Source organism: Protomyctophum parallelum, assembly GCF_964188405.1.
Source record: "Protomyctophum parallelum genome assembly, chromosome: 5".
Classification (NCBI taxonomy): Eukaryota; Metazoa; Chordata; class Actinopteri; order Myctophiformes; family Myctophidae; genus Protomyctophum; species Protomyctophum parallelum.
The window spans coordinates 260,666-332,754 of record NC_139702.1 but is presented as its reverse complement, the minus strand read 5'-3'; the positions used below and the strand labels follow the sequence as shown (position 1 = coordinate 332,754).

Here is a 72,089-nt window from a genome sequence, read left to right as displayed (position 1 = left end):
GCATATTACTTTCATAGCAAAAATAGCAGATCTACAAGCTTGTAGATCAGCTATTTTTGGAATCCTGAAAAGTTACATTTTAATTTAATTTCAAATGCCTTCAATTATAGTTACTCTATGAACTAAATATACATACATCGGACATAAAAAAGGTCAATAACAATTTTATACTATTCATTAAGCTACTAATTTAGACTGAAGTAATTAAACTCCGATATTAACCTGAGGGCCACACAGAGCATATCAACTACTTACTTAGTAGTTGTCCATCCTCTTAACAGTTTGACGGCCACATTTTCACGGATCTAAAGCACAAATTATTTCCGCGTATGCTGCAAAGGTAATAAAACAATCTTGCCAGCGTAGAATATTTGATTAAAATGTGGGTAAAGCGTTTTATGGAGTCAAACTGTGAAGATGAATATCCTTAAATAAAGATTATTATTAAACCCTGTCTTTTCCTCCTCAGGTGAGCTACTACTTCCCTCTGAAGACGTTGTGGCGGTCCTTCTTCGCCGCCCTGGTGGCGGCGTTCACCCTGCGCTCCATCAACCCGTTCGGGAACAGCCGTCTGGTGCTGTTCTACGTGGAGTACCACACGCCCTGGTAGGAATAATAACGGTTCCATTTGTACCCTCTCAGAGTTAAATTAACATTGACTTTACATGGTTACATGGTTCTGTCCAATATAAACAGGTACATGGCAGAGCTGGTTCCGTTCATCCTGCTGGGCGTGTTCGGCGGGCTGTGGGGGACCCTCTTCATCCGGGCCAACATCGCCTGGTGCCGACGGCGCAAGACCACCCAGCTGGGCAGGTAGGAACCTCTAAGACCACCTCTAAGACCACCTCTAAGACCACCTCTAAGACCACCTCTAAGACCGCCTCTAAGACCGCCTCTAAGACCGCCTCTAAGACCGCCTCTAAGACCACCTCTAAGACCGCCTCTAAGACCGCCTCTAAGACCACCTCTAAGACCACCTCTAAGACCACCCAGCTGGGCAGGAAGGAACCTCTAAGACCGCCTCTAAGACCACCTCTAAACCCACCTCTAAGACCACCTCTAAGACCACCTCTAAGACCGCCTCTAAGACCACCTCTAAGACCACCTCTAAACCCACCTCTAAGACCACCTCTAAGACCACCTCTAAGACCACCTCTAAGACCACCCAGCTGGGCAGGTAACCACCGTTAACCTGTTCAAAACAGGAACCCCTTTTGGTGTTCCAAGCATTATGTTATACTTTAACTGTTGAAAAATAGCAGATCTACAAGCTATTTTTTAAAAGTCGTGAAACTGTGCCTCAAATCTTTGTTTTGTATTTGGTCCGCAACCACCAGGTACCCGGTTCTGGAGGTGGTTCTGGAGGTGACACTAAACCCTGTTCCCTCCCCCAGGTACCTGGTTCTGGAGGTCGTTCTGGAGGTGACACTAAACCCTGTTCCCTCCCCCAGGTACCCGGTTCTGGAGGTGATGGCGGTGACTTGCATCACGGCCCTGGTGGCGTTCCCTAACCCGTACACGCGGCGCAGCACGTCGGAGCTGATCTCGGAGCTGTTCAACGACTGCGGCGCCCTGGAGTCCTCGCAGCTGTGCGACTACGTCAACAACCCCAACATGTCGCGGCCCGTGGACGACATCCCCGACAGGCCCGCGGGCTCCGGGGTCTACAGCGCCCTCTGGCAGCTGGCGCTGGCGCTGGTCTTCAAGATCGTCATCACCATCTTCACGTTCGGCATGAAGGTATATTAATAATAATAATATTATTATATTATTATTATTATTATTCACGTTCGGCATGAAGGTATATTAATAATAAATATTATTATATTATTATTATTATTCACGTTCGGCATGAAGGTATACCGTCTCTTAAACCCCATTTAGGCCTCAGAATTAGACCTCAAAATTAAAAACAAATATTCTAAATCCTCTTCACTATTTTTGAAAGTTCATAGCGCGCCACTCGGTGGCGTGCTATGAGCTTGTAGATCTGCTATTTTTCAATAGCTAAATAATAACATATTTACAATAATAATATTTAAAACACCAAAAGGGGTTCCTGCGGTTAAATTAGGGTTAAATAACTAAGCCCATTTAAAAAGAAAAAAGGCTTCTAAACTGTTTCTACAGCTCCATCTCAATGAATTAGAATATTTTGTAAAAGTTCATTTTCACCTGTAATATAATTAAAAAAGTGAAACTTCCATTCCATTATTCTCAACTCATAAAGTGAAGTATTTAAAACATTTTTTTGTTTTAATCTTGATGAGCTACAGAGTACAGCTCATGAAAATAAAATCATCATCATTCATCTCAATGAATTAGAATATTTTACGAGACCACTAAAAAAATGATCTTTTTTAAACGAGAAATGTCGACCATCTGAAAAGTATATTAATGTATGCAGTTACTACTTGGTCTGGGCTACTTTTGAACACATTATTTCACACATTTTCACCCCCCCCCCCCCCCCTTTTCCCCTCACTGTATATTCTGTTTCTTTTCCCTTTTTGCTTCCTTTATGATGAATTCCTGTTCTGTTCTTTAACTATATAGAAGTGTCTATTTGTACGTCTCTAAATGTTTTGATGAATTGAACAAGGTGGACCCTGTTGTATTAGTGTAATGCTTAATTGGGTCGTCCACTCACAGTTAACAGTCTTTGTATTGAGTTTGTGCTTGAAATGTACTGTAATTCTACAAACTGTTAATAAATATTTCAATCAATCAATCAATCAATCAATGGGGCGTGGCATGGAGGTGATCAGCCTGTGGCACTGTTGAGGTGTTCTGGAAGCCCAGGTCTGCTTTGATAACAGAGCCGTAAATTAATTGTTCAGTCTCATGTCTCACATGTCTCCCCCTCCCCCATGTGCCCCTCCCCCTCCCCCAGATCCCGTCGGGCCTGTTCATCCCCAGCATGGCGGTGGGCGCCATCGCCGGGCGCATGGTGGGCATCGCCGTGGAGCAGATGGCGTTCCACCACCACGACTGGATCATCTTCAAGAACTGGTGCCGCCCGGGAGCCGACTGCGTCACCCCCGGACTCTACGCCATGGTGGGGGGGGGGGCCTGTCTGGGTGAGTGTTAGACTCTACACCATGGTGGGGGGGGGGGGGGGCTGTCTGGGTGAGTGTTAAGGCTCATACATAGTCTGGGTTTTCGGTGGTGAGGTGACCACCGAACTACACCATGACGTCACTGAGCCGCGGTGAAGAGAAAACCACCGCCACCGCTCCAGCCCTTCTCTCTGTTTTTACTCACCACCGCTCAACGTTATTTCAGCTCCGGTGGTCAGCTCACCACCGGAGCGGTGGTGAGCTCACCACCGGAGCGGTGCTCACCTCACCACCGCCGCTCGCCGTGCTCACGCAGGTGAGAGAGAGGGAGACAGACGCCGTCGGTTGGTTTTGGTCGCAGGAAAATTAACCCATTCTGACCTGAGATCAGATTCTAAAATATGTCTTCTACATCCTGACAGTTTCATTATTAACCCATTCTGACCTGAGATCAGATTCTAAAAGTGTCTTCGATTTTTCAAAAATAGCAGACCTACAAGCTCGTAGTGCGCCACTCGGTGTCGCGCTATGAGTTTGTAGATCTGCTATTTTTCAATAGCTAAAGCACGACATGATGCTAACACCAAATGTGGGTCAAAAAATGGGTTAACCCGTTTTGACCTGAGATCAGATTCTAAAAACGTCGTCTACATCCTGACAGTTTTCTGAAAAAGTTATGTTTCTATGTCAGTCGTTCTTCGATTTTTTTCAAAAATAGCAGACCTACAAGCTCATAGCGCGCCACTCGGTGGCGCGCTATGAGCTTGTAGATCTGCTATTTTTCAATAGCTAAAGCATAACATAATGCTAACGCCAAAAGGGGTTCCCGCCCCAAAATGGGTTAAATGATTTTTAGTTTTAGACGTTTTTTGTCTCTCGAATGTATAGTTTTCGTTTAGTTTTTAGTCACATTTTAGTCGACCCGGAATGTCTTGGTGTTAAGTCTAGTTTTAGTCGACTAAATGTCATAAGATTTCAGTCGACTAAATCTATGGTTGATTTACAGAGGCCAGTTTCGAATTGCAGCCATCCGTAGGTGCCCTTTGAGAGCGGTTTTGAAGGAGTCAAGAGATTCACATGTCTTAATGACTGTTGGTAGGGCGTTTCACATTTTGGTGGCATAGGAGCGAAAAGAATTTAGTCCCTTGTTTGTGCCGAATCTGGGTTGTACATGGTTTGTTGCACTCCCTCTGGTGTTGTGGGTGTGGACTTCGTTTACATTAAGGAAGTATCTAGACAGGTACATGGGTATCTTGGTGGTGTATCGAATCTTGTGGACCAGACCCATTGCAAGATGCTGTACTCACAGTAGTCAGTGGGTGGAACCAACACAACATGGTCATTAGATCAATTAATGAAATATCATTAAATACAGTACAAATACACATTTCTCAAATCCACAACAGTGGAATAAGCAAAAGGACATTGTGAAGTTGCCCGAGGGCCAAGGCTCCAAAAACGTCAGCGATGCTTTTTGTGGATTTTATTTCTCCCAACTTCAGCTCCGGTGCAGATATTCACAATGAAAGAATATCAAACTGCAAAAACAATACTGGCCAAAAGTACAAAATGAAGAACTCAAGAATACCTAATGCAAAACTTAGGACAATGGAAAAATAACCAAACTGCACTAGGCTATGCCCCTGGACTGGGCCCTAGCAGCTCTCTCACTGGGCTGTCAGCATGATGCCTGCCCGAGCATCACTGACTAGCTCTGCCTGCAGTCTCCCCTTTATAGGGGAGGATCCTACCACCCACAGAGAAGCAATTAACCATACACAGCTTACCTTAATCAGTGTGTGTGTGTGTATAGGGCACGGGCTGCCCCGTGGAATGCACTTCCCATTGCAGTCAGAACTGCAGCATCACTCCCAGTCTTTGATACAGACTTATAGCATGTTATGTAGACAGCACTATAATTGCATTGTATGTAGTCATAGCACGGCATAGTACATATGTATAGCATAGTAGTATATATGTATAGTTTATATGTATAGTTTCATTATATAGATATTTTACCGTCCCCGGGACGTCGGGACGCCGTTAATCTCGAGCCCTGATATGTATAGTTTATATGTAATGTTTCATTATATAGATATTCCACCGTTACTTTCATAGCTTACGCATGTTTCTTGATAAATGTTTTTATGTGATGTATTCCCATGCTTTTTTTGTTCTTGCTTAATGTAAGTCACTCTGGATTAAGAGAGTCTGCTAAATGCCTAAATTGTAAAATGTGACAGACATCATGATTATTATAGAATCTAAGACCGTGATTCACATAATCAGGTATTATTACTTAGGCAACAATTCAAATATATACAGCATACGATAAAGAAATTATTTAAAAAAATGGCTGATGGGGAAGTCCTCGTTCATTCCCTTTGGGGACATTGTATTTAAAGTGTAAATCCAAAAGGATTCACGTTGTAGCAACAATCTATTCAGATCCCCTCCTCGCCTGCATGGGGGGGGTGTGTGTGTGTGTGTGTGTGTGTGTGTGAGCACGCGTGTGCGTGTGCGCGCGTGTGTCGTGCGCACATGCAACCATTCGGGTGTGATTGACCATGAACATGTTTACTGCACCCCCGGCTTCTAAAGGTCACAGCCTTTGGATACATAATAACCCATGAGTGTGTGTCTCTGGGTGCGCTCAACTGCTCTGAAGAAGATTAGTAGTAAACAGAGAGCAGCCACAGATGTGCAACGCTCGCTCACTCACACACACACACAAACCTGTCCTCTCCTCAGAGGCTCAGGTGTGTAGCCTGAAGCCCAATCTCAAAGACAGTTGATCAACAAGGTTAAATCAGGCTCTCTCATTTTAACCTCCTCTCTCTGTCTGTCTCTCCCCCCATGCAGTCCACGGCTTCGTCGTCCCTGCTCTCCATGAGGCCCCAGACCCCCCGCGGGGACGACGAGGAGGAGGACGGCGTGGACGTGCCTGACGGACAGGCGGCGTGGAAAAAGGCCCCGCCCCCCCCTGCCCACCCCGGAGGAGAAGATGAGGCAGGTGGCCAAGAACGTGCCCACAGACATTGTCCCTATCAACGTCACAGGTAGGACACCACCAACCGCCCTCCTCCAGTCATCTGATTAGCTCTTTTGGACATCTAGTTTTCCTTTGGCCCTTTGGACATCTAGTGACCAGACCCTGTGAGCGGTGCCGTCATTCATCATAAAATATATTAGTTCCGTGTCATGTTCTAGGGCCGCCCCACACCACCCACCTAGTCTCATTAGCGTGACCTTCCTATTTGAGGCTGGTTTGGCCTCATCCAATCTAATGTTCTCACCTACTACTACTACATTATTAACCTTCTCACTGTCCGTTGATGTTTCTGTGCTTTGAGTGGATACATTGTATCTGCCCAGCCACAGTGAATGAAGCTGTATGTCTGCCAGCCTCGTCTCCTTTACTATTCCGTTTTTATCTCCCCTCCCACAAACTGACTGTGTGTGTGTGTGTGTGTGTGTGTGTGTGTGATGCGTGTGTGATGCGGATCCTGAAAAGGTTTCCTCTCAGCCGCCCCCTCCCCGAGGCTCTGAGTCAATCTACCGCTGCGGAATGGATCGAGGGGCAATTGTGTTACGTACGTGACATAATTCAGCCCCAGCTCAGCTCCAGTACAACCCGGGTGCGCCACAAACGTGTGAGTAGGAACAAACTTTCCTTCTTGTGGCAGCACAGACGATCGAAAGCGATTCAGATCATTCTAAATGACAGCGAGTACCCCGACCCGCCTCCCTGCCCCAGTGACGCCACGATGGTTAAAAACCACTATGAAAATAAATGTCGCAGCCAGACAATGATCAGTGATCCACTCCCATTACCACCGTGGGAAAATAGCCTACAACCAGTACGGCCCGCTGCCTTTCCCATCACCTCCCACTTTACACCTGATGAAGTAGGGTCTGTTTTGCACAGCCTACCAAATGACATAGATGGGGTAACCTATGAAAGTCTTAAGACTGCACAGTCATGTGAGAAATTAACATCAATCTTTAATGTCTGCCTGGACAATAAGAGAGTGCCCGAATCCTGGAAAGGAGCCATGATTCACCGTATCCCAAAAAAGGACAATGTACCTGATGATCCATCTACATGGAGAGACATTTCCCTCCTCCCCACCATCTATAAAGTGTTCATGAAATGTATCCTGTCTCGTGTGCTTCCCTGGCTGACAGACAATGGCATCTTGTCACCTAAGCAGAAAGCATACATAAATAGACAGGGGATGAATGAACATGTTTTCTGTCTTAAAACTGGGATCGATGATTTTAAACATGAATCCTGTAAATTATACTCTGTATTCCTGGATTTCCGTGATGCTTTTGGTTCTCTGACCCATAATGTAATGATTAATGCCTTAGAATCAATACATCTACCTGGGGTATTTATTGACATTATTAGGGATGTGTATGAAACATCATTCATACAAGTCATCTGTGGGAAACAGCTGACAGACCAATACCTCTCCAAGTAGGCATTACAACAGGCTGCCCATGGAGTGCCCTTAACTTTGTTCTTGCCATCAATGGGTGGATTAAGTGGTTGTGTGACTGTGCCCCACCCAATGTGCTGTCCCCAAACCCCGCCCAGGGTTATGAGGATGACGTACAGTTAGCCTCTCGGGAAGAGAGTGTTATTAAAAACATGCTCGCTAGAACAGATAGATTTCTGGACTGGTCCGGTCTAGAGGCAAAACACACTAAGTGTGCTGTTCTCTACCAGAGGCCTAGTGGTGGCAACCGCTGGTATAAGTCTAAGGCTGACAAAACCCCTGAGTTCACCATCAACTCACAGCCCATACGTGTGTATGACCTACATGAGTCATACAACTACCTAGGGCATAGATTTAATATTGCAGGGGAATGGAAAGAACAGGTTGAGTACATTACATCTGAGTTTACAGCTAGGCTGAACCTGATTGACGCTTCACCACTACCACTGCTGATGAAGTTGGAGGCTATCAGGCAGGTTGCCCTGACTAGAGTACAACACCTCTTCTCCAACGTTCATCTGGCATGTAAAACACTTAGTGATCTAAATGACAGTGTAGTTCACTTTGTGAGGAAGTGGTTCGGGCTCAACACCCACACCACCAGAGACATTATTTTCCAGTCCAAACAGGACGTTGGGTTTGGCGTGCCGAACGTGGAGTGGATATATAACGCCACAAGGCTGGCTCACTTGATAAACATGCTAAACAGTGATGACACGACTGTCAGGGAACTTTCTAGATCTTCTCTGTTTCTAGATATGAAACGGCGTAAAGTGCCACTGGCAGCATAGGACGAGCCAAGTTTCCTGGGGTTTAGAAGAAAGCCCAACCTTAAAATGGACTCACATGCTACTGGGTTTGGGGTGTCGTCAGATTGGCCTGACCTCTGTGTGAGAACTGGAGTATCTCTGTGCTGGGTTCGACCTGACTCTGAATCTGTAGACGTTTCTGAGGACATTATTACCAACTGTTCGATCTCAGTAAGGAGTACTGTATACTGTAATTGATACAGAACACCATGTATCACCAGTCAATGCACGGAGGTACCTTATAATGCTACAACAGCAAAAACAACAACAACACTGGACTGGTTTAAAACTACAAGGGAAGCTAGCTTGCCTTCCAGATGCAGACCACACCGTATCTCATACAATATTCAAGAATTATGCAGTCGATGAGGACATAGTCACCTTTACAGTCAAAGCCAGATTACAGGTCCTTCCAACCAGACTCAATCTCTCTCTGTGGTACCCTAACACGTTTCCTCCTCATTGTCTGCACCATGACCACACTCCACTTACAGAAACACTGTCACATATTCTTAATGGCTGCTATGTATATAAGGGGATGTACATTGCTCGGCACGACAGAATTGTTGACCTATTAGCTAAGGACATAAGTTCATATGTTTCATCATCTGCCAAAATGTATAAGCACTCACGTGTCTCAACTGCCATGTTCATGCACAATAATGAAAATGATGCTTTTTCAGATGTCACAGCTAATACACCAGATATTGTTGTTGTTGATGAGGACAGTAGAGAAGTGACCATTTTGGAAGTGGCATGTACATTTGACCACAGTATGGAAGAGGCATTCCTTACCAAGGTGCTTAACCCATTCTGACCGGGCACCCATTTTGGTGTCAGCATCATGTTATGCTTTAGTTATTTAAAAATAGCAGATCTACAAGCTCATATCGCGCCACCGAGTGGCGCGATACGAGCTTGTAGGTCTGGTCAGAATGGGTTCATCAGACCAGTGTGTGTCCAGTGGAAACCTCGTATGAATCTGATCTCAGGTCAGAATGGGTTAAGTACCAGTGTCTTAAGGATGCTATTATGCAGCTTGGCTACAGATGTAAACTACTTGTGTTCATATTTGGAAGCCTCGGTAATGTCCACAAATCAGTCGTGAGGGGCCTGCAGATTGCAGGCATGCCCAAGCCGAGAGCTGATCAGGCATCGGCAAAATTCTGTTCAGTGTCTGCAATATTTGGCAGTCGCCATATATGGAGAAGGCGATGCTTTCTGTACCCGTGATCTGTATCTGAAGCACTTGTTATAGAGTTTTCTCAAGTTTGCGCAACCACTACTGTTTGTGTTCAAGAAGTTTCTTGTAAAATGTGAATACAAATAAAGATGTTAAGTGTGTGTGTGTGTGTGTGTGTGTGTGTGTGTGTGTGTGTGTGTGTGTGTGTGTGTGTGTGTGTGTGTGTGCGTGCGCGTCTCAGGGAGCAGATCCTGCGTGTGAAGGGGGAGGAGGAGGGAATTCCTCTCCTGCTCGTGGGGAACAAGTCGGACCTGGAGGATCGGCGCCAGGTGTCGGCCGACGAGGTGACGAGCCGAGCCGCCGAATGGGGCGTCCAGTACGTGGAGACGTCGGCCAAGACGCGGAGGCGCGCCCTTTCATATTTACATGTCTATTTCAGCTCTGACACTTATTTCAGACATGCTCTAGTATGTGAAGAGTCTGCCTGTGCTATTAACTCTTTTAAGCTTTTCTCCATTGGTGAAAAGCTGGAGTTTGCGCGATGGCAGCAGGCTCTCAGTCAAATCTGGTCACATATTATATTATAATTATATAATGTATACCATATATTATGATATACATAATGCATATTATGCCAATCACTGTGTTGAGTCAAACTATTTCACCTTTCTATGTTGCCGTATACAGTTCAGCGCTACAATGGCACTGCTTTAAGCACAATCTGTACTTCATAATATATGTATAAAACAGTGGTTCCCAAACTTATTCATGTCCTCAAATTGACACAATTCTTTCCCGTGGACCCCCATTTGAAAAGATATGCCAGGGACCCCCATAAGAGAAGATTATTTAAAAGATATGCCAGAGACCCCCATAAGAGATTTTATTCGCAACCCGTTTAATGTCAAGGACCCCCAGTTTGACATGCATTAGTCTACGGACCCCCAGTTTGACATGCATTAGTCTACGGACCCCCGTTTAATGGGGTTTCTCTCTCTGGGACCCCCAATTTATATTGTAAAATCAATGTTAATTTAACTCTGAAAGTGTACAAATTTGATGATGTGTCGAGTTGCTTTGCACAATTAGAGAGTACCATTTAGTTCCATGTGTTACACTCTCAGAGTTACAGACCCATAAGGGTTCCATTTGGTTCCTAACTATCATTTAGCTGGGGACCCCCTGGAACTCCCCCAAGGACCCCTGGGGGTCCCCGGACCCCACTTTGGGAACCACAGATTTAAAAGATGGATTTTTGGACGAAACAAAAGTATTTATTGTAAACCAAAAAGTGTAAAGCTTTACATTGCAATGATAGTAATGATTGCTATAGATGTTCAGTTAAAATCTATAGGCTATGTAGTCGGCCACCAACCAACCCCCCATCTGAACATCTGAACCCCCCCCCCCAGAAGCAAAGATATGAGTTAAAAACATTCGCTCTGAAAGGATATATATTCAAAGATTTGCACCACATTTTCTCGATTTATTTTTTCTCCAAAAATAGCAGATCTACAAGCACCGAGTGCCTATGAGCTTGTAGATCTGCTATTTTTCAATAGCTAAAGTGTAACATGATGCTTAAAACACCAAAAGGGGTTCCCGCCCAGAATGGGCCAACCTTAAGTCCAAAGTGTGTAATGAAAAGTGAAGTGTGAGTGAACATCTGTCCACTCTTTGTTGGTGTTAATTTAACCAAAATTGGACCCATCAGGGTTCATTTGGTTCCATTACTACACTCTTCAGAGTTCAAGTATTTGACTGTGAATGTACTGGTGTTTTATTTTTGTATTAGTTGCCAGTGTTTAAATTTCAAAGAAAAGGTTGAACATAAAATGTGTCGTATTGAGTTGTAATTCTGCATAGAATTGGTCTCGACCCAGGATTGTACTTTTTGCTCACGTTGTGCAATATTTATCGTATTGTATTGATGAGAAATCTACCCTGACCATGTTTAGGTCTAATATTGTAATAATAATAATATAGAGTGTATAATGAAAGATGTTCCATAATCATTCATAGCATTAAGGGCCCTTAATGCGTCTAAAGGTGTTTTCAAACGAGCAGTGATTTAAGACGCCTATACTTCATTTTCAATGAGAACTGCGTTTTTTTGCTTTTTCCTGTACGCGCGGAGAAGTCAACGACAAGCGCATTGACGCGGCCGCGGTCCCTACACTTTTTACATGAGGGTCCACCATGTTCAATTCATCATAACATTTAGAGGAGGTAAAAAGGAAAAAACATACTCTAGTCTATAGTGAGGGGAAAAAGGGGGTGGGTGGGTCAGGGTCCATTTTGTTCAACAAATAGCAGATCTACAAACCCCCCAATGCGTTGCATCCGCGACGCCTTGTGGGCTTGTAGATCTGCTATTTTCTACACCGTCATACCACGGTTCATAAATGTACCGATGGAAAGCGTGAAATAATATTATTAAATGTATAAATAAATAATGAATAATATTTTTAATTAGTTGGTTTATAGTTATTTGTTTTCGTTAATTCGTTATTTTTAGTTAGTCAGTTATTTTGCATGTGTTTAATATTATATATAGATAAAACTAATGGGGGAGATAACAGATAATGTATGATGAGACATCTAGATATGTGATATAATGCTCCCGGACTAATAAGAGAGATAACAGATCTACATCTAGATGGATGCTATGTATGTAAATCTAGATAAAATGTGTAGAATGTGATAAAGCTCAAGGACCAATAAGATAATAGAGGGTATATATGCACGTGACATCATCATAACTGTAAGTTATGCAGGAATGCCCACTGCCCCACTGAGTGGCAAAAAACTACTTTCTGGCCTTGACAGCCCATACATCCAAACAGAAAAGTCCTATTTGATTGCATTAAATTACTTTAAACAACATTAAATTAACTTTGTCACTCAGTCTTCCACTCGATTTGCCATTCACTTTATGCATGTGCATACCCTCTATAAGAGATAACGGGCAAACTTTGATCAATACAATATGGGTCCATTTGGACACACGCACGCACGCACACACACACACACACACACACACACGTTGCTTCGCCACAACAATGACTAACATTTAGAACATACACGCAAAATATTTGCCGCCTTGTGGTGACCATGGACACATGCAGAATACACAACTATGCATTCTAGCTGCTGGTGTTTATAACGATACTAATTATATAGCCTAACTATGAAGTTTATAACGATAATAATTATAAAACTATGAATTCTACTGGTGTTTATTTGGGGGTCCTTGACATGAAAAGGTTTGGGAACCACTGCTTTATGGTGTCGTCCACAGTTAACAGTTTTGTTTTGAGTTGTGAACTTGTGCTTGAAATGTAGGCTACTGTAATTCTGCAATATGTCAATGAATGAATAAACAAACAATCAATCAGACAGGTCCATTTGGTTCCATTTGTACACTCAGAGTTAAATGAACATTGATATTACAATGTAAATGGGGGTCTCAGAGATATAAATGCCATTAAATGGGGGTCCGTAGACTAACGCATGTAAAACCGGGGGTCCTTGAAATGAAACTGGTTGAGAATCACTGCTAGAGCCGTAAATATGGAACCAGTGCTTTGAGCTGCGTGTGTTGCAGAATGCATGGAAAAGTGGGTATTAACGCCATCTGGTGGTGGAATTTTACTGACAGAGGTAGAACTATACTTCTTCCGTACAACAGTGTTTTACAGTCAGTCCGTCAAGTCGGTGTTTAGTCAATTTATCTATCTTCATGGGTATTAATACGTGTTTAGGTGTTTTATTGTTGTTCTAAAAAATAGAAGATTATTTAACACAAACTGTCGATTCAAATAAAGAAAGTTTTACAACAAATAAAGTGTCTTTTTTACGTCATGAAGACACAGCTACTAGCTAGCTGCTCAGCTAGCGGCTAGCTGGCTAGCTAGTCTTCTGTGACTCGGCACTGCGGCTGCGCAGTCGTCGAAAACAGCCGAAGTACGAACCCTAAACATCGGCTGTTTTCGACGCGCGTCACCGTCGTACGGATGAAATACACATCGGCTGTTTTCGACTCCCTCCATTTGGTAGCACAGAATAGATACAGCAGAATGTAGTCTCTGATGCCACCTGGTGGTGACAGCCGACAACTGCAGGACTCCGTCGAATGAGCAAATTTTGAATTTCCTGTTGGAGAGCTAGCAAATTTAAGACATCCGGTTGCCTTCAGAATAAAATAATTAATAATAATTCGACAGTGCTGTGACGGGCCTAGCTAGCCAGCTAGCCGCTAGCCGCTAGCTGAGCAGCTAGCTGATTGATTGATTGATTGATTGAAATCTTTATTAACAGTTTGTAGAATTTACAGTACATTTTAAGCACAAACTCAATACAAAAGCTAGTAGCTGTGTGTCTTCATGACGTAAAAAAGACACTTCTATTTTTTAGAACAACAATAAAACACTTAAACACGTATTAATACCCATGAAGATAGCATAAAGCTATCGATAGCTAAAGCTAACTTATTGTAATTAATGTCCTCACTGTATTATTTACTGCTATTATTTTAATGTTTTATTCCTGCTTTTCTTTTCTTTTTTCTCCAACTTTGAGCTGCATTTCATTTCATTTCATGAAAGGTGCTACAAATAAATAAATACATTTTATTATTATTATTATTTAGTTTTATTAACAGCCGAGCGGCTGTTTCCGGTGGGTCGGTTGTATTTTGAAAGGAAAGCGGAAACACTTGAAGAATTAACTTGACACGTCGCAGTAGCTTTTATTTTGTAAAACCGGAAGTGAAGACACACAGCTACTAGCTAGCGGCTAGCGGCTAGCTGGCTAGCTAGGCCCGTCACAGCACTGTCGAATTATTATTAATTATTTTATTCTGAAGGAAACCGGATGTCTTAAATTTGCTAGCTCTCCAACAGGAAATTCAAAATTTGCTCATTCGACGGAGTCCTGCAGTTGTCGGTTGTCACCACCAGGTGGCATCAGAGACTACATTCTGCTGTATCTGCGCTACCAAATGGAGGGTGGTGAAACACTGTTGGACGGAGAAGTATAATTGTAGCTCTGTCAGTATAATTCCACCACAAGATGGCGTTAATACCCACTTTTCACTGCATTCTGCATCACAGTGCAGCTCAAAGCTCAGCTCAGCTCAACAGTTCTACAAACCCACAGCGCGTTGCATCCACGACGTGTTGTGGTCTTGTAGATCTGCTATTTTCGGCGCTCGACACCGTCCTGCGACGAAGCACAAATGTAATAAAATTAGCAAGATCTACCAGCTCACAGCGCGTTGCAACCACGACGTGTTGTGGGCTTGTAGATCTGCTATTTTCTGTCATACACGGTGCTCAAATGGAAAGAAACTTTAAATGAATGGATGTAAATTCAACTAGTTATTTAACTACTAATAATGAATGGATGTAAATTAAACTAGTCGTTATTTAATTTATAACTATTAATAATGAATGGATGTGAATTACACTAGTCGTTATTTAATGTATAACTATTAATAATGAATGGATGTGAATTAAACTAGTTATTAACCTACTAATAATGAATGGATGTGAATTAAACTAGTCGTTATTTCATTTATAACTATTAATAATGAATGGATGTGAATTAAACTAGCTCTTTATGTGAATTAAACTATAGTTGTTTATCTCATTTAACTACTATTTTGTGAATTAAACTAGTTGTTATTTCATTTATATAAACTTGGTTACCTGATGTGTTTTAATATTTATATAAACTTGATTGATGTGTTTTATGTATACAAATTTGATAACATGATGATTGTCAGTAAATAAAAAGAGAATAAAACATTTAAACATATAATTTAGAGAAAAACACAAGCAGACTTGGCAACGCCGCTTCAAGCCTGCTTCTGATTGGCTCGTTTGCCATGAGTGGAATAGTTAGAGAGTGGCGACACGCTTTGATCTCTATGGGCTGTAGTTCCACACGTTGGAACTATCCGATTGAGATAGAATGAGCACTTCCTCATTCCATTATTACAATGGGGGGGGGGGGGGTCAACGCTACTGACGTCATCTCTCTCACTAGATTACTCTGGGTCGGCGATGTTGGTCTTCCGGGTTGTTGACGTCGGCAGCTCAGCCTAAACAGCTCGAGGCAGCCGGATGAACCGTTAATGTGTTTTATTTACTTTTATAGATGGAGTAATTAATCAATGACGTAGAATTGATCCTTAATTGATGTAAACAGTCCACGTGTGAAGCCGACAGTCTGAATAGAGCATTAGTATTCATAATAAGTGACATCATCAGTTCTGTTTAGCTGATTATAGCTACAGTAGCTCATCTTACAGCTGGAGTCAACAGAGGATATCCATATTAATAAAGTGATGAGTATTAATGACATGAAGTCATATTAAAGTCCATGTGATTGGCTCACATGGAGCTGCAGTTGTGAAGGTTGAAGGTAAGAGCACTTATCTGTTATAACATTATAATTATTGATTGAAGTATTTGTTAACAGTTTGCAGAATTACAGTACATTTCAAGCACAACTCAATACAAAGACCGTTACTATATGACTGGACGACACCATTAAGTATTACACTTGTTTACAAGAGGGTCCACCATGTTCAATTAAATTGTTGTTTCATCTGAAAAGATCACAGGATCTATTGAATGTGACAAACTGACATATTGATCTTAGTGAAGTATTTAGACAGGTACATGGGTATCTTAGTGAAGTATTTAGACAGGTACATGGGTATCTTAGTGAAGTATTTAGACAGGTACATGGGTATCTTAGTGAAGTATCTAGACAGGTACATGGGTATCTTAGTGAAGTATGTAGACAGGTACATGGGTATCTTAGTGAAGTATTTAGACAGGTACATGGGTATCTTAGTGAAGTATTTAGACAGGTACATGGGTATCTTAGTGAAGTATTTAGACAGGTACATGGGTATCTTAGTGAAGTATTTAGACAGGTACATGGGTATCTTAGTGAAGTATTTAGACAGGTACATGGGTATCTTAGTGAAGTATTTGGACAGGTACATGGGTATCTTAGTGAAGTATTTAGACAGGTACATGGGTATCTTAGTGAAGTATTTAGACAGGTACATGGGTATCTTAGTGAAGTATCTAGACAGGTACATGGGTATCTTAGTGAAGTATCTAGACAGGTACATGGGTATCTTAGTGAAGTATTTAGACAGGTACATGGGTATCTTAGTGAAGTATTTGGACAGGTACATGGGTATCTTAGTGAAGTATTTATACTGTACACATATACTGTATGTGTATAAATACATGTGTATATGTGTGTAGTTGTGTACTCCAGGATGGTACACGCAGGGTACATCGGGCTGGAGAGGGACCGTCCTCTCATCAGAGTCCCGTTTCCCCACCTGGCCGTAGGGACGGTTCTGTTGGCTCTGACTGGACTGATCCTCTGTCTGGTTCTGTCTCTGATGTACCACTACTCTGAGAGTACTTATACTCACTGTCTGGTACGTACACTGTACTGTACTGTACTGTACTGTACTGTACTGTACTGTACTGTACTGTACTGTACACTACACTACACTACACTACACTACACTACACTACACTTATGTATTTACGTGCCAGGGGCAGGTGGGCAACCCTTAGTGTTTTATTTAGCTGCCAGGGGCAGGTGGGCAACCCTTAGTGTTTTATTTAGCTGCCAGGGGCAGGTGGGCAACCCTTAGTGTTTTATTTAGCTGCCAGGGGCAGGTGGGCAACCCTTAGTGTTTTATTTAGCTGCCAGGGGCAGGTGGGCAACCCTTAGTGTTTTATTTAGCTGCCAGGGGGCAGGTGGGCAACCCTTAGTGTTTTATTTAGCTGCCAGGGGCAGGTGGGCAACCCTTAGTGTTTTATTTAGCTGCCAGGGTTCAAGTGGGCAACCCTTAGTGTTTTATTTAGCTGCCAGGGGCAGGTGGGCGACCCTTAGTGTTTTATTTAGCTGCCAGGGGCAGGTGGGCGACCCTTAGTGTTTTATTTAGCTGCCAGGGGCAGGTGGGCAACCCTTAGTGTTTTATTTAGCTGCCAGGGGGCAGGTGGGCAACCCTTAGTGTTTTATTTAGCTGCCAGGGGCAGGTGGGCAACCCTTAGTGTTTTATTTAGCTGCCAGGGGCAGGTGGGCAACCCTTAGTGTTTTATTTAGCTGCCAGGGGGCAGGTGGGCAACCCTTAGTGTTTTATTTAGCTGCCAGGGGGCAGGTGGGCAACCCTTAGTGTTTCATTTAGCTGCCAGGGGCAGGTGGGCAACCCTTAAGGTCATTACACACTGGCGAATTAGCGACGCGATGCGAATAAGCAATCTGAAAATGCGAAATATTGCATGTTGCAGTTCGCCTGCGAATCTCTGCAAAATACGACACCAGAGCGAACAAATAAAAGCGAAAACGGTTGCATTTTCGCACATTCGCCACTGATGTGGAAGCTTGCATGGACTTCAATTGTTTTTTTTTAAATGCGAATTATTCGCACGAATATATCGCGTCGCTAATTCGCCAGTGTGTAATGACCTTTAGTGTTTTATTTAGCTGCCAGGGGCTGGTGGGCGACCCTTAGTGTTTTATTTAGCTGGCAGGGGCAGGTGGGCAACCCTTAGTGTTTTATTTAGCTGCCAGGGGCAGGTGGGCAACCCTTAGTGTTTTATTTAGCTGCCAGGGGCAGGTGGGCAACCCTTAGTGTTTTATTTAGCTGCCAAGGGGCAGGTGGGCAACCCTTAGTGTTTTATTTACCTGCCAGGGGCAGGTGGGCAACCCTTAGTGTTTTATTTAGCTGCCAGGGGCAGGTGGGCAACCCTTAGTGTTTTATTTAGCTGCCAGGGGCAGGTGGGCGACCCTTAGTGTTTTATTTAGCTGCCAGGGGCAGGTGGGCAACCCTTAGTGTTTTATTTAGCTGCAAGAGGCAGGTGGGCGACCCTTAGTGTTTTATTTAGCTGCCAGGGGAAGGTGGGCAACCCTTAGTGTTTTATTTAGCTGCCAGGGGAAGGTGGGCAACCCTTAGTGTTTTATTTAGCTGCCAGGGGATTCATTTACCTGCCAGCAGAGCCGTAAGCCAACACAAAGTGACTTGATTAGCTGTCATTTCTCCCAAAAAGAGGCTAAAAGTCAGCTGTGGTCTACTACTATAACAGCTGATCTGTTTGGTCTGTGTGTGTCTGTTAGCATGCAGGTGGACGTGAAGCTGATAGACCTGGATGAAACCAGCTCCTCGCCACTCGCCCTACACACTTGCCCTCGATATGCGCGTTCACGCGAGGCTGCGCCATATTAAGTGTCGTCTGAAACCAAGCAGCCTTGAGTGGAAGTGGCTTATAAAGCCCTCAAGAGTGAGTCTGTGCCGATCTAGACTCGATTGCCTTGTGCAGCCCTGCTCTCTGTCCGCATGGAAACCGCCACTTACAAATGTAAGTACCACCACAAATAAATGATAAATAAACTCCTCCTAAACAATCTTCATCTGATGCAGAATAGACAACGCTCTAACTGATGTTCACAAGGGCTCTTTATTTACCCCACCGTGAAAAGCTATAAATGAAACCACACAAACAAAACAACTTTTAACAATGATTTATAAACACCATGGATGTATATGACATGTCATTTTTGACAGTCACGCTGTATTTCCTTTTTCCATATTAATGAAATCCACATGTCACACAAACGTACACGATGCAATGCAATATAACTGTACAAACAAAATAACAGGTAACACAATTGCATGATGGTAACCATGGCAACGAATGGTGTCTGTTTCCTGTTTCTGCACAAGGAGGGCGAGTGTATTTCCAAACTGTTTTTTTATACCCAGGACCCTAATCAAGGGAACTTGATTCAGCTGGAGGGGCACTTCCTGACGAGGGAACCTCCCGAGAGCACTTCAAGTCAAGCGACTGGTTTCAGAAAGGGCCACGGGGAGAACATATAGTCTTCATCATGGCCCCTGAAGAGCCCCAGGAAGTCAGGAACCTGATGGATCAGAGTGCCCTGCTCACTACAGGTAAGATGCACGCTCGCACGCACGCAACACACACACACACACACACACACACACACACACACACACACACACACACACACACACACACACACACACACACACACACACACACACACACAGGAGATGTTTATTGTTTATACATTTTGAAAACTTAAAAAATGGCACATTCCGTAAATATGAAAATGTCTAGCAGGGGGAGTGTTTACTGGGTAGGTACCCTCACATGTTCTCCCCGTGTCCCCTAGGGTAGGTACCCTCACATGTTCTCCCCGTGTCCCCTAGGGTAGGTACCCTCACATGTTCTCCCCGTGTTCCCTAGGGTAGGTACCCTCACATGTTCTCCCCGTGTCCCCTAGGGTAGGTAGTAGGTACCCTCACATGTTCTCCCCGTGTCCCCTAGGGTAGGTACCCTCACATGTTCTCCCCGTGTCCCCTAGGGTAGGTACCCTCACATGTTCTCCCCGTGTCCCCTAGGGTAGGTCCCCTCACATGTTCTCCCCGTGTCCCCTAGGGTAGGTACCCTCACATGTTCTCCCCGTGTCCTCTAGGGTAGATACCCTGACATGTTCTCCCCAAAAACATGCAGTAATCCTGGTCTCTAAACTACCTCCCCCTGGCCAGTCACATACATGGAATGCAGAGAGACTGCATATAGATATATATAGAAGACAGAGTAGAAATAAAAATATGTGTGTGTGTGGGGGGGGGGTATGTAGGGAAAGCCAGTTTGAAAAGGTGGGTTTTGAGTGTGCTTTTGGACATTTCGGCTTACAAGACACTCACAAAATTGTACATACATAATGATACATATACACAAATAGACAGTTACTCATGGATACATCGTTCTCCAACGTAACTGCCATGCCTTCTCTACGAATTTTCTTAAAACAAAAACTTCATTACTGAACAACCAATTTAACATAAAACGTTCAGACAAATCTGGGTACTTATCCTGAATTCTTTCAAATAAAGAGTTTCTTAAATCATGGTATAGTGGACAATAGAATACAACATGAAACTCATCCTCTACAACTCCCAGGTCACAAAGAGCACACAGTCGCTGCTCCTCAGGAATGCCAGTATAGCCTTTTACTAAGAGGAGGCATAATGAACGATACTCACAGACCAAACAGCTGCAGTGTAGTGGTATTATCATGTAATCTTTGATTAAGAAAGGAAAGAGGCCGCACAGCTCGTAGTCACGATGCTATAAACTTTATTAATCCAACATTTCTGCAAGCAGGATGCCTTCTTCAGGGTATGAAGAAGGCATCCTGTTTGCCGAAACGTTGGATTAATAAAGTTATTAATTACTACTACTACTACAGAGGCTGCCTGTCGAAGGTACATTGTTATTAAACTACAGAGGCTGCCTGTCGAAGGTACAGTGTTATTAACCCATTCTGACCTGAGATCAGATTCTAAAAATGTCTGTTTGAAAATGACAGTTTTCTGAAAAAGCTATGTTTCTATGTCAGTCGTTCTTCGAATAGCAGACCTACAAGCTCGTAGCGCGCCACTCGGTGGCGCGCTATGAGCTTGTAGATCTGCTATTTTTCAATAGCTAAAGCATAACGTAATGCTAACACCAAAAGGGGTTCCCGCGCAAAATGGGTTAAACTACAGAGGCTGCCTGTCGAAGGTACAGTGTTATTAAACTACAGAGGTTGCCTGTCAAAGGTACAGTGTTATTAAACTACAGAGGCTGGCGTCGAAGGTACATCTGATTAAGACGACCCCCATTTTTCAAGACTCATTTGTGGAAAAAGAACATTGAATGTCAAATAGTCTAGTCCCTGATTATAATACGACCCAGTTATTTCCATTAGGAAAAAAACATTATTTCAGACCAATATGATATGTGATTTCAGTATCTACTATGTTCTATCTGTTCTTAACTAATATTCTGCTCTCTCCTGTTCAAGGTGTAATGGAGTGGGACATGATTGCAGTGAGTGGAGCCAAACAAACCAGAGATGAGAGCTCAGCCCAGCATGAATTGATAGTCAGGTTTTCTCCAGGCTAGCGGAAAAACGGCGACAGCTGAATGTCCAAAACGGACTCCCCGTGTCCTCTAGGGTAGATACCCTGACATGTTCTCCCCAAAAACATGCAGTAATCCTGGTCTCTAAACTACCTCCCCCTGGCCAGTCACATACATGGAATGCAGAGAGACTGCATATAGATATATATAGAAGACAGAGTAGAAATAAAAATATGTGTGTGTGTGGGGGGGGGGGGGGGGGGGGGGGGGGGTATGTAGGGAAAGCCAGTTTGAAAAGGTGGGTTTTGAGTGTGCTTTTGGACATTTCGGCTTACAAGACACTCACAAAATTGTACATACATAATGATACATATACACAAATAGACAGTTACTCATGGATACATCGTTCTCCAACGTAACTGCCATGCCTTCTCTACGAATTTTCTTAAAACAAAAACTTCATTACTGAACAACCAATTTAACATAAAACGTTCAGACAAATCTGGGTACTTATCCTGAATTCTTTCAAATAAAGAGTTTCTTAAATCATGGTATAGTGGACAATAGAATACAACATGAAACTCATCCTCTACAACTCCCAGGTCACAAAGAGCACACAGTCGCTGCTCCTCAGGAATGCCAGTATAGCCTTTTACTAAGAGGAGGCATAATGAACGATACTCACAGACCAAACAGCTGCAGTGTAGTGGTATTATCATGTAATCTTTGATTAAGAAAGGAAAGAGGCCGCACAGCTCGTAGTCACGATGCTATAAACTTTATTAATCCAACATTTCTGCAAGCAGGATGCCTTCTTCAGGGTATGAAGAAGGCATCATGTTTGCCGAAACGTTGGATTAATAAAGTTATTAATTACTACTACTACTACAGAGGCTGCCTGTCAAAGGTACATTGTTATTAAACTACAGAGGCTGCCTGTCGAAGGTACAGTGTTATTAACCCATTCTGACCTGAGATCAGATTCTAAAAATGTCTGTTTGAAAATGACAGTTTTCTGAAAAAGCTATGTTTCTATGTCAGTCGTTCTTCGAATAGCAGACCTACAAGCTCGTAGCGCGCCACTCGGTGGCGCGCTATGAGCTTGTAGATCTGCTATTTTTCAATAGCTAAAGCATAACGTAATGCTAACACCAAAAGGGGTTCCCGCGCAAAATGGGTTAAACTACAGAGGCTGCCTGTCGAAGGTACAGTGTTATTAAACTACAGAGGTTGCCTGTCAAAGGTACAGTGTTATTAAACTACAGAGGCTGGCGTCGAAGGTACATCTGATTAAGACGACCCCCATTTTGCAAGACTCATTTGTGGAAAAAGAACATTGAATGTCAAATAGTCTAGTCCCTGATTATAATACGACCCAGTTATTTCCATTAGGAAAAAAACATTATTTCAGACCAATATGATATGTGATTTCAGTATCTACTATGTTCTATCTGTTCTTAACTAATATTCTGCTCTCTCCTGTTCAAGGTGTAATGGAGTGGGACATGATTGCAGTGAGTGGAGCCAAACAAACCAGAGATGAGAGCTCAGCCCAGCATGAATTGATAGTCAGGTTTTCTCCAGGCTAGCGGAAAAACGGCGACAGCTGAATGTCCAAAACGGGTCTAAGTCCACCATGGTTATTTTATTTATTTTCCTGAGCACAGAGCATGATTTGAATCGTTTTATATAGGAGCATGCAGCACATATTTCACCACATATGAGTGTGACGATGCAGTGAGCCTCGTCACACTCATTCAGCCAAACTTTAGGCCATAATTGTCGTACTCGTTCAGTGCTAACCAGCACTTTGGTGGACTTAAAGTCTGCTACAGCTCAGGAAGACGTCCAGATTGAAACACACCACACACCACACGTTATAACTGAAATGTATAATTGTTACAGCTTGTGAACCAAACATGTTTATGGTTAACAAATATTATGTTATATTATTATTATACAAATGTAGAATCTATGATCCTATGTCCTAGGATAGGTGGTGGTGTAGCAAAGATTAGGCACAACATTTGGAATAGAATTATACCGTTCTATATTCTGTGCTTTATTGTTGCTACACTGCCTGTCTTTGGTTTAGGGGTAGGGTTAGATAGGGTTATTGTTGCTAAACTGCCCTCTGTTATTGTTGCACATAAGACTAAGAGACTCAAAAACGAAATTAAGTGTCTTTTTAACTAGGAGAAACGTAATTTCATTTTTTTCTGCTGCTACAGTTGGGAAGAATGACAAAATAAATCAATCAATCATTGCACTGAATTATTGTTACATATTCCTGTAAATGTTTTGGAAATGCATTGGTAAAAAATGTGTGGGAATCCTGCGACACTCATAGTGCCCTTAAATTATTTGATCTGTGTTTATTACTGCAGTCTAGTGCTGATGTTTTATTGTGTATCTTAGTTTTATCCAGTGTTTTATTGTCCACTAATTGTCTACCAGACTACCACATCATGTTTTTTTAACTTGTAGTCAGCTCAATGAATGAACTGGTTGGTGGAGACGTGTAATATTTCACCACTACACCCATAGGTGTCCCTGACAGACTTATCAAAGTTCCTCTCCACCTGTAAACAAGAAAGCGCTCCTTGGCGTTGCTGAAATGGTGAATATTTTCAGCTCCATCCATAGTTTTAAAGAATTAAATGTTTCTTCTGTATTCTCTTTTTTTGATAGCTTGTTGTGAGTCTGGTGTTCATAAGAAAATAATAACATGCTTCTTTCTCTGTTGAGTTGACACAAGAAACAAGCAGCCTAAATTACAATGGGTTCAATCTATGAATTAACCTTCAGGAATGAAATAATGTAACTATAATTCATGGGTTAATTATTATCCATTTTAAGTTATTTCATGGTACATTATGTGGTCTGTTATTATATTGTAGGCCTATAGTTATTTTAACCCTATTTTCAAATATAACTTTCCTCAACTCAACTCTACAAAAGGCAGCACAAAATGGTTATAGAGCTGTTACTGATTTTGTCCACTTGAGGGCGTCAGAGACCCTATTTTCCTTTGCGGGACAAAGGCCGTTGAATAAGAACAGAACTCAGAACTTTGCAAGGGTGATAATGAATATGATGCTTTATGAAAACAATAGCAATCTCTAGCAGTCACTTTGGGACAAATAGCATTTATTTCCCCTCAAAACTATTTAAATAGTAGTCTAGGCCGCACACGCAGTCACGCACACACGTACACACAGGTACAACCCAGCCCACGGCCCCGCCCCTACTTGAATATTATGTCACTCCATTCATCCATCCTGTCAGCCAATCACATCGCGTCGTTCTCCGCACGTGACCTGCCCCGCGTCACTTTGATTGAATGATTGGAAGCATTTGTGTCGGCGTCTTATCACTCCTAAGACCGACCATGTTGAATGAATCCTTTTCCACTCACGTCGGCAGGTTAACAAAACACAACAGCCAAAACCCAAAACCATCCCTGACGGACCAGCGGCGGACCCCCTGGCTGTAGCCATTTAAACCCTGTGCTAACCGTACCTGCTACTGGTAAAGGATTTATCATTTTCAGAAGGGCTTTCATAAAAGGTGGATTTACAGAGGAACTGTTTTAAGTTGTTTTTTTTTTTTTTGAGAGAAAGGTAGGCTATCGTTTGAACTGTGGAACATTTAGGGCATCTAGAGTTGTGTGAATTTAAATATTTCGTTTGGTTTGTATGTAGAAGGTTGCTGTGAAATGAAATGTAAGGCATTTAAACCAAATGTGTTGGAAAAAGTAACCTTTCAGTTGTGTTGACACACTGACGCCACACAGCTGAGTCAAATGACTAATTGGCATCACCAGTGCAATGGGATGAATCTAGAGTTTTAATGCATGCCGTCCATTGATCCACATTTAATTTACAATCTGCTTGTATTAAACAATGCTAAACTCCCCAACGTTGCAGCTGTAGGGCAAGCTTGAATTATAGCCTACTCTCAATCTGCAAAGCATTTGTTTCATAAAAATACACCGTAGACGTGTTATAAGTGACGTTGAGCTACTTTCTGTTTGGAGAAGCACTTTTTAATTAATGGGTAGTGCTGCTCAGCTGCTGCCTCCTGCATTGTGAGAATTTGTGACAATTCGAAACGGGTGTGGTAGGCATGGCTGTTCAGTGAAGTGACTTCCAAAGGTAGGCTACTCGACATTACTTACAGTAATTTGTATTTTAAATTGCTTTCTAGAAGCGGATGAGATATTGACTCTACAAACTTAAAATAAATACACATTTTGATATTGCACTTTTAAATATTCTTAAAAGGATCCCTGGTTATAAGTATAATGTTTGCTATGAGCATTTGTGCAGTAGTATTATCACAACACAAGTAGCACGTTGTGTCCGCATTTGATATACCGCAAGTATTGAGCGAGCGGCGCATGGGGTGCAGTGAGTGTTTATGTTTAGCTGTGGCCAGCGCTGGCTGTTTAGACAGGTTGCTCTGTCGGGACGCTTAGCGGACTGTAGCGTGGTGGAGAAGTCCTGTAGGCTGTGTTGTTGCGTGGTGGTGTTTTGTACGTCCATAAAGAGTCACGTCAGTATAAACATACGGACTCTGAGCCATAGTAATGATTAGCATCGTGACGGCCGGCATAGTGCGTGCGTGCGGTCTGCGCATAGCGCAAGGCACTTTGGTGAATTGCATTCTGGGTATTGTAGTTAATGCTAGATTCCAGCCCGTTGTAGTAACAGAAGTTGTGCAGTGAGTGCATTGCATTTATGATGCCAGTTTTCTTTATAGTGCAGCCTGTATCAGTAGTGAGATGTTTGCATTTATATTTAGTAGTTCAGTGAGAGAGAATATATTGTGAAAGTCTTTAAAATAATATTGTACTGTTTATTATTATTGCATTTATATTCAAAGAATATGATAGTGATACAGTTTTATTCTTCTTGATTTCTCAGGTTTATTACCTGTGTACTGTACCGTGGTCTACAATAAATATGAAACACGAGTAATGACATTGTGTGCTGCCTGTTACTAGCCTTTCGGAGGGCTTCATCCACAAAACTCCGAACAACAAATATGCCTTAAAACATTATACTTAACCCTCTGTAACGAAAATCTTAAAATAGAAACCTTAAATATTTTCTTTTCTTTCACTCAATAGGAACTGCTCCTGTTGCAAGTTGATTATGTCATATGCATAATATGCTAATACAAAAACAGCTTAATTGATATAAGCATCAAAGCAATATTTTAAGTACTTTTTATTAGCAAGTGCATTCCATAGCACTGGACCACACATGGACATCATAAACCTGCGACGGGAACAGTTCCTATGGAGTAAAAGATTATCTATTTATGAAAGAAATAAAATATTGAAGGGGTTTATATTTTACAATTTTAGTTATAGATGGCAAGTATAATGTTAAGGAATATTTGTCTTATTGGCCAGAGATCCTTTTAAAATGTTTCTATTGCTGTGAGTGATATGGTCAGCTTCTGATGTCTTTCTTTCTTTCTAGATGTAGACGACCGTAGATGCTGCTGGAACGCTGAACCTGAGGATGCCCTGGTCTCTTGTGTGGACCCCCCCTCCCCCCCATGTGAAGGTCACCAGGGTTCTTAGTGGCCTCGAGGCCTGCTAAGATGTCCATGTGGATATTATGAGTGTTTGTATAGAGAGAAGCATCATGGCTGAAGAGCTTTGCATATCAGTCGTTTCTTGCTGCTGCCAAAGTCAAATTGTGATATCTGTAGTGTTTAGTTCATGGCCGCTTATGAGATGTAGATATAAGTACACCTGACTGGTGGAAATAGCCTTGTGATACATACTGGGTGTGCTCTTTGGTCCTTCACAAAACAAACAAACAAAAGCTGCACAAAATGCCACAAACTCACTAAAAGCTGCACAAAATCACACAAATCAAGGGATGTCCGACAGTCCGTGTCCAACTCCTAATTGCCGATATCAACAGATATATATATATATATGCAGGCTTTTTCCAGTGGTGGAAACATAACTCAAATGTTTTACTTAAATAAAAGTAGGCTATAAATACTGCAATATAGAAATACTCCGTTACAAGTAAATTCAACATGTACTCGAGTAAAGGTACAAAGGTTTTGGTATAAAAAATTACTTAAAATACCAAAAGTAATTATTAATAATTACTCATGCAAAATGTCTCATCTAAAATGATCTAATCAAGTTTTCAAATGTATAAAAATAATTTGAAAATAGCAGATCTACAAGCTCACATGTGTCTTATTGTATTGTGAGCTTGTAGATGTTTTTAATGTAAAAAAAAAAAAAAAAAGTAAAATTAAGGGTTAGGGTTATTAATTTTTAATGCCTTTAACGGCCGATAATATCGGACATCCCTAACAAAAACATATATCAAATGTGTCTACATTTCAAAGTGCCACTAAAACTTCACCAATAAATAAAAAAACATCCACAAGTTCCATAAATTAAATGCCACAAAGGTTTGACAAACATGCCGAAAAAATGAAGAAATTACAAAAAATACGTTTCATAAACATCTTCTGCCGTATGTCCATAGAACAAGCCAGTACAGTGTGTCATTGTCTAGGTCACCTAAGCCACGATCACCATTCGGTGGCCGGTATTTGGGGCAAATGGTCATTACGTGTTCCACAGTCTGTAGTGGATCCTCGCATTCACAGTGGGCACTGTCCGAGATGTCCCACTTCTGCTTTGAGGGTTGTCCACTCCTTGCAGGGGAGGTGCTGGCAAAGAACATATTTGGGGTCCTCAATGTATTCCACTGGTCCCTCTGTCTTGCCTTCACCCAGGATGCCTTTGAGGTGTCAGCTGGTGTTGTGTGGAGCAGTTCTTGGGCCTGTGTTGGCAAAGGGGCACCGTGACTTGAGGCACGTGTGCTGTGGCAAAGGGTGCCGTGACTTGGTGTGTGTGTGTGTGTGTTGTGGCAAAGGGTGCCGTGACTTGATGTGCGTGTGGTGTGTGTGTGTTGTGGCAAAGGGCACCGTGACTTGAGGCACGTGTGCTGTGGTGTCTCTGATGACCTTGTGGAGGAGATGGCTGGGATTCACTCAGCTGTGCCTTCCCGGTGAGGGCCAGCGTGGCTGCTTCTCGTCTGACCTCTGTTGGAGTGATTCCAGCGAGAGCAGGCAGGCAGTTTGTTTGGGGTGGCCCATCCTGTGTTGAGGGCAGCATCCAGCTTCTTGACATGAGAGCTACGGCTCCAGACTGGGGCACAGTACTCTGGTCGTCTGCATAGCCATACTACATTGATGTTGTTGCAGGGAGGTCGTGGATGTAGCTGTTGAACAGCAGTTACTGGTGTGGAACCGAAAAGCTTCACAAACATGCCAAAAATGTCTAGTTTTTAATCTAGTTTATTTTCAAATAAATTTGTTTTTACTTCCGTTTTGTGAAGCAACTTTGGGTACCTTGAAAAGTGCTATATAAAAATTGTATGTATTATAAAAAAACAGCAATTGTCGCCACACAGACATCACAAATTCCTATTGGCAGCAGCAACAAGTGAGTGATGTGCAAAGCCATTCATAGACTATAACCACCATGTCTTCCTTCCAGATGCTGAGAGGCTCAACCGGAGCCCCTACAGGTGGATATCTGCAGTTCTCGCTGTCCATGGATGAATCTGCATGGGGGGCTCTGAAGGCGGCTCAAAGTAAGAAACCACTTAGACTTTTCTATTACTGTGAGTGTTATGGTCGGCTTTTATTTTAAATGTTCTCTATACATTTTGTGTATGATGTGAAAGGACACAATGTACGTATATCTGGCTCTTGGTCACTTTAATTAATCTTTCGTTCTTTCTTCCTTAGGGTGGATGGGTCATGGTAGACGTCGTGGAAGGACAGAGATCCGTTTCAAAGCTTCCCTCCCGGAGGACTTCTGCTGTGAGTAGGAATAGTTCTTGTTGGGATGGATATCTGTTGTACTGTTATGGTATGAAGTATAGCATGGCAGTATGATGCCTCCTAGTGGCACTGTGGTTGAATGTCTGTCAGCTCTCCAAGCTAATCAAAGTCTTAATGACACTTTTGTTAACCACTTCAACCCCAGCATCCCTATTCTGGGGGAGCGTTCAGCCAAATTAGCAGATCTACAAGCTCACACTGCGTTGCAACGTGTTGTGAGCTTGTAGATCTGCTATTTTTGGCAAATCAATTTGTGTAGAGTGAAATCGGAGCATATACCAAATGCTCTCTTTAAAGGTCTGTTTTATCAAATCTATAGAGGGTTTAAGTGGTTCTGAATATGCAGCTCAACAAAAGCTAATTTGGTCTTTATTTCTTTCTTTCTTAGGACGGAGATCTGTGTAGGTGCCGGAGGACTTCAGACCTGGGCCTGCCGGTGAGGAACCGCACAGTAAGAACCACTCTAGGCCTTTCATGATTATGAGGTTTCTTTTTACTGGACGATTATTGTCGCTCAAATAAATTGCAATTAAATATTTAAGTGTGGCCCAGATGGTTAGCTCAACTGTCTGGGCACCTATGCTGCCAAGCCAGCCGGATGGCGTGCTACGGGTTCGACTCCCGACGGCCTTTGCCGCGTGTCACTCCCCATCTCTTTCCCCCTTTCCTGTCTATATACTGTTCACTATCAGTAAAGGCATAAAAAGCCCCAAAACCAACATGAGGGCTATGGCTCCAGACTGGGGCACAGTACTCAGCGGTGGGGAACACCAGAGCCTTGGTAACGGCTAGACGCCGTATCGGTGCGGCACAGGTGGTGGTCTTTCTCTTGACGCTGTCAGGTGTTGTTTAAAGGACAGTGTTCTGTCCAGCTTCACCGCAAGATATGATGGGGAGGAATGGGACTGTAAAAATATACAAATGACACCACTGCTATCACCGAAGAGCACACCCTAATTGATCACGTCTAGGAATGTCAACAATTTAGGCAGTTATCACATACTTTATCCAGAGTGACTTACAGTAAGCAACAACAACACATAGTAATACATCAAATTCATAAACAATTGTCATCAAGAATAAGAAGTAATCTAATAACCTAACAGTAGACTATTGGCAGCAACAACAAGGGAGTGATGTGCGAAGCTCTTCAGCCGTTCATAGACGATAACCGCCATGTCTTTCTTCCAGATGTACTGCAGGTGTCCGCTGTCCAGGAATCTGCATTCCTCTGAAGACGACTCAAAGTAAGAGACCCTGTTAGGCCTGTCAAAAAGAACCCTAACTTAAACGTTTATTACTGTAAGTGATATGTTTAGCTTCTGTTTAAATGTTCTCTATAAATAAAAGTTTGATGTACTAGGATGTATATATGTTGTGACAGGATAGAATATATATCTGGCTCTTGGTCACTCTAATCAATCTTTCTTTGTTAGGATGAAGATCGCGGTGGATGTCGCTGGAACGCCGTTGCTGGACAGGGGGCGCACACACATACACACACACACATACACACACACACACAGAAAGGCTAATTTGGTGTGTTTTTTTTTCTTTGTTAGAATGGAGATATCGATAGACGAGCTGATGTTCCCTGGACAGAGATCCGTTCCAAAGCCCCCCCCCCCCCCTGGGGGCTTCCTCAGAGGACTCTGATGAGCTGTGAGTAGGAACAGTTCTTGCTTGTTTCTGAGGATGGATAACTGCTTTTGTTCTGTTATGGCACGGAGAATGCCATAATTTACAGTAATCCAAATGTTTTAAATATTTTATGATAAATCTAAATGACTCCGCACAATAGTTTGAGAGGAGTCAATATCTCATCTGCTTTTAGAAGCACTTGAATACAAATTACAAAAGATGTTGAGGACTGTACATGTGTTGATGCCTCCTAGTGGCACTGTGGTTGAATGTCTGTCAGCTTTCCAAGCTAATCAAAGTCTTGATGACACTTTTGTAACCACTTCAACCCCAGCATCCCTATTCTGGGGGAGCGTTCAGCAAAAATGGCAGATCTACAAGCTCTCACTGCGTTGCAACGTGTTGTGAGCTTGTAGAGCTAATGGTTTCTTTCTCTCTCTCTCAGGATGGAGATCATAGACACAGCTGGAGCCTCTAGAGATGGAGATCTGCAGGTCTGTCCATGGATGGATGGGAGGACGGAGGACGGAGATCTGGGTAGACGCTGGAGGACTTCGGTACGAACCGCTTTAGGGTTATAGTGCAGCAGCTAAGCAAAACGATCGTTCAGTTTGTGATAAAAGCATGAAATTTGGTACACGTATAGCCAAAGGCATTATACAAAGATTTGGATGTGGACCCATCTTGAATTTTTAACATGGTGCCCATAGCAGCCATTTTTCAAGATGGTCGCCACCTTTTGTGGTGGTTCTGGACAACCGTGGGTCCGACCGACTCGACACCGGGCACTGCACTCCCTGTGGGGGTGTGGAACGTGTGTGTCGAATTTGAAGTCGGTGGGGAAAACGGTTCTCGAGTTACGTGGATTACAGATGTACAGACACACACAGACTTGAATATATGTCAATGGGCAATGCCCATTGGGTTTTCTTTAGATGATGGGTAAGAAGAGAGAGATGTGATGTCAGGTGGTGTGGGCTAAGAAGTGGTCAGGGCTAAGATAAAGTATATGAGATGTACAGTAAGTGCAAAGAGAGATGGTGAGGGAGGGAGAAAATGATTTGTACCAATTGACCAGACAGTAGTGTAACAGGTTACGGTGAGTATAGAGATGGAAATGTTCTAGCAAGCGAAGCCAGTGTATTGAGAATATGGGACATATGTGTCAGGAGTTATTTGTGAGAGGGAAGATGTATACGATGGTAGTGAGACCAGCCATGCCGTACGGTTGGAAACGGTGGCACTGATGAAAAGGAGGCACAGCTGGAGGTGGCAGAATTAAGGATGCTATGGTTGTGAAAAGGAGTGAAAAGGAAGGACATTATCAGAAATGACTAAATTAGAGGATCAGCCCAGGTTAGAAGGTTTGGGGATAAAGCAAGAGAGGTGAGGTTGAGATGGTTTAGACATGTGAAAAGGAGGGATGAGGGTACATTGGGAGAAGGATGCTGAAGATGTAGCTGCCAGGTAAGAGGATGGCCAAAGACGAGGTTTAAGGATGCTGTGAGAGATGACATGAAGGTGGCAGGTCACAGAGGAAGATGCAGAAAACAAAACCAAATGGAGTCCATGTGTGGTCCAGCCCTATGGAATGTAAAATTCAAGCATGTGCTAATGAAAAGTATTTAAAATATATAGTTTTGATGCTCATCCTAGATCCTACTACTATAGGGGATGCAAAGCAATATGTCTGTTTATGTCTGTTAAATTACATTACAATTTCCACATTAACCGACCCCTCCCTTTTCCCTGCGTGTGCACACACACACACGGTACTGTACAGTACACTACAGTATGGTAAAGTACAGCACAGTATGGTACAGTAACGTGCGGTACGGCACTGTACAGTACAGTAGAGTATGATACCATAAAGTATGGTACAGTACGATGCAGTACAGTGCAGTACAGTGTGGTACAGTACGGTACAGTATGGTACTGTGCGGTATGGTACAGTACAGTACAGTACAGTACAGTACGGTACAGTACGATACCGTACAGTACAGTACAGTATGATACCATACAGTAAGGTACAGTACAGTACAGTACAGTACAGTACAGTATGGTACAGTACAGTATAGTACAGTATGATACCGTACAGTACAGTATGGTACAGTACAGTACGATACCGTACAGTACAGTACGATACAGTACGGTACGGTACGGTACAGTACAGTATGATACCATACAGTATGATGCCCTACAGTGCCGTACAGTATTATACAGTATGGTACAGTACATCACAAAGGTATAGCCAAATATATGCTGAAATGCAAAATCAGTCTAATATTGGTGGCCATCTTGAAATTAATGGCCGCCATCTTCTCTCACAATATGGCTGTTAGCCACTGTAGTAATATGAGTATTGTGAGACAGAAGGAAGCTTCTTAGAAATTACAAAGTTCCTAATTCAAATTCTGCACAAGAATACTGTAATTCTGAAAAATGGCGGCCATTTTGAATTTTCATTGAAAATGTTATATTATCCAAAAAAAACATTTACCAAGTACTATGCATGGAAATATGTCTCGAATATCATATTATATCCATCACTCATAAGAAAACGGTTGTTGCTGGTGGCCATTTTGAAAAATGGCTGCTATGGGCGCCATGTTGAAAATTCAAGTTGGGTCCACATCCAAATCTTTTTAGAATGCCTTTGGCTATAAGTGTACCAAATTTCATGCTTTTATCACAAACTGAACGATTCATTGATATAGTGGAGCTAAGCTGCTGTACTATTAGGGCTTTTTTAGGCTTCGTAAAAAGCCAATAATCGTCCGTTGCCGATAATTGGTCGATCCCTATTCTTAAACGTTACTGTAAGTGCATGCGTATGTTGTGACAGGACACGCGCACACACACACAGCAAAGCTAATTTGGGGTGTCTCTTTCGTTCTTTGTTAGAATGGAGATCTCAGCCGATGCCCGAGATCCGAAGCTTTCCCCGGGTGTTTCCGCTGAGGACTTCTGGGTCGCTGGGAGGCTCGGACGGAGCTGGAAGGTTCGGTAGACGCCACTGGAACCCGTTTAGGCCTGTCAGAATTTGAGGTTTTATAATGGCCGATTTTAATTGTTGCTCAAATAAATTACAAGTAACAATTTAATTGCGTCATACTAACATTCTAAATAAAACTTTGGCTTTTGTAGGCTTTGTAAACAAAAAGCTGCACATGGCATAATTCAATAACTTTATACACTAAAAAAAAGAAGTAAATTACAAAGTGACACATTTAGAGCTTGTAGATCGGTTGCTTCCATTATTTCTTTAAAATGTTTGAAAATATATGAACATTTTCAACATGGAGACGATTATGACTATTATCCCTAAAAAAGTATCTCAAATACTTGGCGATTGGGTAATTGTGACAGGCCTAAATCCTTCTAGTTGTGTTTTTTTATATCATGTTCTGTAATCAGTTAGGGTTGACTATAGACCTTTTTTAGGAACAAGATCATCATGCCGGTGAAGAGCACGTTTCTAGCCAATGGAGAAACTATTTCTGATCACCTTTGGAGTTGCATCACAGCAAGGTAACTATACAACACGCACGCACGCACACACTATGATCATGACATGACATCAGCTTGTGACTGCAACTTGTTCCTGTTCGCAGATGACTCGGCACTGCTAGTCTCGGACAAGAACAAACTGCAGGTTGAAAAGGCCCTCAGCTCTGAACTCGGTAGAATCTGTACCTGGCTCGCTGATAACAAACTATCCTTATACCTGGGAAAAACTGAATCCATTCTCTTTGGATCTAATAGTAATCTCAGCAAGGCAAATGGCTTCTTGGTTAGAGCTGGTGACAATGTTATCACACGTAAAGATGAAATTACCTACCTAGGTTCCATCCTGGAGGCTAATCTTTCCGGTGATAAAATGGCCACCATCGTAATCAAAAAAGTCAACCGAAGAACAAGATTCCTTTACAGGATCTCCTCACTGGTCAACAAAAACACCTTGAAGACCTTAACAGGAGCCCTCGTACAAGGTTTCTTTGACTATGCATGCACCTCCTGGTACCACAGCACCTCAAAGGCCCTTAAAACTAGGCTCCAGACTTCCCAAAACAAACTAGTCAAGCTCCTACTTGGCCTCACCCCCCGAACCCACCTCACCCCTGCCCACTTTGACAGGCTGGAATGGCTTGGGGTCGACGACAGAGTACAGCATCTTGCAATGGGTCTGGTCCACAAGATTCGATACACCACCAAGATACCCATGCACCTGTCTAGATATTTCCTTAATGTTAACGAAGTCCACACCCACAACACCAGAGGGAGTGCAACGAACCATGTACAACCCAGATTCGGCACAAACAAGGGACTAAATTATTTTCACTCCTATGCCACCAAAATGTGGAATGCCCTACCAACAGTCATTAAGACATGTGAATCCCTTTTCCCCCCTCACTGTATAAGTTTATTTTCCCTTTTTACCTCCTTTATGATGAATTCCTGTTCTGTTCTTTGACTATATAGAAGTGTCTTATTTGTACGTCTCTAAATGTTTTGATGAATTGAACATGGTGGACCCTCTTGTAAACAAGTGTAATGCTTAATTGGGTCGTCCACTTACAGTTAACAGTCTTTGTATTGAGTTTGTGCTTGGCATGTACTGTAATTCTGCAAACTGTTAATAAATATTTCAATCAATATTGTTTTATGAACAAAGTAGTAATGAGCATTTCTTTCTTTTCTTTAGGACGTTGCTGGTCTCCTGTGTGGCTCCATCTGGAGGTCACCAGGGTTCTGAGTCACTCAGATCCTGACTGGTAGTGGTGATATGTAGATGTGATCAATCAGGGCTCTTTGAAAATAATAAACAATAAAATAATAAACTAATATAAATAACTAGATAATATAAATAAATGGATAAAACGAACAATAAAAAATAGATTATAGTAAAATAAAAGTAAATTAAAATAGTAAATAAAATTAGTAATACATAAAATAAAATTAATGGATAAAATAAATATAATTAGTAATATAGACAATAATACATAAAATAAATTAAATGATCAATATAGTAATGCATAAAATTAGTAATAACGGTAATACATAAAATAAATGTATAAAAAAATAGAATTAGTAATAACAGTAATGCATAAAATAAATAAATGTATAAAAAATAGAATTAGTAACCGTAATACATACAATAAATAAATGTATAAAAAATAAAATTAGTAACCGTAATACATAAAATAAATAAATGTATAAAAAATAGAATTAGTAATGACAGTAATACATAAAATAAATAAATGTATAAAAAATTAAATTAGTAATAACATAGTAATACATCAAATAAATCCAATTAGTAATAAAGTTATACATAAAATTAGTAATAACATAGTAATATATAAAATACAATTAATACAATAGTAATAAATACAATTACTTTGTATTGTAATTATATGACTTAAAAATACAAACCATATCAATCACATCTACATATCACAACCAGGTTATATTGCCAGCAGGCAGGTGGACTGTAGACTCACTACAGCTGTCACAATGTGGTAAACTGTGTTTTGACCCAACTGGCCTCCAAGGAGAGGCTAACATGGAGCCGGACATCTGATGATACACGAGAGAAGACGCCATAGTAAAAAAAAAGAAATGTAATAAAAGTAATATGTTTCATGTTGATTGTACTTTATTCATGATGCCATATATCTGTAAATCATTATTTTCTTGTTAATAAATTATTGCATTTATACCCGGGTGTCCGTTATGGGTCCATTACCCCTAGATCAAATGGTTCATAATAAGGATGAGGAATACAGTGGTACTATTTACATGTTTAAGGAATATTTAGTTATAGTTAATGTATTTTACACATTTAGACCTTCTAAAAGCTAGCCTAAGGTTTTCTGAAAACCTTAAAATTCTTATTGAAACAATAAAGGATGTAGACGGGTGGATCCCGGCATGAATGGTATAAGGTATACAATTTACAATTTAGGCATTTAGCAGACGCTCTTAATCCAGAGCGACTTACATTAAGCATGGGAATACATCACAAAAAAAGCATTCATCATAAAAACATGCGTAAGCTAAGAAAGTAACAGTGGAATATCTATATTATGAGACTATACATATAAACTATATATATATATACTACTATGCTCTACATAATTATGTACTATGGCAGGGGTCGGCAACCGGCGGCTCAAGAGCCGCTTGCGGCTCTTGAGCACTCCCCTAGTGGCTCCCTGTAGCATTACAAAAAAATCTATGAAAATGTATAATGTTTATTTTTTCACATTTTTATTTTTCATTTATGGTTTCTGTAGGAGGCCAAACGTGACAGAAACATTCTTAAGTTTCCCAATTTTGTAAAAATGTGTAGAATAAATATTATGATGGATTGCCTGTATGCTTAATCTGCAGTAGGCTATAGCCCTGAAACATGACTGTCAGTCATGACGCAACAGCAGCCTGTTTTACGCAATCGCAGTCCATAAACATTCCGATTTAAAATATAAAGTCCTCGACACATGTGCCACGGGAGTTAGAAATTTGCTGGTACAGCGATTAGCATTGCTGCATCCCGCGTTGTTTAATAAAAAGCATTTTTATCCGAGCGCCCCTTTTCTCAAACGGGGTTGGGAAACAGTTGCACACCGGGTGGGGGCGCGTAGTTGAAAGCCAATGGCAAAATAACAGCTCGGATAAAAATGCTTTTTATTAAACAACGCGGGATGCAGCAATGCTAATCGCTGTACCAGCAACATTCTAACACCCGTGGCACATGTGGCGAGTACTTTATATTTGGAATCTGAATGTTTATGTACACGTTTACAATGTAAATGTAGCGATTGCGTAAAACAGGCTGCAGTTGCATGACGCACCATGGCTGAATCTGCAGTGACAAACTATCAAACAATAAATAAAACGTGGCAAGCCGTTCACAGACGGTGACTATATGAAGGAGTCATATAGACGTTTTATTATCTCCCGGGTTGCAACGAAACAGCAAAGCAGCAGCCAGCAGTGGCGGAGTTTAAAGCTGCGATCCACTTCTTAAAAGTTTGCTCCCTTCTGCCTTCCCACACACTTGTGTGGAAAACATGGAATGCTCTTCCAGACAATTATGTGAACATGAAGAAACTCGCATTTGGAGTATTATCCATCTTTGGATCAACGTACTTTTGTGAGCAGATATTCTCAAACATGAACTACATTAAATCCAAATACCGCACACGCCTCACCGATGAGAGCTTGCAATCTGTGAAGATTAAAGTGACATTTTACGTGCCCAATGTTGAGAAGCTCTCCAGCGATGTCCACACACAGAAATCACATTAAACAGGTATAAGAACACAATGCAAAAAACATGGCATAATAATGGAGGGTGCGTTGACTGCGTTCGGAAATGCGCACCGCGGGAGCGCACTCGCCTATTAGTTTGCATTGCACAGTGCGCTCAGTGCGCTATTTCCGAACGGGCTTAAACCATAGTGCACTTTTTATTTTGATAGATAGGCTAATATCCACTTGCAGCCCTGTTGTCTTCATTATATAAGCATTTTAAGGCTTAAAAATCTTTTGCGGCTCCAGGTAGATTTTGAATTAATTTTTTTGGTCGAAAATGGCTCATTCAACATCTTGGGTTGCCGACCTCTGTACTATGGCGTGCTATGACTATATACAATGCAATTATAGTGCTGTCTACATAACATGCTATAAGTTTGTATCAATCAGATGCTATCTAAGTCTACAGAAATGCTGTCTAAGGGGGGTAGGGTAAGTGCTATGGGCCATGATGGAGTGTATAGGTTTCACCAGGTCTAAATGGGCTAAAAGGAGGCCTCAGGTATTCAAAGGTTTTCACCCCAAGGTCTCTACAGAATTACCTGGCTTATTAATATTAATGCTGACAATCTCCCAGAACAGAGCCATGCCACCAAACATGAATGTTGTATTACATTTTTTACCACGAAGACCAGACTGAATTTTAAGTAATAAGACTGCTTGGCTTGTTCTTGTAGTGTGGTACTTTTCCTCCAGGAAATGACTCTGTACTCCTTTGAAAACGTTAGAAATTAGAATAACTTTTAGTTATTAAATGTTCTGATGCAAATGGACCTCAATGTAAACAAGTCTTTAATAATGTTTTTCTTTAACCAGGCAGAACAAATAATGTAATAAAATATAATTTAACAATCTAATGAATAGATCTAGATTATTAATAGAAAAACTAGTTATTAGATAATACAATAAATAATAGACAATGTGTTTATTTTCTTAAATAAATACATATTTAAAATGTATTCATAAATAGAACTAGTTTGAACTTAATGGAACAACTAGTTATTTAATACAAAGAATACTACAATTATGTTTATTTTCTTAAACCAGGCAGAACAAATAATAAAATGTGAATTAATGGATCTATTTTATTAATAGGACAATTAGTTTTTAGTTATTTTTATTATAAGTTATTTAATTAGTTTCCGGTGTGTTACATTGAAGTCGGTGAACCTATAGAATTCTGTGACTCTGTACTGCCGATCTTCAAGCTCAGAACATCGGCTGTTTTCACACCTGCTAGTGATTACATCAACAAACAACACAGGGAGCTACAGCTGACGTACGTGACGCAATTATCATGTAGCTGCCTGTAACCAAATGCACCCTGTAACTCTGAAAGTATTCAGAGTAACACATGGAACCAAATGGACCCTTACGGGTCTGTAACTCTGAGTGGAGAACAAGGAGCAGTGCATGGGGATTTAAACAACAAACCTTTTGTGAGTGAGTACCGATACGGTTGTTTATAAACTGGTAGTGTGGCTTTACAATGAGTTTAACTGTCGGGTTTTATGCAACGTGCTGAAGGGCTTTGATAGACTGGGAACTGTATTGGAACTGAACTGAAAGGTGTGGAGTAAGTAGAGTAAGTAGCTCTGGTCCATAGCTCTAATGCATTGCATTTCATTAGAGCTATGGACCAGAGCTATGGAGTAACTAGCCCTGAAACATGACTCTCAAACGGGGTTCGTTTGGGAAATCCACAGTTGCACACCGGGAGCGCACTCCCTATTAGTCTGCATTGACAGGGCGGTCAGTGTGCCGATATCGAACACAGAGGTCCACACTCCTCCCGACCGATAGGGGCGCGTAGTTGAAAGCCAATGGCAAAATAACAGCTCGGATAAAAATGCTTTTTATTAAACAACGCGGGATGCAGCAATGCTAATCGCTGTACCAACACATTTCTAACACCCGTGGCACATGTGGCGAGGACTTTATATTTGGAATCTGAGTGTTTATGTACACGTTTGGACTGTAAATGTAGCGATTGCGTAAAACAGGCTGCAGTTGCGCCATGACTGTCATGATAATCATGACAGTCATGTTTCAGGGCTAGAACAGAACCAATATCTTTGACTAGGGCCTTCAAATACAGTACTTTTCTAACAGACGGAAGGCAATTGATATTTTTACTTTTGGAAATGAATATGGAAGAAACACATTTTTTCAGACGGGCAGCACTGGTTGGCAGGTATAAATACACTTTAAGACCAACATATTTGTGCCAGCATTGTGATTAGATTTATTTTATTTTTCTAAACAGTCTACAAAGTAATTTGAGCTAAAGTTGTCAAATAATTGTCTGAGCTTGTAGATCTGGTATTTTTGAAAAGTCAAGAAAATGTGGCGCAGATCTTTGAATATATATTCTTTTAACTCATATCTTTGCTTCTGGGGGTCCCTGGAACAACATCTTTTCAGATGGGGGTCGGCCGCCATCATTTTTGTCACAGGCCTGCTGCCGCTCGCCGTCTACCACTTCAGAGTGACCGCGGTCAACCTGCCCACCTCTCTGACCCCGTGGTCTGCACTGACCCCATCGGTGACCTCTGACCCCGTGGTCTGACTGCAGAGACCCTATCGGTAAGTCAGTCGACGCTCGTTAAATCGATAAATGACTAAACTGTTGAAGATGGAGTGTAAGTGATGTGTTTAAAGCCAGTCTTCATTTTGCAAATTTCATAGTCCTTTGAATAAAAAAATTGTCATATTTTTGTCATCTAAAACATTTTAGTGTGTCTACTGAATATCAAGATTTTAGTTGATTTCATTCTGCTGTGCAATTTTCGTCTACAGTTGAATTTGTTGACAAAACAATGTATTTTGGCAGGCCTTAACCCATTTAGGCCTGACATCGAAATTTAAAGAATGTCTTCTAAATTCTGACAGTTTTCTGAAATAACTATGTTTCTGTATCAGTGCCAGGTGCTCCATATTTCATGTCAATGACCCCAAAAATGATATGTAATTGGCCACCGACCCCCATCTGAAAATATGTTGTTCCAGGGACCCCCCCAGAAGCAAAGCTTTGAGTTAAGAATGTTCGCTCTGAAAAGAGTTGTGCCACATTTTCGCGATTTTTCAAAAATAGCAGACCCACAAGCTCGTAGTGCGGCACTCGGTGCCGCGCTATGAGCTTGTGTGTGTTTTTAATTCAGCCAGTGTTCCCAGGTGGAAGATGGAATGACCCAGAACCTCCTTAACCTTTTTTATTTTTTTCTTACCAGCTGACGCCCAGGGCAACCTCACAGAGGAGGAGGAGATCAGGGAGCAGATGAACTTCCTCAACTCACGCTGGGAGAGCCTCCGAGTGGCCAACATAGACCGACAGGCCAGGTACACACACACACACACACACACACACACACACACATGCGAGCACAGACACACACACACACACACACATGCGCGCACAGACAAACACACACACTGTGGCGCTCTGTGCCTTTAACACTACCCTACGTCACATGCCCGCGCACTACGAGAGCGAGAATGAATGAACGGAACGGGCGAGCGCTTTGAGGAGTTTGCTGTTGTCAGCTGTCAGCTCAGCTGTCCGCTGCTCGCGTCCGTGTGTAACCTACCTCTGGCTTGTGAGAGAAAAACGTTCTGTAGTTTGTAGCCCGCTGTGGGTTAGTCGACACTCACACAATCCAAGAAGTGAGTTGTAGTAATTTCCCCAACGGAGCGTGGCTGCTCGTCCGACGCCCGGTTTCATCCCAGAAGGTTTCGATGAAGAAACGGCAACCTGCATCAACTGTCAATTTACAATTTAGGCATTTAGCAGACGCTCTTAATCCAGAGTGACTTACATTAAGCAAGAACAAAAAAGCATGGGAATACATCACATATATAAAAAGCATTTATCATGAAACATGCGTAAGCTAAGAACGTAACAGTGGAATATCTATATAATGAAACTATACATATAAACTATACATAATACTACTATGCTATACATAGTATACATATGTACTATGACGTGCTATGACTACATACAATGCAATTATAGTGCTGTCTTCATAACATGCTATAAGTCTGTATCAAATGCTATCTAAGTCTACAGAAATGGTACCATTACGAGAGATAACAGGCCATGTTGATCAAAATAACATGTTTTCTAATTGTGTAGACTCACTGGGAGAGAGAGAGGGGGGGAGAGAGGCGGGGCTCACTGACTGCCTGCATTCACATGCATGCGTCTCTCAACCATTCTGTCAAACTTCACAGTGCGTTAATCGCGCATTAAAAAAATTAGTGCCGTTAAAAGGATTGTGAGTTAACTAGTTAATAGTGCGTTAACTTTGACAGCCCTAATTTGAACATTATTGGTTCACACTTGAGTGACGCGGGAACTGAACATTGACTGCAAGAAAACATTTGAACATTCATTATTTGATAGTTTCGTGACTTCACTATGTCTAATGTAAACTAACTGGTTAATCGATCGATAAGGCTACCAGTGATCAATGAATGATTGAATTGATAATTGACATCCCTACTCCCAGGCCCTGGCCAGCCTCTCGTGGCCCCCGGGGGAGTTCTACCAGGCCGAGCCCAGACACCTGCTGCCTCATGTGGGATGGAACTCTGAGCGCGTCAGACCCTGCTCAGCCTGCAGATCCCAGCCTGGCACCCAGAGCCTGCCTGCTACGGTCAGTGCAGTTTATTCATTCATACGCAGGCACGCACAGACTACACACAGACAGACCATTGAGTCACATCGCTACCGCACACTTTGAACTGGCCAAATATGTACAGGTGTATACACACACACACACACACACACACACACGCACACACATACGCACACACACTACAACACACACAATACCAGTAAGACACCTGAGGGCGAGAAGCGACCTCGAGGTTGCGTGCACGCATCCACCTGGGTGACAGCATATCTTAATTTTCGGACCTGTTGAGAACTCTAGTTTTCGCCGGCTGACGGGCGCGGCTGCACTAATAACTTTTGGGCAGGCCCGTCTAGAGTTTAATGGACAGGTATCAGTCAACAGGCCCGTCTAGAGTTTAATGGACAATATGGACAATATCAGTCACCAGAAGCAGAGACGTGTGTTTTCAACATGGAGTTTGAAGTTGAATGGCCTTTGGCTTTAATAGATCAAATGAATATTAAATACTTAATCAAGCAACTTCACAGCAATTATATATTGTATTTTCTTTCGGACAGAGAGGCTATTCAGTGTTTTAGATAAATGAGAAGAGTCTGGGACGTGTGGAGCGTTGTCCAGGGTGTTTTAGAGAAGGGAGAAGAGTCTGGGATGTGTGGAGCGTTGTCCAGGGTGTTTTAGAGAAGGGTGAAGAGTCTAGGACGTGTGGAGCGTTGTCCAGGGTGTTTTAGAGAAGTGAGAAGAGTAGAGAGGACGTAGATCAAGGCAAGAAATAAATAAGAAGCTCGTTCCACACAGGTTTCTCTTAGTGGGTCTCTCTAATCTTATTACAATACAAATAAGGGTTTTGCAGATGTATACAAGCTTGTTTCACAAACGTGCTGAATTTGAAGTTTTTCCAGAAAACTTAGTTCAGTTTTTAGAAGGCGTTTTTAGAATTGGCCTCAGTCCAAAATGTGTTAAGTTAAATTCATATTTTTTTGTTTTATTTCATGGCCTTCCTGCCCTCAAAGAATGACATGATGAGATCTGCTATTTTCGGTAATTCAAAAGAGTATTTGAAGTGATCAAACTAGCAATAGAATACAAGTTTAGAAGCATCTTCCACAAACACGAATGGATTTATTTGAGACAATGTCGCACAGTTGATGGTCAGTGTCCGTGCGCGCCAGCCATCAAGCACACCGTCATCAGGAGGATTAAAGTGTGTTATGCAAGTGTACCCGGGTGCGCTGTTGAATCTCGGGTAATGTGAATCATGGCCATCGGGGACCAGGCAACCGTATTCGGAAACGGTTCCAATGAAACGGATTCAGAATTTGAGCTACGGACCACCATTTGAGGACATTTAGCCTCTCAGACCCGAAACTAAACAATATTTTGTTATCGTTGGATAAGATGTTATCCACAATTCCAACTCACAGGTCCTGCACTGCACCTGGTGAGAGCAGGAGTGGACCTGGCGAGACGTAGGAGGGGCCCAGACAGGAGACATCCCACAGATTCTAGTCCTTCCACAGGCCAGACCTCCCAGTCCTGGCAGAGTGAGTAGTTCGGGAGCAGCGGACTGTGTGACCCTGTCTTTCCCTAATGGGACTGATCGAGGGTAGCTACTGGGACGTAAGTTGGGACTTGATCACCCCGGCTGGGTCACCTGAGTGATGTTGGGAGACCAGAAACCCTGATGACCTTGGGACACATCAATGAGCATACGTCCCAGGTGCATCCATGCCATGTTTTTTAGTCCATGCAGTATTGATGTTGGTACCATTAGGAGAGATAACAGGCAAATGTTGATCAAAATAATTATTCTACATTCTCTAATTGTTTAGACTTTCTGTAGAATTGTGTAAATTAACTCATGCAGATGTTTGACAATTTAACTCTTGAGAGCATCAAGTGAAACCAAATGGATCCGTACGGGTCCATTTGGTTTCATTTTATGGTCTTAAGAGTTAAATATCTAGTCCATTTTGTTAGCAACTATCCATCATTTAGCATGGAGACCACCTGGAACCCACCCAAGGACCACTGGTGGTCCCCGGACCACTGGTTGAAAACCACTGTCTTAGAGTAATTACTGTTTCTGTCTCACTCTAGTTATAATCTCACTAATAACTGTTAGGGTCTCTATCATGCAAAGACTCAACTTATGTAACTAAGGAAGCATTTTATGTAGACAATAGACATAGCACTATATTTATATGCATAGTTTCATTAGATAGATAATTCACTGTTAGGTTCTTAGCTTGTACTTATGGTTCATGTATGTGATGTATTACCATGATTGTGTTGTTGTTGTTGCTTACTGTGAATCGTTCTGGATTAAGAGCGTGATGAATGACGTGATGAATGACTAAATTGTCTCTCTGTCTCCCTCCCCAGGTGGACCCCAGCTTTGCCTACGCCTACACTCTGCTCTGACACAAGTTTGTTTTGACGGAGGAGTTGGACAAAGCCTTATCCTGCTGCAGGAATGCTATTAGTCAACAGTAGACACTACAATGCCTGGTAATTATTACAATTATTATTAGAGTCCACATTAGACACTGTCTCCTATGGTAGGTACCCTCACATGTTCTCCCCGTGTCCCCTAAGGTAGGTACCCTCACATGTTCTCCCCGTGTCCCCTAGGGTAGGTACCCTCACATGTTCTCCCCGTGTCCCCTAGGGTAGGTACCCTCACATGTTCTCCCCGTGTCCCCTAGGGTAGGTACCCTCACATGTTCTCCCCGTGTCCCCTAGGGTAGGTACCCTCACATGTTCTCCCCGTGTCCCCTAGGGTAGGTACCCTCACATGTTCTCCCCGTGTCCCCTAGGGTAGGTACCCTCACATGTTCTCCCCGTGTCCCCTAGGGTAGGTACCCTCACATGTTCTCCCCGTGTCCCCTAGGGTAGGTACCCTCACATGTTCTCCCCGTGTCCCCTAGGGTAGGTACCCTCACATGTTCTCCCCGTGTCCCCTAGACACGGGGAGACACGGGGACACTCATGGGGCGCTCTTATCATCGTACATCATCATGACGTAACATGTCGATTTGCTCAGACACACATGATGTAAATTCTCCTTTCTTTGTCAAGGGTTGTCAATGGCAAATGTGACACGAGTTGGGACATAAAGCAGTATATAGGAGGGGCTAGCGCCCCTCAAAAACACGCAGTAAGAATTCTGTATTCTGTACTGCCTCCCCCTGGCCCGCCGGGATGCCTGATGGAGGGGAAAGGAACTGGTTGGAATAACGTGTTCCTTCCACACGCTACGTCCAACTGGGGAAACTCCCTGCTGTCGGGTGAAAAGAAGCGGCCTGCTCACTCATCATGCATTGAAGGAAGCATGATGGTAAATATGTCCACAAATGCCATAGCCTACTGAATACACTATTACACTGTGTGTGTGTGTCTCTCTCTCTCTCTCTCTCTCTCTCTCTCTCTCTCTCTCTCTCTCTCTCTCGCTCTCTCTCGCTCGCTCTCTCTCGCTCGCTCTCGCTCGCTCTCGCTCTCTCTCGCTCGCTCTCGCTCTCTCTCTCTCTCGCTCGCTCTCTCTCTCTCTCTCTCTCTCTCTCTCTCTCTCTCTCTCTGTGTGTGTGTGATCTCTTCAGCTGGTCAGACTAAAACATCATTACATCTTTAGATTTAGTTAGTTATTCCATTTTCCATTCGGTTACCCCATAGCTTAATTAACGGTTGCTGATTTTATTTATTTTCTTTTAACCCAAAATGTATGTAATCTATCTAGTGTTCTCTTGGACATAGAAATATCTCTTGCACCTCCCTGAGTGTTTAGAATGATGACATCTCTCCATAACTAAATAACACCATCAGGAACATACATTTATTACTTTTAAAGTTAACCGTGAAGCCCATAAGTATATTCAGATTTGTTTTAACGGCTATCCGGTTAGCCATTGACATCCCTAAGTGTGTATCGTCTATTTTCAGCATAGAGGGAAGAAAGAGCAGACCACGTACCAATAGTAGTATACAGGTCAATACAAAATCTACTGCTACGACGATAAAACCAGAAAAAACACTTGTTTACATCAGTGTTGATTTCGTTGACTCATACTCAGACTCATACTCCTATTTTACCGCTGTTTCGGCGCTGTAGTGCCGAAATGATTTCGACTCGTCAGAAATTTTCAGTAGCACCAAAGAGCCGCCTTTAGGACGGTACCCCCCCCCCCCCCCCCCCCCCCCCCGAACCTCAAATGACGTCACATTGTAGGCTCTACAGAGCCAAATGACGTCACATTGTAGGCTCTACAGAGCCCAATGATGTCACATTGTAGGCTCTACAGAGCCCAATGATGTCACATTGTAGGCTCTACAGAGCCAAATGACGTCACATTGTAGGCTCTACAGAGCCAAATGACGTCACATTGTAGGCTCTACAGAGCCAAATGATGTCACATTGTAGGCTCTACAAAGCCCAATGACGTCACATTGTAGGCTCTACAGCGCCAAACCGACTTTTATTCGGCTCTAAAATAGGTGTATGAATCGGCCCTAAGACGAAAAATGTTCATCGACTACCTTTTTTCACTGACGAAAACTAAATTAAAACTAAGCTATGATTACTAAAACTGATGACTATATACTAACAATTTTGTCAACAGATAAAAACTTTTAAATGCTATAGGAAGAGATCCAGTATTAGTCATTTTACACTTGATTGCATGCTGAAAATAGCTGAGATCTACAAACTCGTGTGTCGCAGCGCAACACGTGAACTTGTAGATCAGCTATTTTCAGCAAGTGTAAAATCAGTCATTACGACGGCATCACGGCTCACCAAAGTACATTTTAGTCTACTAAATCAACTGGATTTAGTCGACTAAAATCTTATGATATTTAGTCAACTAAAACTAGACTAACACTAAAACATTCCAGGTGACTAAAATGTGCCTGAAACTAAATTAAAACTATTGAGAGAGTAAGAGACTTTGACTAAAACTAAAATCTGCTGCCAAAAACAACACTGGTTAACATCAGTGGTCCATTGCAGCTGTCCAAGGGTGCTCTTTTTGAGAGCGGGTTTGAAGGAGTCTAGGGATTCACACCTAACTTTATATGTCATAGGAGTGAAATGCATCACAGTTTTACAAGTAAAAAAAATGGGTGAAGTTTGTTTTTGTGCATAGTTCCAACATTGTCTGTCCACCTATCATTATTAATTAATTCATTTAAATTAGACAATTATGAATAATTCATATTATATTTTTAATGCTTATGACATATTCATAAGCATTAAAAATATAATATGACTATTTCTAGGCTATGTATTTTATGTATTACAATGTGTTGTTCTTGCATAATGTAAATCACTGGATAAAGCCTGATAAATGGATTAATGCCTGATAAATGCCTACATTGTAATATAAATACTAGTTTTGGTTTAAAGTTAAAGTAATATAAACTACTAGTTGTAGTTATATAGAATTTAACATACTAGTTTAATTCACAAACATTAATTTAAAGTTTGTAAATGCTGTCATTAAAATGCTTACTATAAAAATATACTAAAACAGCTAAAATACTAACATTCATGGTCATAAGCTCATAAAACATAATGCATAGTGATTCCATGATTCATAATAAAGTAACAGAGCAGGCTCTGAATGAGAAGAGCCTCCGGGCGAATCCCCGTCATTAAGAACGGACGCAGAACGGATCGTTCACGGAAGTGACCGGATCGGTTTCGTTCACCAAAAAGAACTAGTTATTTTGATTCGTTCGTTCATGACCGACTCATCTCTGACTACACTGGACCATTGATTGATTGATTGAACACAGCTGGTGCAAACAATTCGTCTCACTCAGGAGTCTGTACACTACTATAATATATTACTACATTATCTACATAGCCTACATAGTTGCTGTACTATACTATAACTACACTTGCAGCTTATATTGTCAGTGTTTAGTTATTCATTAAATAATAATTATTATTATATTTCGCGGTGCTGTAGTGTGGAGCCATGGAAGGACAGACGCTCCAACATTCTGAGAACTTCAACAACTCCAGAAGAACAGAACGGGGTTTTCCACAACAAGAAGTAAATGTAAAGAACGAGAGGCCAAACGGGTAATAATAACAATAATAGCGGTCAACGTAACGAGGTATTTTATTTCAGAGTTCTCTGTGTTGTGTTTACTCTGAGGGACGAGTTCAGCTGCGCATTTCTATTTTCTATTTACATGTATGTGTGTTTGGTCAGTCTAATATTGGACCGTTCAGCTGCGCATTATTTCTACGTGTTTTTCTACTGTATCATACAGTAGAAGAGCCTATTAGCCTAATATTACTGACATACATACAGTCTGTATGTATGTCAGTAATATTGGGCGCGTTCTGAAATGAGCAACAATACAAACTAATAGGCGAGTTAATGCTTTAGCTCCGAGAGGAGGGTCCGTGTCAGGATAGCCCTGTAAACATGACTCTCGTATTCATACGAGAGTCATGACGCAACTTCACCCTGGTCTTTGCAGACGCTACATTTACAAATAATAAAAATATATAAACATTCGCATTTCAAATATAAAGTACTCACAAAGTGTCCCACGGGTGTTAGTTAGTAGCAGCGCCAGCGATTAGAATTTCTGCATCCCGCGTTGTTTAATAAAAAGCATTTTTATCCGAGGTGTTATTTTGCCATTGGCTTTCAACTACGCGCCCCTATCGGTCGGGAGGAGGGTGGCACTCGGTGTGTTCGATATAGGTACGCTGACCGCCCTGCCAATACAGACTAATAGGCGAGTGCGCTCCCGGTGTGCAACTGTGGATTTCCCAAACGAACCCCGTTTGAAAAAAGTAGCCGGAGAGCTCGGACAAAAATGCTTTTTATTAAACAACGCGGGACGCAGCAATTCTAATCGCTCGCGCTGCTACTAACTAACACCCGTGGGACACTTTGTGAGTACTTTATATTTGAAATCTGAATGTTTATATATACGGAAATCTTGTAAATGCAGCGACTGCAAAAAACAGGGCAAAGTTACTGCATGACTGTCATGATAATTATCATGGCAGTCATGTTCCAGGGCTAGTGTCAGGATATCCCTGAGCAGGTAGAAATGGAGTCGAGCCGTACTTAACCAGTGGGTTAAATATCGTTTCCCTAAAGTAAAGGTATCAGAACCTGAAGTAAAGGTATCAGAACTAAAGTAAAGGTATCAGAACCGGGGATGAAACAACCTAACAAAGCTCATGAAGTCAGACAGGACCATGTTTTCACAATGCAATCTTACGGAAGCAGAACTGCGCATGCGGACGAGGGTTGACTGGACTACATTTTCATTTAAGTCTGATTTAAGCGCTTGTTTCACCCCTGACTTAATATTTTACATTCCTGTGTGAAGTTTACCAACTCTATCTCTGTTCTGATATGTTTACTTTTAGATAACGATAATGTGAACCAGGTTTAATCCATTGTTTGTGGACAGCTCGACTACAGGAACCTCATCTCGGCTCGTGTGTGTGTGTGTGTGTGTGTGTGTGTGTGTGTGTGTGTGTGTGTGTGTGTGTGTGTGTGTGTGTGTGTTTGCGCGTGCCTACACGTGCGCAGATGATAAGGTACAGTGTAAGAAAAGAGAGAAGTATTGTCACTTAATTTCAGCTCCATTTACAACATATAGAGGAAAATATAGGCTTTGATGCCACCTAGTGGTGACAATGGACAATCACAGAATGATACATAAAGTGATGTATGCGGTCTGCAGATTGTGTGTATGGTCCTGAATAATTATGTTACATTTCAGCAATGAGAAATTCAGATCCTTCCTTCTTAGGATATCATCTTAAAGTGTACATTTTATCCTCAATAACAACACTCCCCCCACCTATCTCTCTCCCCAGCCCCGTGTGCCCCAGTGAGTGTTAGTGCCAGTCTGGTTTGTTCCAACTCAGCCAATGTGAACTGGCAAAGAAGTCCCAGTGCCACATCTTACAATGTGACTGCAGTGGGTCAGGATGGACACATACATGGCTGCTCCACCAACAGTACCAGCTGTCAGATACCCAACATGCACTGTGGCCAGAACTATACCATCACAGTGACACCATATACTGACTCATGTGCTGGGAATCCCAGCATTCCTCTTCACTTCAGTGCAGGTACACAGGGAGAACAAAATATGTACTAACTAGAAAGGTGTAATTTGGGGAAATTTAAAGTGTGGTTGCATTGACACAAGTCACGAGGAATCCACTGGGAACTGAATTCTGTCTTACCATTATATATTTAATACATAATATAATATTATATATTGCGATATCATGTGAAGCATGACAACAGTGACAACAGTCAGTGTGTGAAATATGAAAAAGAATTTCGGACCGAGAATAGTGTGTTTCCTCTAGCAACCACACTAATGCGACTAAAGACTATGTACTAATATGAACAGACTCCAACAGACTAATTTGATAGACTAATTAAGATGCTCAGCATACGTTTTGTACTTTTGTTTGATCAATTGAAGCACAAATGAAAGAGAATAATCATTCTTTCTCTCCACTTCTTCCCTCCATCTCCAGGTCCCTGCGCCCCCAGTAATGTTTCTGTTTCTGCATCATGTGGGGCTAGCACAGTGTCCTGGTCCCCTGTTTCAGGGGCCAACATGCACATAGCAACAGCAACGGACACGAATGATGGACACGAACACACCTGTAACTCAAGCACTGCAAACACCTGCTCTTTCACTGATCTACACTGTGGTGGAAACTACTCTGTCAGTGTAGCTGTTGACAGAGGTTGTCACAGTGAACCAAGTTCAGCTGTGGAACTGAAATCAGGTGAGAAGATGTTCACGAAAAACACTAATGCTGCTTTTGACCTGTTAGGTTTATTCATGTTCTCTTCTGAAATATTTATTTGGAATGAATGGATTCGAACCTAGGTTGGACTTAGTGACTTGATTGCTAAATTACTAACCAACTCAGCCCATGTGACCTGGGTAGGAAGCTCCAGTGCCACATCTTACAATGTGACGGCAGTGGCTCAGGATGGACACATACATTACTGCTCCACTAACAGTACCAGCTGTCAGATACCCAACAACATGCACTGTGGCCAGAACTATACCATCACAGTGACACCATATACTGACTCATGTGCTGGGAATCCCAGCACTCATCATCACTTCATTGCAGGTATTCAGAGAGAACAAGATTTAAAATCTTAAAGCTATGCATCTGAACAGTCTTCAACAGACTTTTGGAACATTGTTTTTAATCAGTTCTTTCTCTCCACTTCTTCCCTCCATCTCTCCAGGTCCCTGCCCCCCCAGTAATGTTCATGTTTCTACAGAATGTGGGGTTAGCACAGTGTCCTGGTCCAATGTTTCAGGAGCAGATATGTACATAGCAACAGCAGCAGCACATAATGGACACGAACACACCTGTAACTCAAGCGTTGGAACCTCCTGCTCTTTCACTGATCTACACTGTGGTGAAAATGACTCTGTCAGTGTTGTAGCTGTTGACAGAGGTTGTCACACAGAACCAAGTTCAGCTGTGGAACTAAAAACAGGTTAGAAGATGTTCACCACAAAACACTGCAGTGCTGCTTTTTACCTGTTGGGTCGTTTTAATTAGGTGTCGATTACATTTTATTAAATGGCTTCAAATCTAGATATAGATGAATGCATGAAATTAAATGATTAAGTGGAGGAAGGCAAAAATGAATTAACTACCACACAATGTAAATTCATTTAAAATTATGTTTCCACTCAGAAAACAATCTTATTTTATAACACATTGCCATGTTTCCCCTTAATAATTTGCAGGTTCAAATCTTAATTTACAATTGTCTTAATGGTAGTCTGGAGCCCTGCTACATTCATTTTTATTTTCTTGTTACTTCATTATTAATGCTGCTGTACAATGTTTAACTCTGTATCCGTCCTCTCTTTGCAGTGCCATGTGTTCCTACCAGCGTCTCAGTAGCACCTGACTGTATCAGGAACACTGCTGTTGTGTCCTGGTCTGCCAGCAGGGGGGCAGTACAGTACTCTGTGTCTGCCTGGAGTAGTCAAGGCCATGCCTCGAATACCACCTGCATGTCCTCTGATCTCAACTGTACTCTTACAAACATCACCTGTGGCTCCAACTACACTGTAGATGTAAACTGCTCCAGTGACCCGACATTCAGCTCAGGTAAGACATGGAGAACATATACTGTATGTATGCACAACAAAGGCCAAAGGCAACGTAATGCTGCTTTTGGATCATCTTCGCTTAAGAAAGATTTAAGTCGAATCAATGGAAGTGAATGAATGAATGAATAATTATGTTACATTTCAGCAATGAGAAATTCAGATCCTTCTTAGGATATCATCTTAAAGTGTACATTTTATCCTCAATAACAACACTCCCCCCCACCTATCTCTCTCCCCAGCCCTGTGTGCCCCAGTGAGTGTTAGTGCCAGTCTGGTTTGTTCCAACTCAGCCAATGTGAACTGGCAAAGAAGTCCCAGTGCCACATCTTACAATGTGACTGCAGTGGGTCAGGATGGACACATACATGGCTGCTCCACCAACAGTACCAGCTGTCAGTTACCAGCTGTTAATACATTATATAATATTATATATTGCGATATCATGTGAAGCATGACAACAGTGACAACAGTCAGTGTGTGATACATGAAAAAGAATTTCGGACCGAGAACAATAGTGTGTTTCCTCTAGCAACCACACTAATGCGACTAAAGACTATGTATGACTAATTAAGATGCTCAGCATACGTTTTGTACTTTTGTTTGATCAATTGAAGCACAAATGAAAGAGAATAATCATTCTTTCTCTCCACTTCTTCCCTCCATCTCTCCAGGTCCCTGCGCCCCCAGTAATGTTTCTGTTTCTGAAGAATGTGGGGCTAGCACAGTGTCCTGGTCCCCTGTTTCAGGGGCCAACATGCACATAGCAACAGCAACGGACACGAATGATGGACACGAACACACCTGTAACTCAAGCACTGCAAACACCTGCTCTTTCACTGATCTACACTGTGGTGGAAACTACTCTGTCAGTGTTGTAGCTGTTGACAGAGGTTGTCACAGTGAACCAAGTTCAGCTGTGGAACTTGAAACAGGTGAGACACTCACCAAAGACACTGATATTTAGCATATATCTCTGGGAGATTACTTGGGCTACAATCTAGACATGGATGAGTGTAAGAAACGAGTAAAGGGGGAGGAATGAATCATTTAGCCACCCCACAATGCAATCTCATGAGAACTAAAAATAAACAACATACTGTACGTATAGCATGTCCACTCATCATAATACTGATTTTAGATCTTAATTGTTACAATTAGTTACATTTCTTTCTTGTTCCGATCAGTTCTAATCATTTACTATACAGAATATCTTTGAGCCCAGTTATATTGTGTAATGTTTAACGCTGTATTCCATCGTCTCTTTGCAGTGCCATGTGTTCCTACTAGAGTTCTCATCGGGCCCGAAATTTGAAGCCCGGCCCGGCCCGGCCCTAACTGGGTCAGCCCGAAGCCCGGCCCGGCCCTAAGAAATACCATAATGTTAGGCCCGAAGCCCTATAAAGCCCGACAAAGAAAAAAAAGAACGCCACTTTAATGCATGGCCAGCGCAGCAGCATGCGCCGTCAGTGAACCACTGACACACAGACACACGCTGCGCTGGCCATGCAATAAAGTGGCGTTCTTTTTTTTCTTTCAGTGTGTGTCTGTGTGAGAGTGAGAACGGAGTTCAATGGACTTATCGGCGAAATAAAGGATTTATGTAGCTCACGTTAGACTGTTAATGTAGCCTACCATTTCCATATCATTCTAATGGATTCCATATCCAGTGGTGGTGACTGGTGAGTAGCTCCCCGTTTCCTCTGAAGTGAAGCTATGTCCAAGACCCCAAGTATCGTCCCCGTTCGGTGTCCAAAAGAACAAACATAGCCTACTGTACATATATATCCATGCACCCGCTCATGGCGTGTCTCGAGCTTAGAGCTTAGAGACAGCTGAGCTCTGTTATTTTAAATCGGGCACATATAACGAGGTGCGCCGCTGCCGCACTGAGGGACGGCGGTTATAATACTAATCATTTTGTAAATCAAATAGCCTGTAGCCTGCAGTGGACTGTAACATTGCGTGGTCAGATCATACACTACAGAATTATATGGATCGGTTGGTGACTATATGACGTTGATTAGGTCTAATGATTAGGTTATTCATCGCAGCCAGCTGGGTTTAACGAGATGGCTCAGTGCAACTGTTTTTGTCATGTTGCAGTCTATCGTTTGATAATCCGATTGATTTATAAAACATTTAGCATTATGAACTGAAGCAGAAGCTCATTTGGTGCGCCGCAAAACAGAGGCCAGCCAGCGGTATAAACATTAAACAACCACCCCACCGTTCACTTCACGCCTGCACAGTCAGTAATCCATTCCAAGCCCCCTGCCTCCACTCCTCCGTCTTCCTCCTGTCACAAGTGAATCGCCATAGCGCAGCCCTCTTCATAATAAATACATACTTGTAGGCTATATAGCCTACAGCCCTACACATTACACAAATAACAGAATTGCTATTTTTATTATAATAACATTTTTGAAAAAAGAAGAAAAATAAAAAATCACGGAAAATCACAGAGCCCGAGGCCCGGCCCGGCCCGGCCCGGCCCGTCTAATTAGCATATTTTTTGGGCCCGGCCCGGCCCTAAAATGTCGGGCCGGGCCGGGCCGGGTCGGGTTCGGGCAGAAAATGAGAACTCTAGTTCCTACCAGCGTCTCAGTAGCTCCTGACTGTATCAGGAACACTGCTGTTGTGTCCTGGTCTGCCAGCAGGTGGGCAGTACAGTACTCTGTGTCTGCCTGGAGTAGTCCTATGAATGCCGCGGCCATCTCCTGGAATCCCAGCACCGATGCCCTCAACTACACAGCTTTCGTCACTGGTGGTGACGGAACAGTTCTCCCGTGCACGTCTTCCGACAATACGTGTTCCGTCGAGGGTCTGCCCTGCGGAATTACCTTCTCTGTTAAAGTCAGGGCTCACAAAGCATACTGTGACAGCCAGCTCAGTCCACCAATCAACATCTCATCAGGTACCGTATGGGTGGCCATGCCGCCAAAATTGTTTAAAAAAAACAACAACTTGCGTTTCTTAAATCATCCGACCAACCAAATTCCCTCTCATGTGTATTCTCCAGCTCCATGCAAACCCCAAGGCATCAACGGCTCCTTGGACTGTCTGTCCAATGAAGCAACCATATCGTGGAACGCAACGTTAGGGGCAGAGATGTACACGGTGATGGCGGTGGGTGGAGGCCACGCGACAAACTGCACTGCTTCGTCGCTGCCCGCACAGAATACAAAACTCTGATGCTGGCATTCAAAGCAACCAAAGGTATGGCTCCCCCATATCTTGCAAGTATGATTGAACCCTACAAACCCTCCCGCGCACTCAGATCAGCCAACGCAGGGAAGCTGGAAGTACCCTCACTAAAAACGCCGGGACAACGCTCCACACGTCCCAAACTCTTCTCCCTTCTGGCTCCAAAACTGTGGAATGCACTTCCCATTGCAGTCAGAACTGCAGCATCACTCCCAATCTTCCGCCGTAGCCTGAAAACCCACCTTTTCAGACTCCATCATGGCCCATAGCACTTACCCTAACCCCTTAGATAGCATTTCTGTTGGCTTAGATAGCATTTGACACAGACTTATAGCATGTTATGTAGACAGCACTATAATTGTATTGTCTATAGTCATAGCACGCCATGGTACATATGTATAGCATAGTAGTAAATATGTATAGTTTATATGTATAGTGTATGTATAGTTTCATTATATAGATATTCCACTGTTACTTTCTTAGCTTACGCATGTTTCATGATAAATGTTTTTATGTGATGTATTCCCATGCTTTTGTTCTTGCTTAAATGTAAATCGCTCTGGATTAAGAGCGTCTGCTAAATGCCTAAATTGTAAATTGTAATTGCTTCCACCAGCACCACGTGTATGGTGGATGACCTTGCCTGTGGCGTCCTCTATACGTTCTCTGTCACCGCCGCCAACAGCCTGTGTGACAGTCGTCCCAGCGCCACCATCCAGTTGCAAACAGGTAACGCATGTTTAAAAACGCAGCTCAGAGACACAGAAACACATGTACACGTATTGTTTTCCCCCTGTAATGTCTGTGCGAACCCCGGGGTCTATTGAGGGGTTTCTTTAAAACATAAAGTTTTAAGTTGGTCACAAAAATGAAAAACATGTACACATACAAGCACCAATACAATGCTTTCTTTACTATCCTCACCCTACGTTTTAACAGCGGGCGAACAGCGGCGACTCTGGGTGATACAAATCTCCTAGAGGGAGTTCCGTATCACCATTCATGGAGGGTAAACAAAGAAACATTATTTTCGACTATCGCTGGGTCCCATAGACAAATAACGCACTTCCGGAAAATACGCCAGGCTGTCACCTGCTGTTAGAACGTACCATTAGCTTTATAATGTAGAATGCCCATTTAAGTGCTTCACTCAGAAAAGCATCTTCAAAACTCTGAATCCCCCTCCCCTTTAGCCCCATGCCGACCAGTCGACCTCTCAGTTGAGTACAACTGTGCCAACCAGTCGGCACTGCTGTCCTGGACTCCCGCCAGTGGTGCAGTGGAATACTTCGGCTGCGCCCAGGACGACAGTGGCGCCAGGCTGTGCTGTGACAGCTTGGACACAAACTGCACCATAGAGGGCCTTCGGTGTGGAGTCCAGTACAACGTCACTGTACTGGCCTCAGATGGGACATGCAACAGTTCTGTCAGTGACACAGTACGCATTGGAGCTGGTAAGAAATCTCACAGTTGTTACAAGAAACGGATGTTTTGCGATTATTTAAAACCTATTCTATACGATAGTTTCTGTATTCACGTCGCACCACGATGACAGTTGATGTATTAATGACCAGTCCAACTCTCTCCTTTTAGCTCCCTGTGCTCCAGACAACGTGCAGGTTCGGCTGTTGCCGCAACACACAACACGCAACACAACACGCCAGGTGTTGCGTTTCAGCTGGACACAGGTCCCCTGTTCACATGTCCAGTACATGCTGACCATGACGGGTAATCTCCTCGGGGACAACCAGACCTTGTTCGACCTCTCTCTTGGACAAACTCGACTGCCTACGAGATGCCCCTGCCCTGTGGTTCATCTTACATCGCCAGTGTGGAAAGCAGGAACTGTGGTGGAACCAGTGGCCAAGCAGTGGCTCGCAGTGGAAATACAGGTACACTGAGACTGAGACTGATATATATTGTTCAAAAGTCACGTTGGTGCATGTATGTGATTGTGCCGTTCGGGCAGTTCTTATTACAATCAATACTAACGATAAACCCTCCCCTCCACCTCCACAGCTCCTTGTCCTCCCAACAGGAGTGACGTACAGCGGTGTCTTCTCCTCGGCCACAGTCTCATAGAAAGGGTTATGCTTCCGTACATGCCGTCACGTACACGGTGTATGACGACAGCATCTCGCCAAAGTCCCAGCTGTGCAGCACAGGCAGCCTGTCCTGCTCCGTAGTCAACGTCCAGTCCAGTCACCTGGTCGTCACAGCCAGCAACGAAGGAGGGGAGAGTGGAGAAACACGTGTCACATCAGGTACGCGCTTCAGTGCACATTGATGTTAAGAATGCTTCATAGCACTGGCCCTCTAGTCCTGCATGGGGGCCCGGACAATTGCTAGTTTTCTGGTTTGCCATCTAGAGTACCAGGTCTGAATTAGTCCCTGAGCAGACAGAGGAGATCAGCTGCTTCACGACATATAATTTAAACAAAATCATAGATAGCAAATAGCAAAACTTACGTGTTGCTTTTTCCTTTACACTCAAGGATGAATTAGATGTCACTTGAGAAATGACTGTTGACGTTGGCCATGGACATAACCTGTAAATCTCAGGTACTGACTGTGGAAGGAAAGAGCTTCATCATCACTGACCTGAACCCAGGAACCTACTTCAATACTTAACGTGTTAGGGGGGGTCTGGAGATCATCTCTGTAGAATAGGAGACCCGCAGACACTAGTTGGACAGGATAATTTCTTTCAGTTTTGCACTGTCTCTGTCAAACATGGCATGGCACTGAACAGCAGGTCTGTAATATGATATAAACTGCTTTTATTTTATATTCTTTGAGAAAACAGATGTCAACGACGCATTTGTTACTCTGAACATTCACTGCGTGTCAGTTGATTTTAATCTTTATCAATGCATAAACGAAAGCACACAACACAATACATCTTCACTTGGTAGTGACTACGTATGTGTTGTGATCTAATTGTTTAAGTATGTATAGGCAGGCCAATTAATTTGTTATTAAAAATGATAAGTCAACAACCTTTTTATGGTTACAAATAAATGCTTCTACATAATATTTCATATTGCCTTTTGAATGCAGACGTGAGCCGATGCTGATTTAAAAAATGCCAGTTATCTCTCTATTAGTCCATCTCTGTCTTATCTTATCTCTATTAGTCCATCTCTGTCTTATCTTATCTCTCTATTAGTCATCTTAGTATATATATATCATACATTAGTCTCTATTAGTCCATCTCTGTCTTATATTGAATTAATCTTCTTATGATGTTTTGTTTGTTTTTCCCCCAATAAGACGGGGAAGACATCAATCAGCGACATGTTTTCTGACCTGAGGGACGGACGCAAGCTGGAGGGACTAACAGGCAGCACCCTGGTAAGAGAGTGTGTGTGTGTGTGTGTGTGTGTGTGTGTGTGTGTGTGTGTGTGTGTGTGTGTGTGTGTGTGTGTGTGTGTGTGTGTGTGTGTGTGTGTGCGTGTGTGTGTACGCGCGTGTGCGTGCGTGCGTGCGTGTATTATTTCATAATACATTTCGATTTCAGCTCTGACATTACTTTTATATTCAGACATGCTCTAGAATGTGAAGAGTCTGCCTGTGCTATTAACTCATTTTGGCTTAAAAAAAATCATGAAAATGTGTGCAAATCTTTGAATATATATTTTCTTTGACACCGAACGCTTTTAACTTAAATCTTTGCTTCTGGAGGTCCCTGGAATAACATATTTTCGGCGGCCACTAAATCGAAACATAGGTTTCTCAGAAAACTCATGATTTAGAAGGCATTTTGTAAAATCTGGTCTCAGTCCTAAATGGTTTTACCGCCATTTGCTGCTATCCTTCTGCATACAAGTAATTTCCTTCCAAAATGCAAAAGCTAAAATTGTCCTTTCCCTTTCTCCACAGACCAAAGAGCGCGGCTCCACCAGAGTTCACGCTCTGAACAACATCAACAAAGTACTTCAAGTCCTGCATCAAAACAACGTGAGTGCACTGATCACATCTCTGGCCTGTTTGTTTCATCGTCTGTCTCATTTCATTCAGTCAACAGATGCTGTAATCTAATTTATTCAGTCAACAGATGCTGTAATCTAATTTATATGTTATTAACATATGCTGGATTAAGCACGCACGCACGCACACACACATTTACTTTGTAGATTTTGATTATTATTGCAAAACATACATTTACCACTTCAGCACTATACACATTTTGGCCATTTGCAAATAGCCGATCTACAAGTTCACAATGCATCGCGATGCGACGCTTTCTCCACCAGCGATATTGGGCTGCTGGTGTTTAAGAGGGAAGAGTATTATTTTGGGTTAGGGTTATTTAGGGTTTTTAAATCACACCCGTGTGAAGTGAGGGGCGCTCTTATCATACGTCATCATACATCATCTCATTCTGACCAATCACAATTTGCGTCCTCAGTTTTGTCAGGTTTTTGTTGAGTACACAAGGGTTAGGTTACACACACAGGCTGTGTGTGTGTGTGTGTGTGTGTGTGTGTGTGTGTGTGTGTGTGTGTGTGTGTGTGTGTGTGTGTGTGTGTGTGTGTGTGTGTGTGTGTGTGTGTGTGTGTGTGTGTGTGTGTGTGTGTGTGTGTGTGTGTGTGTGTGTGTGTGCGTGTGCACGCGTGTGTGCGTGCGTGCACGCGTGCGTGCGTGTCTATGCCTCAGAATATTTTGATAGTACTTTGGAATGCATCAGTGTCACTTGCACTATGTTTGCCGTGTTCTTGTTCAGTCTACAGTACACCAAGTCGCTTCAACAAATATAGCAAATCTACAAGCTCACAACGCGTCAGGATTTGTTATTTTTGGTGATTGTTCCTCCCAAAATAGTGACTGTTTACTGCTGTAGGCCTAGTTTATGACTTTCAGCACCAGAGACAGCTCCCCCATGGCTGTGGGCCTAGTTTATGACTTTCAGCACCAGAGACAGCTCCCCCATGGCTGTGGGACTAGTTTATGACTTTCAGCACCAGAGACAGATCCCCCATGGCTGTGGGACTACTAGATTATGCAGACTGTGAGACTAGTTTATGACTTCAGGACCACAGACAGCTCCCCTCACTGCTGTGGCATTAGGCTCTATTTGTAAATAACTCTTCATACTTATCCGGGCCTCTTCCGACTTCCTTCACAGGCCAGATTAACCCTTTGTGGTGCCCGGTATTACGACCAGGGCTTGGCGCTTAGCATTTTTCCAAGTAGCACGTGTGCGACTAATCTAGTAGCACACAAATTATTTTAGGAGCACGATGAAAAGTTATCAAATAATGTGTTTTTGAGGGCCCCCTCCTATGTATACCGGTATACCTAGCTTTAGTCCCCACACATCTCATGATTTGCCATTGACGATAAACGAAATTTGGTCAAATTTCCACTAAATATGACGTAAATTAAACATCAAAACATTAAATGCCATTGACATTGAAAGGAAAATGTCATATGTACATAATATGCAAACCAGCTATTAAACGAATCACAGCTAGGTATTCTGATGTACGAGATGATTCATGATGATGTATGATGATAAAGAGTGTCCCTCACTTCACCCAGGTGTGATTTTTCTTCAATAAAGTGATATGAGGTAGGGACGGGCAATATGGCAAAATATTATATCACAATATCTTTTCAGCAATTATCAAAATATTGATATTCATCAGGATATAATTTTTATGTTTATTTTTATATAATCTATATAACCAATTTGTTTTTATGCTGATAGACTTTTGGTTTTTTTATGCAGATAGATAGATAGATAGATAGATAGATAGATAGATAGATAGATTAATTAAATTAAATTATTATCTATATAGCTATCTATCTATGTTGCTCATGGATGCATGGATGGATAGACAGACTATCCGTTTTTATCCTGCTGTTCTATCATGTGATATTCGATGCTGGGCAAGATGATTGTGAATTAAATTGTAACATTCTCCTTGGCTTTGACTGCTTCAGACAGAACATCTGACACACAGCTACGGTAGACTATTAATTTATTAAGCTGGTAACTTAAAATCGAAGAGCGACTGACATAGAAGACATTTTTAGAATCTGATCTCAGGTCAGAATGAAAACTGTCAGGATGTAGAAGACATTTTTAGAATCTGATCTCAGGTCAGAATGGGTTAATAATAAATATTATTATTATATTATTATTATTATTATTCACGTTCGGCATGAAGGTATACCGTCTCTTAAACCCCATTTTGGCCTCAAAATTAGACCTCACAATTAAAAACAAATATTCTAAATCCTCCAGTTTTCTGAAATAAATGTTTTCACTATTTTTGAAAAAATAGCAGATCTACAAGCTCATAGTGGCGCGCTATGAGCTTGTAGATCTGCTATTTTTCAATAGCTAAATTATAACATAATATTTAAAACACCAAAAGGGGTTCCTGCGGTTAAATTAGGGTTAAATAACTAAGCCGATTAAAAAAAAAAAAAAAGACTTCTAAACTGTTTCTACAGCTCCATCTCAATGAATTAGAATATTTTGTGAAAGTTCATTTTCAGCTGTAATATAATTCAAAAAGTGAAACTTCCATTCCATTATTCTCAACTCATAAAGTGAAGTATTTAAAACATTTTTTTGTTTTAATCTTGATGAGCTACAGAGTACAGCTCATGAAAATAAAATCATCATCATTCATCTCAATGAATTAGAATATTTTACGAGACCACTAAAAAAATGATTTTTTTAAAACGAGAAATGTCGACCATCTGAAAAGTATATTAATGTATGCAGTTACTACTTGGTCTGGGGTTAGGGTTAGCCGTTTAATAACAATAATAATAATAATAATAATAATAATAGTTTTTATCACCCTCGGTCTGAAGCCGTTTAATAACAATAATAATAATAGTTTTTATCACCCTCGGTCTGAAGCCGTTTAATAACAATAATAATAATAGTTTTTATCACCCTCGGTCTGAAGCCGTTTTACGTCATTTGTCTCAGATTTTGGCCATTTGAGGTGACAGACACTATCTCCCTCCATTAACCCATTCTGTGGCGGGAATCCCTTTTGGTGTTTTAAGCATTACTATTATACTTTAGCTATTGAAAAATAGCAGATCTACAAGCTCGTAGCGCGGCACCGAGTGCTGCGCTACGAGCTTGTAGGTTTGCTATTTTTTTTAAATCGTTAAAATGTGCCTCAAATCTTTGAATATATATTCTTTCAGAGTGAACGTTTTTATCTCAAATCTTTGCTTCTGGGGGGTCCCTGCATGGAACTACATATTTTCAGAAGGTGGGTCGGTGTCATATTACATATCATTTCTGGGGTGAAATACTGAGAACCACTGATATAGAAACATGAGGGTTTTCAGAAAATGTGGCTGTGTTATTAAGTGGCTTTGGGCTTATATTTCTTGTATATATTTTTTCATTTGGGGCTTCCTTCCTAACGCTGTTTAAAACTCTCAAAGATTAAAACACTTTCATTTCAAGGACCCCCAAATGATGTATGTATTTGGGACCCCCCCCCCCCCCCATCTGAAGACCCAGGGACCCCCGTACCACATTTGTGTTCTTAAAATGTTTCAAAAATATTCTACATTTGTTCGCTAGTTCGAAAACCGTTGTAACGTGCAACTTGCACACAAGTTAATTTAGTTTTCTCCACAATTCACATTATTTAAGGGGCTCTTATGTAGCGCTGGTCTGAAGGGTTTCACTCTGATGGAAGGGGCTGTCCCTTAAGGGGCTCTTATGTAGCGCTGGTCTGAACGGTTTCACTCTGATGGAAGGGGCTGTCCCTTAAGGGGCTTTTATGTAGCGCTGGTCTGAACGGTTTCACTCTGACGGAAGGGGCTGTCCCTTAAGGGGCTCTTATGTAGCGCTGGTCTGAACGGTTTCACTCTGATGGAAGGGGCTGTCCCTTAAGGGGCTCTTATGTAGCGCTGGTCTGAACGGTTTCACTCTGATGGAAGGGGCTGTCCCTTAAGGGGCTCTTATGTAGCGCTGGTCTGAACGGTTTCACTCTGATGGAAGGGGCTGTCCCTTAAGGGGCTCTTATGTAGCGCTGGTCTGAACGGTTTCACTCTGATGGAAGGGGCTGTCCCTTAAGGGGCTCTTATGTAGCGCTGGTCTGAACGGTTTCCACATCAAGTCCATGGGATCATCGTTATCAGATTCTGTAGAAAGTAACACACACCAAAAATAAGATTTATTGACGTATAATGGTACACACACACACACACACACACACACACACACACACACAACCACAAAATAAGCTTTATTGACGTATAATCGTTCAACATGCGTGTATAGAAACATACACTCATTCAATGATTAGCTTTATCACACACACACACACACTCCCGTTCTCTCTGTGTGGCGGTGGCGAGCGACACGACTTTATGATGATCCTCGTTCCACTGTGTCGTGGTTCCCCTCTCTCCAGCAGTTTTGGTTTGTGATAATGGGTAGATCGCTCACCGTTTGGCCCCCAAACGGTGAGCGATCTACCCATGACATTGTTTAATCCAGTGTTCTACCGCGCGTAAAACGCTATTCCCGACATGTGTTTAATGCGTTTAATTCGCCGTTTTAAAACAATTAAAAAAGAAACAGCGGATTTATCCGGGACAAACCTGGAAATCAAGTCGTCGTCTGGGCTGCTAGGGCTTCTGGGAAACGTAGGCCAATGCAAGTGAACGAGAGGGGAGAGACAATCTTGGCTCGCTTTGCTCTTTGTCTGTGACCCGGATCAAGGAAGTGGCTTTTTTTAATCGGCTCAATAACCGATGCGGGCAGTGTTTAGTGTTTACTGGCGGATTTTCACGGATCTAAAGCGCAAATTCTTTCCGCGTATGCTGCAAAGGTAATAAAACAATCTCGGCAGTGTAGAATATTTGGGCGGGAACCCATTTTGGTGTTAGCACTATGTCATGCTTTAGCTATTGAAATATATCAGATCTACAAGCTCATAGCGCGCTATGAGCTTGTAGGTCTGCTATTTTTGAACAATCGAAGAGCGACTGACATAGAAGACATTTTTAGCTTCTGATCTCAGGTCAGAATGAAAACTGTCAGGATGTAGAAGACATTTTTAGAATCTGATCTCAGGTCAGAATGGGTTAATAATAAATATTATTATTATATTATTATTATTCACGTTCGGCATGAAGGTATACCGTCTCTTAAACCCCATTTTGGCCTCAAAATTAGACCTCACAATTAAAAACAAATATTCTAAATCCTCCAGTTTTCTGAAATAAATGTTTTCACTATTTTTGAAAAAATAGCAGATCTACAAGCTCATAGCGCGCCACTCGGTGGCGCGCTATGAGCTTGTAGATCTGCTATTTTTCAATAGCTAAATTATAACATAATATTTAAAACACCAAAAGGGGTTCCTGCGGTTAAATTAGGGTTAAATAACTAAGCCGATTAAAAAAAAAAAAAAAGACTTCTAAACTGTTTCTACAGCTCCATCTCAATGAATTAGAATATTTTGTGAAAGTTCATTTTCATCTGTAATATAATTCAAAAAGTGAAACTTCCATTCCATTATTCTCAACTCATAAAGTGAAGTATTTAAAACATTTTTTTGTTTTAATCTTGATGAGCTACAGAGTACAGCTCATGAAAATAAAATCATCATCATTCATCTCAATGAATTAGAATATTTTACGAGACCACTAAAAAAATGATTTTTTTAAAACGAGAAATGTCGACCATCTGAAAAGTATATTAATGTATGCACCCCCCCCCCCCCTTTTCCCCTCACTGTATATTCTGTTTCTTTTCCCTTTTTGCTTCCTTTATGATGAATTCCTGTTCTGTTCTTTAACTATATAGAAGTGTCTATTTGTACGTCTCTAAATGTTTTGATGAATTGGACCCTGTTGTATTAGTGTAATGCTTAATTGGGTCGTCCACTCACAGTTAACAGTCTTTGTATTGAGTTTGTGCTTGAAATGTACTGTAATTCTGCAAACTGTTAATAAATATTTCAATCAATCAATCAATCAATCAATCAATCAATGGGGCCTGGCATGGAGGTGATCAGCCTGTGGCACTGTTGAGGTGTTCTGGAAGCCCAGGTCTGCTTTGATAACAGCCGTAAATTAATTTTAGTCAGACAGTCAGTTTGTGTCCAGTGGAAACTTCTATGAATCTGATCTCAGGTCAGAATGGGTTAATTGTTCAGTCTCATGTCTCACATGTCTCCCCCTCCCCCAGATCCCGTCGGGCCTGTTCATCCCCAGCATGGCGGTGGGCGCCATCGCCGGGCGCATGGTGGGCATTGCCGTGGAGCAGATGGCGTTCCACCACCACGACTGGATCATCTTCAAGAACTGGTGCCGCCCGGGAGCCGACTGCGTCACCCCCGGACTCTACGCCATGGTGGGGGGGGGGGGGGGGGGCTGTCTGGGTGAGTGTTAAGGCCTATTCATTGTCTGGATTTACGGGGGTGGGGTGACCACCGAACTACAACATGACGTCACTGAGGTGAGCACCGAACTACAACATGACGTCACTGAGCCGCGGTGAAGAGCAAACCACCGCCACCGCTCCAGCCCTTCTCTCTGTTTTTACTCACCACCGCTCAACGTTATTTCAGCTCCGGTGGTCAGCTCACCACCGGAGCGGTGCTCACCTCACCACCGGAGCGGTGGTCAGCTCACCACCGGAGCGGTGCTCACCTCACCACCGGAGCGGTGCTCACCTCACCACCGGAGCGGTGGTCACCTCACCACCGGAGCGGTGCTCACCTCACCACCGGAGCGGTGGTCAGCTCACCACCGGAGCGGTGGTGAGCTCGTGAGCTCACCACCGCCGCTCGCCGTGCTCACGCAGGTGAGAGAGAGGGAGACAGACGCCGTCGGTTGGTTTTGGTCGCAGGAAAATTAACCCATTCTGACCTGAGATCAGATTCTAAAATATGTCTTCTACATCCTGACAGTTTCATTATTAACCCATTCTGACCTGAGATCAGATTCTAAAATATGTCTTCTACATCCTGGCAGTTTCATTATTAACCCATTCTGACCTGAGATCAGATTCTAAAAGTGTCTTCGATTTTTCAAAAATAGCAGACCTACAAGCTCATAGCGCGCCACTCGGTGTCGCGCTATGAGTTTGTAGATCTGCTATTTTTCAATAGCTAAAGCACGACATGATGCTAACACCAAATGTGGGTCAAAAAATGGGTTAACCCGTTTTGACCTGAGATCAGATTCTAAAAATGTCGTCTACATCCTGACAGTTTTCTGAAAAAGCTATGTTTCTATGTCAGTCGTTCTTCGATTTTTTTCAAAAATAGCAGACCTACAAGCTCGTAGCGCGCCACTCGGTGGCGCGCTATGAGCTTGTAGATCTGCTATTTTTCAATAGCTAAAGCATAACATAATGCTAACGCCAAAAGGGGTTCCCGCCCCAAAATGGGTTAAATGATTTTTAGTTTTAGACGTTTTTTGTCTCTCGAATGTATAGTTTTCGTTTAGTTTTTAGTCACATTTTAGTCGACCCGGAATGTCTTGGTGTTAAGTCTAGTTTTAGTCGACTAAATGTCATAAGATTTCAGTCGACTAAATCTATGGTTGATTTAGTCGACTAAAATGTATTTTGGCGGGCCTTGATGCCGTCGTAATGGCTGATTTTACACTCAAAAACATTGTTTAATAACTGTCCTCCTGTAGGACAGCGCCACCTAGAGGGTTAGGCTCTTCATCTGGTCAAACTCAAGATGTCAGTGATCCACCCACTTAAATAGACATTTGATTGATTGATTGATTGAAATATTTGTAGTTTGTAGAATTACAGTACATTTCAAGTACAAACTCAATACAAAGACTGTGTTCTGTGAGTGGACGACCCAATTAAGCATTACACTTGTTTACAACAGGGTCCACATTGTTCAATTCATCAGATTTTACAGAGGCCAGTTTCGAATTGCAGCCATCCGTAGGTGCCCTTTGAGAGCGGTTTTGAAGGAGTCAAGGGATTCACATGTCTTAATGACTGTTGGTAGGGCGTTCCACATTTTGGTGGCATAGGAGCGAAAATAATTTAGTCCCTTGTTTGTGCCGAATCTCCCTCTGGTGTTGTGGGTGTGGACTTCGTTTACATTAAGGAAGTATTTAGACAGGTACATGTGTATCTTAGTGAAGTATTTAGACAGGTACATGTGTATCTTAGTGAAGTATTTAGACAGGTACATGTGTATCTTAGTGAAGTATTTAGACAGGTACATGTGTATCTTAGTGAAGTATTTAGACAGGTACATGTGTATCTTAGTGAAGTATTTAGACAGGTACATGTGTATCTTAGTGAAGTATTTAGACAGGTACATGTGTATCTTAGTGAAGTATTTAGACAGGTACATGTGTATCTTAGTGAAGTATTTAGACAGGTACATGTGTATCTTAGTGAAGTATTTAGACAGGTACATGGGTATCTTAGTGAAGTATTTAGACAGGTACATGTGTATCTTAGTGAAGTATTTAGACAGGTACATGGGTATCTTAGTGAAGTATTTAGACAGGTACATGGGTATCTTAGTGAAGTATTTAGACAGGTACATGTGTATCTTAGTGAAGTATTTAGACAGGTACATGGGTATCTTAGTGAAGTATTTAGACAGGTACATGGGTATCTTAGTGAAGTATTTAGACAGGTACATGGGTATCTTAGTGAAGTATTTAGACAGGTACATGGGTATCTTAGTGAAGTATTTAGACAGGTACATGGGTATCTTAGTGAAGTATTTAGACAGGTACATGGGTATCCTAGTGGTGTATCGAATCTTGTGGACCAGACCCATTGCAAGATGCTGTACTCACGTTAGTAGTCAGTGGGTGGAACCAACACAACATGGTCATTAGATCAATTAATGAAATATCATTAAATACAGTACAAATACACATTTCTCAAATCCACAACAGTGGAATAAGCAAAAGGACATTGTGAAGTTGCCCGAGGGCCAAGTCTCCAAAAACGTCAGCGATGCTTTTTGTGGATTTTATTTCTCCCAACTTTAGCTCCGGTGCAGATATTCACAATGAAAGAATATCAAACTGCAAAAACAATACTGGCCAAAAGTACAAAATGAAGAACTCAAAAATACCTAATGCAAAACTTAGGACAAAGGAAAAATAACCAAACTGCACTAGGCTATGCCACCCACAGAGAAGCAATTAACCATACACAGTTTACCTTAATCTGTGTGTGTGTGTGTGTGTGTGTGTGTGTGTGTGTGTGTGTGTGTGTGTGTGTGTGTGTGTGTGTGTGTGTGTGTGTGTGTGTGTGTGTGTGTGTGTGTGTGTGTGTGTGTGTGTGTGTGTGTGTGTGTGTGCGTGTGCGTGCGTGATGCGGATCCTGAAAAGGTTTCCTCTCAGCCGCCCCCTCCCCGAGGCTCTGAGTCAATCTACCGCTGCGGAATGGATCGAGGGGCAATTGTGTTACGTACGTGACATAATTCAGCTCCAGTACAACCCGGGTGCGCCACAAACGTGTGAGTAGGAACAAACTTTCCTTCTTGTGGCAGCACAGACGATCGAAAGCGATTCAGATCTAAATGACAGCGACTACCCCGACCCGCCTCCCTGCCCCAGTGACGTCACGATGGTTAAAAACCACTATGAAAATAAATGTAGCAGCCAGACAATGATCAGTGATCCACTCCCATTACCACCGTGGGGAAATAGCCTACAACCAGTACGGCCCGCTGCCTTTCCCATCACCTCCCACTTTACACCTGATGAAGTAGGGTCTGTTTTGCACAGCCTACCAAATGACAGGGCTAGTGGCATAGATGGGGTAACCTATGAAAGTCTTAAGACTGCACAGTCATGTGAGAAATTAACATCCATCTTTAATGTCTGCCTGGACAATAAGAGAGTGCCCGAATCCTGGAAAGGAGCCATGATTCACCGTATCCCAGAAAAAGACAATCTACCTGATGATCCATCTACATGGAGAGACATTTCCCTCCTCCCCACCATCTATAAAGTGTTCATGAAATGTATCCTGTCTCGTGTGCTTCCCTGGCTGACAGACAATGGCATCTTGTCACCTAAGCAGAAAGCATACATAAATAGACAGGGGATGAATGAACATGTTTTCTGTCTTAAAACTGGGATCGATGATTTTAAACATGAATCCTGTAAATTATACTCTGTATTCCTGGATTTCCGTGATGCTTTTGGTTCTCTGACCCATAATGTAATGATTAATGCCTTAGAATCAATACATCTACCTGGGGTATTTATTGACATTATTAGGGATGTGTATGAAACATCATTCATACAAGTCATCTGTGGGAAACAGCTGACAGACCCAATACCTCTCCAAGTAGGCATTGCAACAGGCTGCCCATGGAGTGCCATTAACTTTGTTCTTGCCATCAATGGGTGGATTAAGTGGTTGTGTGACTGTGCCCCACCCAATGTGCTGTCCCCAAACCCCATCCAGGGTTATGAGGACGACGTACAGTTAGCCTCTCTGGAAGAGAGTGTTATTAAAAACATGCTCGCTAGAACAGATAGATTTCTGGACTGGTCCGGTCTAGAGGCAAAACACACTAAGTGTGCTGTTCTCTACCAGAGGCGTAGTGGTGGCAACCGCTGGTATAAGTCTAAGGCTGACAAAACCCCTGAGTTCACCATCAACTCACAGCCCATACGTGTGTATGACCTACATGAGTCATACAACTACCTAGGGCATAGGTTTAATATTGCAGGGGAATGGAAAGAACAGGTTGAGTACATTACATCTGAGTTTACAGCTAGGCTGAACCTGATTGACGCTTCACCACTACCACTGCTGATGAAGTTGGAGGCTATCAGGCAGGTTGCCCTGACTAGAGTACAACACCTCTTCTCCAACGTTCATCTGGCATGTAAAACACTTAGTGATCTAAATGACAGTGTAGTTCACTCTGTGAGGAAGTGGTTCGGGCTCAACACCCACACCACCAGAGACATTATTTTCCAGTCCAAACAGGACGTTGGGTTTGGCGTGCCGAACGTGGAGTGGATATATAACGCCACAAGGCTGGCTCACTTGATAAACATGCTAAACAGTGATGACACGACTGTCAGGGAACTTTCTAGATCTTCTCTGTTTCTAGATATGAAACGGCGTAAAGTGCCACTGGCAGCAGAGGGCGAGCCAAGTTTCCTGGGGCCCAACCTTAAAATGGACTCACATGCTACTGGGTTTGGGGTGTCGTCAGATTGGCCTGACCTCAATGACCTCTGTGTGAGAACTGGAGTATCTCTGTGCTGGGTTCGACCTGACTCTCAATCTGTAGCAGTTTCTGAGGACATTATTACCAGCTGTTCGATCTCAGTAAGGAGTACTGTATACTGTAATTGATACGGAACACCATGTATCACCAGTCAATGCACGGAGGTACCTTATAATGCTACAACAGCAAAAACAACAACAACACTGGACTGGTTTAAAACTACAGGGGAAGCTAGCTTGCCTTCCCGATGCAGACCACACCGTATCTCATACAATATTCAAGAATTATGCAGTCGATGAGGACATAGTCACCTTTACAGTCAAAGCCAGATTACAGGTCCTTCCAACCAGACTCAATCTCTCTCTGTGGTACCCTAACACGTTTCCTCCTCATTGTCTGCACCATGACCACACTCCAGTTACAGAAACACTGTCACATATTCTTAATGGCTGCTATGTATATAAGGGGATGTACATTGCTCGGCACG

At 42.3% G+C, this 72,089-nt stretch overlaps 2 protein-coding genes and 4 long non-coding RNA genes across 7 annotated transcripts; all 6 read left to right on the top strand.

The window, feature by feature from the left end:
• Positions 1-6,599: 6,599 nt before the first annotated feature.
• On the top strand, positions 6,600-11,575 carry LOC310858828. Its single transcript, XR_014569234.1, has 2 exons — positions 6,600-6,715; positions 9,801-11,575. It is a non-coding gene; the product is annotated as an uncharacterized lncRNA (long non-coding RNA).
• Positions 11,576-16,930: 5,355 nt separating this feature from the next.
• LOC310858830 lies at positions 16,931-23,733 on the top strand. Its single transcript, XR_014569236.1, has 4 exons — positions 16,931-17,033; positions 19,368-19,556; positions 21,482-21,635; positions 23,029-23,733. It is a non-coding gene; the product is annotated as an uncharacterized lncRNA (long non-coding RNA).
• Positions 23,734-30,633: 6,900 nt separating this feature from the next.
• Positions 30,634-31,641, top strand: LOC310859445. Its single transcript, XR_014569303.1, has 3 exons — positions 30,634-30,689; positions 30,879-31,104; positions 31,529-31,641. It is a non-coding gene; the product is annotated as an uncharacterized lncRNA (long non-coding RNA).
• A 2,342-nt stretch (positions 31,642-33,983) lies between these two features.
• Positions 33,984-35,895, top strand: LOC310858827. The gene is made up of 3 exons (XR_014569233.1): positions 33,984-34,084; positions 34,528-34,614; positions 35,789-35,895. It is a non-coding gene; the product is annotated as an uncharacterized lncRNA (long non-coding RNA).
• Positions 35,896-41,627: 5,732 nt separating this feature from the next.
• LOC310858750 (uncharacterized protein) lies at positions 41,628-45,546 on the top strand. The gene is made up of 4 exons (XM_083764998.1): positions 41,628-41,739; positions 42,912-43,058; positions 44,436-44,581; positions 45,423-45,546. The coding sequence occupies exons 1-4, from the start codon at positions 41,678-41,680 to the stop codon at positions 45,521-45,523; spliced, it is 456 nt and encodes a 151-aa protein (XP_083621124.1). The 5' UTR covers positions 41,628-41,677; the 3' UTR covers positions 45,524-45,546.
• A 10,501-nt stretch (positions 45,547-56,047) lies between these two features.
• LOC310859580 (fibronectin type III domain-containing protein 7-like) lies at positions 56,048-66,613 on the top strand. Of its 2 annotated transcripts, XM_083766200.1 has the most exons (10): positions 56,048-56,109; positions 56,215-56,411; positions 57,016-57,128; positions 57,593-57,853; positions 57,993-58,291; positions 58,419-58,663; positions 58,895-58,961; positions 59,673-59,753; positions 60,282-60,359; positions 66,592-66,613. In XM_083766200.1, the coding sequence occupies exons 3-6, from the start codon at positions 57,026-57,028 to the stop codon at positions 58,479-58,481; spliced, it is 726 nt and encodes a 241-aa protein (XP_083622326.1). In that variant the 5' UTR covers positions 56,048-56,109; positions 56,215-56,411; positions 57,016-57,025; the 3' UTR covers positions 58,482-58,663; positions 58,895-58,961; positions 59,673-59,753; positions 60,282-60,359; positions 66,592-66,613. The 2 variants fall into 2 exon arrangements, with proteins under 2 accessions (XP_083622326.1, XP_083622327.1); XM_083766201.1 differs by lacking the exon at positions 58,895-58,961.
• Positions 66,614-72,089: the final 5,476 nt, after the last annotated feature.

Excerpts from the sequence above, each read along its gene's own strand:
- LOC310859580 (XM_083766201.1), top strand. The coding sequence starts at position 57,026 with ATGGTGGATGACCTTGCCTGTGGCGTCCTCTATACGTTCTCTGTCACC. Across the intron at positions 57,129-57,592 it reads CACCATCCAGTTGCAAACAG|CCCCATGCCGACCAGTCGAC; the intron begins GTAACGCATGTT and ends CCTCCCCTTTAG. Across the intron at positions 58,292-58,418 it reads GGCTCGCAGTGGAAATACAG|CTCCTTGTCCTCCCAACAGG; the intron begins GTACACTGAGAC and ends CCACCTCCACAG.
- LOC310858750 (XM_083764998.1), top strand. The coding sequence starts at position 41,678 with ATGAACTTCCTCAACTCACGCTGGGAGAGCCTCCGAGTGGCCAACATA. Across the intron at positions 43,059-44,435 it reads CCCAGAGCCTGCCTGCTACG|ATGTTATCCACAATTCCAAC; the intron begins GTCAGTGCAGTT and ends TCGTTGGATAAG. Across the intron at positions 44,582-45,422 it reads GACCTCCCAGTCCTGGCAGA|GTGGACCCCAGCTTTGCCTA; the intron begins GTGAGTAGTTCG and ends CTCCCTCCCCAG.